We start from the raw sequence: 72,089 nt of genomic DNA, 5'->3' as shown, positions 1-72,089 counted from the left end.
GGTGGAGCTTGCAGTGAGCTGAGATCCGGCCACTGCACCCCAGCCGGGGCGCCGAGCGAGACTTTGTCTCAAAAAAAAAAAAAAAAAAAAAAAAAAAAGTTAAGTAAATAACATGGGGGTAATAGATTGATATGGCTATAATTAAAGCAGTTGTATATGAATTAAGTATTTGGGGGCTTTTACCCTGTGAATCTGACGTCTTAGTCATAAAACCCTTTTGCCTAGACCATTGTCCTGAAGAATATATATATTTTCTTCTAATTCACCAACATGGGTGTCTTTCCATTTGTTTTATTCCCCCCATTTTTTCACCTCCTTGGTTAAATTTATTCGTGTACATTTTTTTGAGCTATTTTAACTGGAAGCACCTTTTAAGTTTATTTTTTCAGTTAGTTTTTAATTAATTTTGAGCTGATTTTTATATAAGGTAAGGAGTCAGGGTCTATGTTCATTCTTAGTACATTTGAAATAGTATATTTGAACAAGTCTTATTAGACAAAAATTTGGATATAAAAAGATTTGAAGCTCTTCATACCTTTCTGAATGTCTAAAATGTGTGAAATTTTTAAAATTTATTTTTAATGGACAAACGAATATTATATATTTGTAGTGTGCAGCATGATGTTTAAATATATGTATACATTGTCAAATGGACTAAGGCTAATTACATATGCACTGCCTCACTACTTGTCTTTTTTGTGGTGAGAACACATAAAATCTACTCTCTTAGCTATTTTCAATTGTACAATATATTAACTATTGTCATTGTTAGTTACAATAGGTCTCTTGAATGTATTCATCCTGTTTCATTGAAATTTTATATCTTTTGATCAACATTTCCCCTGTCTTTGCACCCTCAACTTCTAATAATCACCATCATACTCTCTGCTACAATGAGTTCAACTTTTTTAGATTCCATATTTAAGTGAGATAATGTATTTATCTTTTTATGCTTGGTTTATTTTACTTAACATAATGTCCTCCAGGTTTATCCATGTTGTCTTAGATAGTCTTAGATAGTAGAATTTCCATCTTTCTTAAAGTTGAATAGCATTCCATTGTGTATGTTTACACCACTTTTTTGTAATCCCTTCATCGATTGCCAGTCATGTAAGTTTATTTTCTATTTAGGATATTATAAATAGTCCTGCAATAAAAATGGAGCTTCACATATCTCTTTGATGTACTAGTTTTCTTTTCTTTGGGTAAATACCCAGAAGTAGAATTGCCAAATTTTATGGTACTTCTACTTTTAGTATTTGAGAAATATCAGTACTGTTTTTCCATAATGGCTATGATAATTTGCATTTATACCAACAGAGTCTAAGAGTTCCCTTTACATCTTCACCAACATTTAATTTGGAATGTCTTTGTCTTTTTGATAATAGCCATTCTAACTGGGGAGAGATGATATCACATCAAGGTTTTGATTTCCATGTCTCTGATGATAAGTTATGTCGAACTTTTTAAATATACACACTGGCAATTTGTATTGAGAAAGCTCTACGGGTATCCTTTGCTAACTTTTTAATGGGATTATTTGGTGTTCTGCTGTGGACATGTTAAAGTTCTCTGTAAATTTTGGATATTAGTTCTTTGCCAGGTGAATACTTTGCAAATATTTTCTCCCATTCAACAGATTGTTTCTTTAATATGTTTAATGTTTTCTTTTTCTGTGCAAAGGTTTTCAATATAATATAATGTCATTTTTCTGTTTGAAGGCTTTTGCCTTGTGAATCTGATGTCTTACTCATAAAACCTTTGCCTAGACTATTCTTCCAAAGAATATATATATTCTTCTAATTCACAAAAATGGGTGCCTTTCCATTTGTTTTATTCCGCCCCCACCACTATTTTTTCACCTCCTTGGTTACATTTATTCATGTACATATTTTTGAGGTATTTTAAATGGAAGCACCTTTTTAGTTCAATTTTTCAGCTAGTTTTTAATTCATTTTGATCTGATTTTTGTATAAGATGAGGAGTTGGGAGTCTATGTTCATTCTTCCACATATGGATTTCCAGTTTTCCCAGCACAATTTATTGAAAAGGGTGTCTTTTTCTCAATAATGTTCTTGATGCCTTTGTCAAAAATCAGTTGTCTGTATATATGTAAATTTATTTGCAGTTTCTCTGTTCTTTTCCATTGGTTTATGTTTCTGTTTTTATACCAATACCATGCTGTTTTGGTTACTATAGCTTTGTAGTATCTTCTGAAGTCAAGTATTATGATACTTTGAGCTTTGTTCTTTCTATTCAGGATTGCTTTGGCTATTTAGGGTCTGTATTAGAGTTCTCTAGGGGGAGAGAACTAACACGATATATGTATATTTGAAGGAGTGTTTTTTATTAAAGAATATTGACTCACACGATCACAAAGTAAAGTCTCACAATAGGCCATCTGCAAGCTGAAGAGCAAGGAAGCCAGTCTGTGTCTCAAAACCTCAAAAGTAGTGAAGCCAACAGGGCAGCCTTCACTCTGTGACTTGAAGGCCCGAGAACCAGAGGCAAACCACTAGTGTAAGTCCAAGAGCCCAGAAGGGGAATAACTTGGAGTCTAATGTTCAAGGCAGAAGCATCCAGCATAGGAGAAAGATGAAGGCCAGAAAACTCAGCAAATCTGCTCTTTCCACCTTCCTCTCCCAGCTTTATTCTAATCGTGCTGGCAGCTGAGTAGATGGTGCTCACTCAGATTGAGAGTGGGTCTGCTTCTCCCAATCCACTGACTCAAATATTAGTTTCCTTTGGCAACACCCTAACAGACAAACCTAGGAACAATACTTTGCTTTCTTCAATGCAATCAAATTGACAATCAGTATTCATCATTCCAAATCCACCCCTTGTCAACGTGAACCCATACACATCTCCTGACATCATGCATAATCTTCAAATAAAGACAATAATAAGGTCTTAATTACACCTAACGTAATACAGCTATCCTTCATATAACCAGAAGCACACTAGTCCTTAACCTAAGTGCTGTTACATAAAGTTAACAACACTGAAATGCTGATATGAAGTCAATAAATCAGAAAGAAGAAAGGAAATAAAATGAAGATATTTTCCTTGTACAAGTATATATATGCACAAACATGTTCTTAACAAAATAAGGAGGAAATACTCATGACAATCACAGTCCTCCTTTCTACAACTGGTCACGTGGTTGTAGCTGGTATTGATGACCACCTTTTTCTACCCATTCTGTATTCCCATTGCCTTCAGTAAGCACCTCAGCAGATCGTGAAAGGACTCTCCTTCATATATACATCTATCCTATTAGATCTGTCCCTCTAGAAAACCCTGACTAATACAGATTTTCGTACCTGGCGTGTTTCTAGAGGAACAACTTTTAAGTGTGGATTTCTTTAGTTGCTTTGGCATTTCTGCAGGTGGCTGTTTAATCTTATTAGACCCCAAAATGCTAAGGACTCTACTTCTAATAGTATAGAGAACACTGATAGTCCTGGGCATGAACTGTTTAGAGAGGTATGCAAAATAAACACACATTTGATACTCCTGATTCACTGCTCTTGAGAGGCAAGGAGTTTTGTGACTCTATGCATAATACCTTTCACCATATGTGGAGAACCAAAGAATATAATGACATTGGTTGGTTGCTCTAAATTCACTGGACAAAGTGATAAAAGAAAACGAAACTCTCAGAGATTCTAACTCTCAGTTCCAGAAGCACACATTGAACCTCAAATCTTGTAAGATTGTTCTGAGAATTTTAGCTCCTGTAGACAAAGGATTGAAATTGCAGAAAATCAGACACAAGCTCTTATGCGAGTGGCTGTTCTGCAAGGAAAGGTGCGCTCTCAGCCTTGCCAGGTGTCTCCTGTTAAAGTGAGGGCATTGGCTGGAAAAGAATGGGGCCCTGCCACTTGGAATTGGGACATGTGGAAAGACTTTGATGATGATGGGGGCACTGAGCTCCTAAATTTTGATAAGCCTTTTTTTTTGCCAGAGGAAACAACCTCCTCACTCTTAGTAGTGGCATCATCCCTTCCCCAACCCATGCTACCACCAGCCTTTACACCTTTGTCTGAGGAGATCAACCCTGCGCTGTCTGAGGCAAATGACCTCCTCAGAGGCAGTTTCCAGGCAAGACAATACTGATTCTCCTCAGAACCCACCCACAACACCTCTGCTTGCTTCTAGACCTATAACTAGACTAAAGTCCTGACAGGCCCCTAGAGGTGAGGTTCAGAGTGTGACTCACTCTGAAGGTGGGCTACACTCCAAAACAACTGCTTGAGTTTTCTAATTTATATAAGCAGAAATCTGGGGAGCATGCATGGGGATGAATGTTAAGGGTGTGGGATAATGGTAGAAAGAACATAAAGTTGGATCAGACTGAATTTATTGATATGGGCCTACCAGGGATTCTGCATTTAATGTTGCAGCTAGGGCAGTTTAAAAAGATCCTAATAGTTTATATACTTGGTTGGCTGAAACATCGATAACAAGATGGCCCATTATGAGTGAGTTAGAAATGCCTGAGATCCCTTGGTTTACGATAGAGGGAGGGATCCAAAGGCTTAGAGAGATTGGGGTACTGGAGAGGATTAGTCACTTTAGACCTACTCATCCCAAATGGGATGGTCCAGAAGACATACCCTTCACCAGCACTGGACTTATTGGTGATACATTTGCATGGCATTGGATGGGAAATAAATCCGTCTAAAATTCAGGGAACTTCTACCTCAATAAAATTTCTAGTGGTCCATCGACTTACAGGATCACAAGGTGAAGTCCCACAATAGGCCATCTATAATCTGAGGAGCAAGGAAGCCCGCGTCAGTCCCAAAATATCAAAATTAGGAAAACTAAGAGTATAGCCTTCAGTCTGGGCCTGAAGACCTGAGAGTCCCTGGAAAACCACTGGTATAAGTTCAAAAGTCCAAAAGGTAAATAACTTGGAGTCTGATGTTCGAGGGCAGGAAACATCCAGCATGGGAGAAAGATGAAGGCTGGAAAACTCAGCATGTCTGCTCTTTCCACCTTCTTCTGCCTGCTTTATTTTAGCCATGCTGGCAGCTGATTAGACTGAGGGTGGGTCTGCCTCTCTCAGTTCGTTGACTCAATTTTAATCTCCTTTGGCAATAACCTCACAGACACACCCAGGAACAATACTTTGCATCCTTCAATTCAATCAAGTTAACATTCAATATTAACCATCACAGGGTCTTTTGTGGTTCCATATGAGTTTTAGGATAATTTTTTTTTTTCTGAAAAAAAGATTGTTAGTATTTTGATAGAAATCTCATTTACTCTGTAGATTGTTTTGTGTAGTACATTTTTTAACAATATATATTCTTCCAATTCATGAGCATGAGGTGTCTCTGATTTCTTTCACTTTGGTTAAATTTATTCATAAGCATATTTTTGAGCTATTTTAAATGAAAGTGCTTTTTTAGTTTCTTTTTCAGCAACTTTTCTTATTGGTGTATAGAAATGCTACTGATTTTTGTATGTTGTTTTTGTATCCTGAAACTTTACTGTATTCATTGATCAATTCTAATAGTGTGTGTGTGTGTGTGTGTGTTTTAGTAGAGTTTTGAGATTTATCTTTATATACGATTTTGTTTTCTGCAAAGAAGTACAATTTGACTTCCTTTATTTCCAGTTTTATTACCTTTTATTTCTTTCTCTGACCTAATTGGTCTCAATAGTACTTCCAGTAAGTACTATGTTTAAAAAAAAAAAAAAAAAAGCGAGTTAAATTGGACATCCTTTTCTTGTTCCAGTTATTATAAAAAATGTGCTCAGCTTTTCCCAGTTGAGTATATTAGTTGTGGGTAGGTCATATATGGTTTTTTGAATGTGTGAGGCATGCATCTTCTATGCTGAATTTGTCCAGAAACTTTATCATGAAAGAATGTCGAGTTTCATCAAATGTTTTCTCTACATCTATTGAGATGGTCATATGGTTTTGTGGTTTTGTCCTTTATTAATCTGATGTATTACATTTGTTGATTTGTGTCTATTGAACCATCCTTGCAGTTCTGGAATCAACCTTACTTGATCATGGTGTATTTTTTTTTTTTTTTCAATGTGTTACTGGATTAAACTTGCTAGTATTTTGTTGAGGATTTTGGCATCTATGTTCATGAGGGTCATTGGCTTGTAGTTTTCATTTTTGTTACTGTATGTTTGGTTTTGGTATCATGGTAATGCCAGCCTCATATATGAGATAGAAAGAATTCTCTCATCTTCAATTTGTTGGCAAAGTCTGAAAAAAATGATGTTCTCTCTCCTTTATAAGCTTGGTACAATTTATCAAGCTATTTAGCACTGTTTTTTGTTTTTTGGGAGATGTTTTTATTACTGTGTCAGTCTTATCACTTATTATTTACTGTTCAATTTTTTTATTTTTCCCTGATTTAACCTTGGTAGGTTTTATGTGTCCAGCAACTTGTCCATCTTCTCTTTTGGTATTCCCATTTGTTACTGCATAGTTGTTAATAACAATTTCTATTGATCCTCTGGATTCCTATGATTTAAAGTCTTTTTCTTTATTTCTGATTTTATTTACTTGGGCCTTCTCCTTTATTTTCTTGTTTAGTCTAGCTAGAAGTTTCTTGGTTTCATTTATCTTAAAAAAAACAAAACACAGCAACTATTTATTTCACCGATTCTTTGTATGTTTCTTTAGTCTCTATTTAATTTAGTTTTACTAGGATATTTCTTATGTCTTTCCTTCTAATAATTTTGGTTTTGTTTTATTCTTGCTTTTCTTGTTTTTTGAGATACATCATTAGGTTGTTTATTTAAAATTTATCCTTTTTGATGTAGGCATTTATTCTTATAAAAGTCCCTTTGAGCACTGCTTTTGCTATATGCCATAGGTTTTTGGTATGCTGTGTTTTCATTTTTTATTTGTTTTAGTTATGGTTTTTCATCTTAATTTCTTCATTGACCCATTGGTTTTTTGGGAGCATGCTGTTGAATTTCTATGTATTTCTACAGTTTTTAAAGTTTCTCTTGTTATTGATTTCTAGTTTTATTCCATTGTGATCTTGGAAGATATTTGATATGATTTTGGTATATTTATGTTTGTTTTGTCAACTAATATGTGGTCTATCCTAGAGAATGTTCCATGTGCTAATAAGAAGAATGTGCCTTCTATGGCTGTTTAATTAAATCTTCTCTAAATGTCTGTTAGATCCATTTGTTGTAAAATACAGTTTAAAGCTGAGGTTTCTGCATTAATATTTTGCATACATAATCTGTTCAATGCTGAGAGAAGGGTGTTGAAGTTCTGAGTATTATAGTATTAGAGTCTCTCTCTCTCCCTTTAGATTTAACAATATTTGTTTTGTATATCTGGGTGCTCCTGTATTATATTCTATTCTTGAATTGATTCCATTATTGTTATATGATAATCTTTGTGTTTTTTCCTACAGTTTTTGACTTAAAGTCTGTTTTGTCTGACACAAATATAGGTATGTCTGCTCACATTTGGTTTCCAACTGCATAGACTATCTGTAGTCTTTTATTTTTAGTGAAGTGAAGTGAGTTTCCTGTAGTTCACATATAGTTGGCTTATTGTTTTTTATCCATTCTGTTTATATTTTTAGTGGAAAATTGAATTTGTTTACAGTCTGCATTATTACTGATATATGGGAATTATTTATATTATTTTGTTGTTTTCTCATTGTTTTGTGTAGCTTTTGTTACTTTCTAATTATCATTATGGTTTGATATTTTTCTGTAGTGGTAATGTTTGACTCCTTTCAATTTCTCATTTGTATATCTGCTCTATGAGTGAGTTTTACACTTCCACGTGTTTTCATAATTGTAGATATTGTCATTTAACTTCCAGATATAGGATGCACTTATGCATTTCCTATAGGATTGGTTTAGTGATGATGACTTTTCTGTATTTGTTTGTCTGGGAAAAACTTTATTTCTTCTTGATTTTTGAAGGATGTCTTTGCTTTGCTATGTAAAATATACTTGGCTGACATTTAATTTAGTCTTGTTTGTTTGTGTTTTGCTTAAACTGTCTTGAATATATCATTCCATTCTCTCCTGGTCTGTAAGGATTTTGTTGAGCAATCCACTATTAATGTGTTGGGGATTCATTTATATTGTTTATATGTGACTTTATGCTTTTGTTGTTATTAGAATTTTTTCTTTGTCCTTGACTTTTGCCAATTTGACTATAATGTGCTTTAGAGATGAACTTTTTGTGTTAAATCTATTTGGGAATCTTCGAGCTTCATATATCTAGATATCAATATCGCTTGTAAGACTTGAAATGTTTTTCAGCTATTATTCTGTTAAATGAACTTTTCACGTTTTTGCCTATCTCCTCTCTCTGAAACTCCCAGGATTCAAATATTTTATCACTTTATGATGTCATATATGTCATATAAGCAGGCTTCATCTTTTTGTATTTTCTTTTGTCTGACTGTGTTATTAAAAAAAACTGTTTTCAAGTTCAGAAATTTTTTGTGATTGATCTAGTTTATTGTTGTAGCACTTCATTGTATATTTACAGTTTCATTTTTTAAGTTCGTCATTTCCAGGATTTCTATTTGGTTGCTTTTTATTACAACTGTGTCTTTATTTAATTTTTTATTAAGCTTATGCATTTTTTTTTCTGATTTCTTTGTATGGTTTATCTGTGTTCTTTTGTAACTCACTGAGTTTCCTTAATACAATTATTATTTTTCAGGTAATTTATATATTTCCTTTTTATTAGGGTCTGTTACTGAAGCACCATTATGTTTCTTTGGAGTTGTCATGTTTCCTTACTTTTTCATGTTTCCTGTGTTCTTATGTTGATGTCTATGGTGAAATAGTCACTGTTTCACAATTTAATGGATTGGCCTTTTTAGAGAAACACTTTTTCATACAGATATATTTATAGTGTTTGTTGAGTACAGTGCTTTGACTTTGATTCTGAGCAAGCACTGTTATGTAATCTCTATATAATTATTTGTTGGTAATCAGCATCAGTGGTGTCTATGACTTCCTCATGATGCAGGTTGTGGTTGTTAGTGAAGGATTGGTGAAGCTTTTCTAGTGATAAGGCATCAGGTGGGCCAGTCCTCAGGCACCAGTGGTGGTTGTGTTCGTTGCAGCATACTTATCCAGAGGTCCTAGATAATGTGCGTGGGTGTTAGAAGTCCTGGAAATAGCAGGCTTGTCCTCAGGCCACTAGAGGATATGTGCAGGCATCACTGGTGACTGGCAGGGTTGGTTGAACCCCAGGATGCCAAGCGACCTGGTGGGTGAGGCAGGCCTTTCCTAAAAATGTTTTATTATTGTGGTCAACAGAAATTCTTGGATCAAAACTATTATTTATTTATTTATCCTGAGGAAAACTCTGCTGCTTTTAGTTACAAAATATTTATAGCAAGATACTTCCGAATTTTTAACATGAAATAATTTACTGAGAAATATCTAGAGAACAAAAATAGATATATATCAAAAATTTATAACTTATTTCTATGAAAACTATGATTTGAAGAAAATTGCCTAAAAATTAATGAAAATATTCTTACTTAATCTCTCAAAACTGATGTTTTTACATTTTTTTCCTCCTTTCACTCTTCTTATATTTTAATGAGTCTTTCTTCAGTTTTCTCTTTATCTATCAACATAATAGTTTTATTTTTAAAAAAATAGTCAAATAAAATAAACTGAAAATTTGGAAATATAATGGTCTTATAATATTAATGTAATGTGCAACATTTGTAACTGAATAGTTGAGCTTTACTTATTTTTCTGCAGTATTCATTCATTAGGAAATGGCCAGGTACTTCAGAAAACATCATCTTCATTAAGAGTATAAATATTATTTCTAGTACATGCAGTGACTTAAAAGAAAAACAGTGGGTTTATTTAACATTTTAAAATTATGACAAACTAAAGTGCCATACTTAATGTGTATTGAAGGAAAAAATAGCAATAACTAATGCACACATTATGGCTTTTTAAAATTCAGAAATGTGAGCATCATTTTGGGTATAGATGAAATAAAAACAGTAAAAATACCATCTAGTAATGTCAATGGAACGCTGGCAAAGTCTTTACAGAAAAGCCCTAAACACTAAATATCTTTCCAGTCTTTTGAATACTGTTCTTTGCTGCAGCTCTTCTGGTAGAACAAAAATGTGAAAGATCAAGTAACGGATAAAATCACCTGTTAACATATTTTAGTTGAGTATATGTGAAATAGTTATAGGTCTCCATGTTGAAAAGATTCTTGGAAGCAAGACTATAGTTTTTACAAATAAATGTTTAACTTAAAACAAATATCAAGCTTTATTCTTGCAGTTTTATATCATACCTTTCCTTCATTAAAAAAATACTGTACATTACTTATATTTACCTCTCATCTTTAAGTATTTTTAAAGTCTAATAATTTAATAATGGCCACTCAAGTCTCATTAAGTGGTTAGCAGAGCAATGTCCACATTTAAAAATGCAATAATAAAAATGCAATAATAATTTCTTGAGGATCAAATTTGTTGTCTTTATATGTAACAAAAAGCATTATAGACTTGAGAAAATGTCAGTTCTACATATTACATGCATAGACATTGTGTATATCTCAGCTGAAATGTGTCTTCCAATAGTTCAAATATCCCATTTATATTTATATAAAATGTCTCATTTGTATTTAATTCTAACTGACATGACAATCTTTAAAATTAGTATAGTATCATTTTAGGACAATTACTATCTTTTTTTGGACATTGTGATATGCAGAAAAATGTTACACCAAATATGCCCCCATTCTAGTCTCCTGAACTGTGAATATGTTACTTTAAATACCAACAGGTACTTTGCAGAGATTATAAAATTAAAGATCCTGAAATGGGGGTGTTTATCTAGTATTATCCATATGGGCCCAATGAAGTCACCAGGCCCTTTAAAAGAAAAAGGAGTCCGGAGTGTCAGATGAAAATATGACTATCTGAGTACAGGTCAGAGGGAGGAAGAAAAAAAATAAAAGATTTAAAGTTGTTATGCTGCTGGCTTTGAAGACAGAGGAGGGGCCCATAAGCTAAGGAATTCAGGCTACCTTTAGAAGCAGGAAAAAGCAAAGAAATGGATTCTTCCCTAGAACTTCCAGAAGGAATACAGCCCTGTGAACACCTAGATTTTCAACATAGTAAGACTCATTTAGGATTCCTGATCTCCAAAATGTAAGATAACAAATTTTTGTTGTTTTAAACCAGAGTTTCTAGCAATTTGTTATAGCAGCAATAGAAAGCTAATATAGAAATGGTGAGTTTCAATTGGAGGCCTAATAGAGATATCTGGCAGTAAGAAAGAGAAAATGTGTCTAACGATATGATTTGGTGGTTACTATAACATAGTGATTGTTGAAACTACATGTGTTGATGATATCTTTGCTATGAATAATATGTAAGTTGAAGACAAAATAGGATCACCTGGAAGTCCTGGAAGTATCCACAATTAACAGAAGAAGGATCTTGAGGAAACAGAAGAGGATCTTGTGAAAAGGGTACACAGACAGACTAGTATGGTAGTGACAAGCTGCAAAGACGGGCAACGTGGCAGACAAAAAATGAGATAATTTCAAATAGAAGGAAGTAGCAAATAATGACAGGTGTACCTAAAAGTAAATCAGGGTTTGAAGATGGTTTATTTTATTTAATAATAGATCACTAGTGACCGCATTCAGAGAAATTTCAGTGGCATGTCAGGGATAGAGAGCATGCAGCAGTGGGTCAAGTGGTGAACTAAAGATCAGTAGTGAAGACCAAGTGTTTTTCACGTTTAAGAAATATGAGAAATGTAAATATTTAACAGGAAGGGACATGAGAATGCCTGCATGTGTGTGTATGTGTGAGAGAGAGACAGAGACAGAGAGAGAGAGAGAGAAAGAGAGAGAGAGAGGGAGAGAGTATATGTTTACGTGTTGTGTGTTTTTAATATAGGAGAACTTTGGGCATATTGAAGGTAAAGAGAGGTTGAAAACTATGAAAAAAAAAAAAGGAAGAAACAAACATAAGTTCCCTGAGATGTGAGTTTCATTAAATATGAGGACTATTTCTGTGATGAAATGGAAAGAAGAGATAAAGCATGGTTATAAATTGAAAGCATTTACAAATGGGTGGAAGACCAAGAAGTTCTGGAAATTTCTGACTTTCTTAATTAATTTGTAAACTCAGAGGCAAGTATTCATATATTTATGCTTAGATGAGTGAAGTGGTAAAGGATGGCACAACCAAAAGTCAAGCTTCCAATTAGAATTTCTAAAAATGGCCTAATAGCAATGATTTAGCATTTGAGAGAGCTAGCTTTATGCCACTGTATTCTTAAAGTCTTTGTGCTATATGGGAAGATATAAAACATGTTGTCATCTGTTCAAACAAGCTACAGGTAAACTAGTGTCATCAGGAAGAAGCATGTTTTCAGGTAAAACAAATGATTGGAGGGTGCAATTTAATGATAAAGGATTACAGAACAAGTTTCTAGGGCAGTATGAAGCTGATTCAATGGGAGTGATAACATAATAGTGAGGAAGGTGACAGGAAGTAGTTACGAACAAGATTGAATTTACTTAATTATACACTTTAAAAGTCTATGTTAAACTTATTGTGAAACTTTATTGATTCAGGATAATTTTGTTTATTCAGTTTTCTTTTGCTTAGAATTTAGAGTATGTGGGAGTTAAAATATTTAAAGTCAAAAATAACTCTTATACCTTTACTAGTGACATGACCACCCCTAAAAAGAAATGACCCAAGGTCAATGTAGAATATTGAATCACACTTTCATTAAGTCAGCAACAATTGGAATCAATAGAATTTTCTGAACAGAATAAAGATTATGCCAAGGTTTTGCTGACTGGACTGCAACTTTATTGCCATGTATTAGATATAAAATTGACCTTAAGTAATTTGCTTGATAATTATGTGCTGGTACACAAGCTCTCAAATTACTTTAAGAAATACTTACCTAGGTAGTATGATATCTAAAAAAAAAAGATGATTATTTCTGTATTCTTTATCACTAAGAAAAAAGATTATGGCCAATATCAAACCAGAATGTGACTTGTACTTATATCAGCTTGGTGCAAAAGTAAATGTGATTTTGCCATTAAAAGTAATGGCACATTAAGAAATAATGGCATTAAAAGTAATGGAAAAACAACAATTACTTTTATATCAGCCTAATACATATTTTTGATGCAAGTCGTTAAAATTGAGAGATATATTTATGCAATTTACTTCACAAGAGTTACTGAGCTACCCTCAGAAAATTAATATCTTTTTCACAGTCATTAATTTATAACTCTCTTTATATTTTTTCATATTCTCTACCTATCTAATTTTATTTATTTGTTTGTATTGATTTTTTGTGTATTTTTAAATTGGCACATAATAATTTTACTTATTTATGAAGTACCTAGTGATATTTGATACATATAATGTACAGTGATCAGATCAAGGTAATTAGAATAACTATCATCTCAAACATTTATTATTTATTTGTGTTCAGAAAATTTAATATATTCCCTTTAGCTATTTGAAATTATATGATACATTATTGTTAACTATAGTCAATCTACAATGGCATAGAACACTAGAACTTTTTTTTCTACGTAGTTATATTTTTATACTCTTTGAAAACTCTCTATCTTCCTCTTCCCCTTGCCCTTCCTAACCTCTATTATCCTCTGTTCTCCTTTTTACTTCTAGAAAATCAACTTTTTTTGCTTCACATGTGAGTGAGAACATGCACTGATTAACTTTCAATTTCTCACTAACTTCACTTAACATAATGTCCTATATTAAGTGAATAATAAAAATAATAGTGAATTCTTTCCATAATTTTGTTGAATTTTCTTTCTATATTTTCTTCTGTCTCAGTGAGTGTTCTTTAGATTATTACAATAATTTATTTTCCTTGCATTTTGTATTTTTCTTTATGATTGAGGTCTATTACTGGATAATTTTTTGTTCTTTTAGAGGTGTCTTTTTTTTTTTTTTTTTTTTTTGCCTTTTTAAATGTTTGATGTGCTCCTACACATCTGGTAAAACAGTTAACCTCTTCCAATTTTATGAAGAGAGTTTTCTAGGGGAAGGCTTATTGGTATAGGTGGAGCTTGGTGTATCCATTAGGTGGGGTACATTGGCTTTGGTTCTAGTTGGACACAACAGTGTAATCTCTGTGTAGTTTCTTCAGGTGTAATCCATGCCAGTGACATTTGCAAGTATCTCAGTGGCCTAAGTTGAAAGAGTTTATGGCAGTGGTGGTGCAGCTTTGCCTGGTGTTGCCTTATTAGGCTGTTTCTCAGGTTGTACATGTGTACACACAGTGGGTTTGCCACAAGGTCTGTTTCACTGGGGTTACAGCCATAAGGCTGTTACTCTGGGTGGGGGAACAGCCACCTAGTTACTCAGCTGGCGTGTGCATGTCTGCTGGCAGTGAGCCACAGGGCTGCTTGTCAGGCTTTGGATGTAGGCACAAGGCTACTTGGCCAATGTGGGAGTGTTTCTGTGAGGGGCAGCCCATGGAACTGTTTCTGAGGCCTGGAACATGGGCACACAGCTGTTTGGCCTGGAGGAATGTCTGCCAGAGGCGTCCCATGAGGCTGTTTCTGCTAGTCTGGCCTGGAGATAAGTCAGCTGGGAATGCTCCACAGGGCTGTTTCTAAGGCCCGGGATACATTTGCAAGGCTGCTTGGCTGCCTTGGCTATGTGCCTGCCAGGTCAGTCCCCAAAGACTGTTTATCAGGCCTGGGATATGGTCATAAGTCTGCTTGGCCAGCCTTGGGGCTTGACCACCAGGGGAACCTTAAAGGGTTGTTTCTCGGGCCAATAACATAGGCATATAGCTGCTTGGCTGGCCTGGGGGCATGCTCACCAAAGGCAGCCCCTGGGGCTATTTCTCAAGTCTGGATATAGGCACAAAGCTGCTCAGCAGGCCTGGGTGTGTTCCACTAAAGAGTGTCCATTGGTGCTCTGTCTTGGGCTTGAGATGTGGGCACATGACTGATCAGCTGGCCAGGGGGCATGTCTGCCAGGGGTGGCCCACAGGCACGGCTGTTTCCCCGTCCCTGATTATAAGCACCCACCATTGCACGTGGCAGAGAAATGTCCATGGAGAGCGGGGAAGCGATGTAGGGCTGTAGGGCTATTTGTCAGGCCCCAGCCATAGGCATGTATTTATGCTGCCAGCCAGGGTGCGTGTCAACTCCTTGGTAACTGAGAGACTTTTCCCACCAGGGAGGGGTGTACAGTGGGTTGGCTAGCTTACCGGCAGGCTTGCACTGAGTGAGAGTGCCAGACTATTTCTCCAGATGGGAGTATTGATCGTGGGTGTTAGTTTCCCTGCTCTGCAGGACCACGGTCATAGCAGATGCTAGGCCAAGGCTTAGCACAGTGATATTGTGGTGTTAAGCCACCTTTGTGGACTTGGTGGAATGCAAACGAAGCCCCAGTGCTGGAGAGGTGCAGTGCCTACTGGCCTCAAAGCAGGGCACAGTCCAGAGGTGGCGCTCATTTCCAGATGACACGATGCTGAAGCAGTTTGGTCACAGTAAGTGAAAGGTGGAAATTGTCCACCTTGTGCTTCTATTGCATGACAGTGCAGCTGTGTGAATTCCCAGCAGCTATTCAAAGTGGCCTCAGGGCTTTCAAGGACTGTGGGATTTCCCTATAGTACAGACTGTAGGTGTTTGGAGTGGCAATGGGAACTGGTGAGGTTTCTCTGTATATTAGTCCGTTCTTACACTGCTATAAAGAATACCTGAGACTGGGTAGTTTATAAAGGAAAGAGGTTTAATTGACTCACAGTTCCACATGGCTGGAAAAACCTCAGGAAACTTACAATCATGGCAGAAGGTGAAGAAGAAGCAAGTACCTATTTCTTCACAAGGCAGCAGGAAAGAGAGGGAAAGTGAAGGGGGAAGAGCCCCGTATAAAACCATCAGGTCTCATGAGAAGTCACTCACTATCACCAAAACAGCTTGGGGAAACTGCTCCATGATCCAATCACCTTGCTCCCTGGACAGGTGGGGATTACAGGTTCCTCCCTCGACACGTGGGGATTACATTTCAAGATGAGATTTGCGTGGGGACACAGAGCCAAATGGTATCACTCTGCTTACCTTTCCCCACAACAGGAACTCGCTCCTGACTCTGGGTCAATCTAAGTTGGGGAGAGTGTCTCCATATGTCCTCCTGTGCTTCCAATCACCACAGGTGCATCTCTACTTTCCCATTGTTTTCAGCACTCTCCCGCCAGTCAAATTTTAGCTGTTTATAGGTTGTTGTGGTTCATTTTGTGGTGGGAGTGAGCATCAAGCATCTCTTCTGAGGCATCTTGCTGACGTTACTCAGCTACCCACAAAATAATATTAAACTTGTCATTCCTCATTTAACACTCTTAACTAGAAGCATTATTAAAATGTTTGGGGATGAGAAACAACAGTCTCTCCAATAGGAAATAAAGCATCATTAAACCTAAAATGAAAAAAAACCTAGTCTGTAAATTATCATCATCAAATTAAAAAGAAAATCACACTATATTTCCAACTGTAAGTCAACAGGTATAACGGGCAATTAAACTCTTCAAATGACTTAATAATTAAAGGCTTTTGACAGAAATACAGTAATATGCATTAGTGAGCTACTTTATAGAGTCCTTTCTGATGAAACATCGGCAGTCAGATGAACTTCATGTTCAAAAAGCACTAAAATTTCTTGTATTTATTTATTTAAAAATTATATACAATATATTTTAAGTATGTATACAATTTTTTTAAAAGCTGCCAGAAATCTTATGATAGTGCTCTTAATATTTTCACATATATCTTGGATACCTTTGTAGGATCATCACAATCAATGTTAAAATCATTAACAAAATAAAATAGTTCACTTTTTATAGAGAGCTACCATATACCTGACCTGGTTTTAAGAATTTTCCATATTGTAACTCAAAAAATCCCTGTGAAGTAGGCAGGAAGTATTACCTTCACAGATGAAGGAAATAATAAAGCCAGTAAGCGATAGAGTCAGGTTACAAAATCAATCTTCTCCTTTGGAATTTGCTTCTTCCATTCTTTTTAAGAAGTTTCCTTCTTATATATTTAAAAATAATAGATAAAACAGATTGATTATAGCATTCTATACACAGTTCTAAAGTCTTCACATACAGTGAGTTATCTAATCTTCACAAAATATGTATGAGTAGTTTTTATTACATTTTACAGATAAAGAGATGATGGACCGGCTAGTAATCATCACATTGCTCAAAAATCACACACTCAGTAATGAAAAGAGCTGGGATTTGAAACAAACTCAAAGTGTGTCTGCAGACTCTGTGCTCTTAATCACTAGTCTATTCTTTATCTTAGATTTTGCCTAAAATGTTCATCTGGCTAATGTCCCTTTGTTTTGTACACTACATAATAGACCATTAAGATTGTTCACAATTCATTCTGTGGATCCAAACTTGCATTAATGGGAATTTGCTAAAGCAAATTGGGAATTGGGGATTAACTAAAGGGAACTGTGAGAAAGAGAAAGACCATCTTTTAAGAAGTATGTTAACTGTCTTATTTTCACTTAAGGGAAATATATTAAATAAATTACCCTTGATAGGTTATTCTATTGTGGACATCTTAAGTTCTCAAATATTAAATGAGCACCTCATGTTTCCCCGGTATTAAAAAAATCAAGAAAAATTCCCTCCCAGTGTGGATCATCTTTTAACACAAGGAAAAATCTTCAGTTTCTTACCTTGACTTATTTTTGCCATGCATATTCCTATTGATCCTGAGTATACAACTGGAATAGACAGAAGATTATCCTGTTCTCCACCTTCCAAAAATGTAACTTCTAATGTGGGAGACAGATAACTATAAAATACATATACAGTCATATTTATGCATGTGCATATATATGTATCATGATCTGAAGATCCTAAAAGCTGGAGAATTACCGGAGGTGGGAAAACTTCTTCAGATAACCTAATGGGAATACAATTCTCACAAAGTTGACATTTGAACTGAGATCTGAAATACAAGAAAAAGCCAATCAAAGCGTTGACTAGGAGCTTTTAGGGCAGAAAAACATGCCTACCCTGTAAAGTGCATTCATGTGTTCTGAAAACTTCCAGAAGTTTTGCATCTTCACAAATAGGGAGTCTGTTTGTCTGTCTCTTTTTGTGATGGGTTTGCCTAATCAGAGAAGACTCAGCAAAATTCTTGATGTTTTTACCACAATGATTTATTCCACCACTTTGTGTATGGTGTTTTGACTGCATCATATATTCAGATCATTTAACTCTGCTCTAAATTAGTTTTCTTTTTCTTCCAAGTAATAAACAAAATTTACCAAATATTTATTTAATTTTCTGGAACAAATAATATCCAATAGATACAAGTTTAAATTGTACACCATCATATGTGTTAGCTAAAATTTCTCTTGGTATCTTTGAGTACATGCTATGAGTCAGGCATTTTTAGATGCACAGGTAAGATATCAATGAGACAAACAGACAAAAATTCCTGCCTATATGAATATTATAATTTTTAAAAACATTTAGATTTGCTAAAAATGACTATAAATATTGAACTTAATAAGAACAAAGGAAGATAAGAGGATAAAGAAAGAAGAGAAGGAGGAACAAAAGGAAGAGGAGGAAGAGGAAGAGGGGTAGGAAAAGAAAACAAGGGGAGAAGAAGGGGATGAGGAAGGAGAGGGAGAAGGAGGAGAGGGAGAAGGAGAAAAAGAAGAAAAACAAGCTTCAATTTGGCAAAGGTCACAAATACTAATACTTTACATAAGCAAAAAAGAAAGTATTAATATGTCAAGCTTTATTCTAAAATTTACAAACAAACATTAACCCTGGTGAAAATTCTTATAGCAAAATAAAAATAAAACACGTGGGAAATTAAAAGCAACTTCAATATATAGGACATTAATCAAGAAATTTTACTATCTTATTTGATTTACCCTGGAAAAAAATTTTTTACCTAATGTATCTATGTTGCCATAATAATAAATAAATGCTTTTTATGTATTAAAATATATTTAAAATGTCCTCGAAGTCAAAATTTTAGAAATAACAACATAGGTTCAACCCACCCTGTTTTTATTCTACATTTTTCTCTAGCATTTCTGTTTTTACCATGTCACTTTTAGCTGGCATGTAGACAGTGGTGTTTTTTGGGGGATGCCTTCTCAGTTATGACTATCTCCACACACTATTTTAGAAGGGTTTTATGGCATTTCAGCTTCCCAATTCAGTGTATTTTCAGATAAATGTACTTCTATTTGTGTCCATGTACTTACAGCTCAGAAAAAAAATACAATTTTTAAAGTGTTTGAGTAAATACACTTTCACAGCAGGTAAAATTTAATTCTATAAACTATTCCAACAAAGGCATTTTTAAAATTTGCCTCTGCTTAACTTTATGACCTTTAAGTCAAAGTTTAGTTTTACTTGAAACCTATAAAGGAAGGCTTTTGTGAATTTAAATATGTTTGGAGATATATGGTTTCATTTTATCCTTAGTAATCGGTAGAAAATATTTTTCCTACGAAGTTTTTCACCTACCAAGTTTCAGAAGTGTCCATGCAGAGATGCAATAGAAAGACTGAGCTTCTTTTTCTTCCATATCCCATGTTGACGGCTATTTAGTATATAGAATAATATATAATTATTTAATCGTTTTATAAATTTCAGTGTTGGATGCAGTAATAAATAGAGATAGAACTTTGTAATCCTAGAAAAAGTAAAGAGATTTTTAAGATCAATGATGAAAATTGTTTTCTGAATGTTTGATACTACAATATGAAAGAAAAAAGCAACACACGCAAACAAGCTTAAGGCCTTACTGTCTATAATTAAGTTATACAGATTTATACACTTCCAGAATTATCTAGTTCAGATGTGATCAAAAAAAGGCTATGACCATAATTAAAAAACATCAATGTTTTGAGCATAGAGATCTATTTATTTTATTAGTTTCATTGTAGGAAACATAGCAAATAACCTTTAAAAAGTGTTTCTGCTGGCTAGCCATATGTAGAAAGCTGAAACTGGATCCCTTCCTTACACGTTATACAAAAATTAATTCAAGGTGAATTAAAGAGTTAAATGTTAGACCAAAAACCATAAAAACCCTGGAAGAAAACCTAGGTAATACCATTCAGGACATAGGCATGGGCAAGGAATTCGTGTATAAAACACCAAAAGCAATGGCAACAAAAGCCAAAATTGACAAATGGGATCTAATTAAACTAAAGAGCTTCTGCAGAGCAAAAAAAAAAAAGCTACCATCAGAGTGAACAGGCAACCTACAGAACGGGAGAAAATTTGCAATCCACTTATCTGAGAAAGGGCTAACATCCAGAATCTACAAAGAACTCAAACAAACTTACAAAGAAAAACAACCCCATCAAAAAGTGGGCAAAGGATATGAACAGATACTTCTCAAAAGAAGACATTTAGGCAGCCAACAGACACATGAAAAAATGCCCATCATCACTGGCCATCAGAGAAATGCAAATCAAAACCACAGTGAGATACCATCTCATACCAGTTAGAATGGCAATCATTAAAAAGTCAGGAAACAACAGGTGCTGGAGAAGACATGGAGAAATGGGAACACTTTTACACTGTTGGTGGGACTGTAAACTAGTTCAACCATTGTGGAAGACAGTGTGGCGATTCTTAAAGGATCTAGAACTAGAAATACCATTTAACTCAGCCATCCCATTATTTGGTATATACCCAAAGGATTATAAATCATGCTACTATAAAGACACATGCACACATATGTTTATTGCGGCACTATTCACAATGACAAAGACTTGGAACCAACCCAAATGTCCATCAACGATAGACTTGATTAAGAAAATGTGGCATATATACATCATGGAATACTATGCAGCCATAAAAAAGGATGAGTTCATGTCCTTTGTAGGGACATGGGTGCAGCTGGAAACTATCATTCTCAGCAAACTATCACAAAGACAAAAAACCAAACACCGCATGTTCTCACTCACAGGTGGGAATTGAACAATGAGATCACTTGGACACAGGAAGGGGAACATCACGCACCGGGGCCTGTCGTGGGGTGGGGGCATGGGGGAGGGATAGCATTAGGAGATATACCTAATGTAAATGACGAATTAATGGGTGTAGCACACAAACATGGCACATGTATACATACATAACAAACCTGCACGTTGTGCACATGTACCCTAGAACTTAACGTATAATAGTAAATAAATAAATAAAGTGTCTCTGGTAATTTTATATCATGATGAGAAAAAATAGAATCTTCTGAAAATGTTTTACAATAGCAGTTTAAAGCTTCAAGTATTGTTGTTATTCACTGACACATTCATAAAAAAATAGAACTTTGCCTCTATGACAATAGTCTTACTACCTTTATTTTTTAGTGTTGTGAGCCTGACTGATTTTTTGAGTTAATTTCAGTTTTCTTTTTTTTTTTTTTTTCCTAGGCCAAAATACCATAATTCCCTTCTATCAAGCTGAGATTTAAAGATAATTTATCTTCTCTTTCCACTATTTATACTTTCAAATATTATCAAAATAAAAGCTTATTTTATTTTATTGCTAGGGAGAAAAAAGCACACTGTTTCTAAAATCCTAAACAAACATTTAGAAACATATGGTAATTGAAAATCATAATCTGGCACTATAGTTACAGCCTGTTTATACAAGAGGATTTTGTGATTTGAATATTGCTTGTCATCTAATCTGGCAACAAGATGTAATACCAAATATGTGCTATCTTTAGAAGAGACACAGCCTGTGGTTATGTAACATTATTCAACCTATATTGAACTATAGACTGAGTTTGCTCTATTTGAAATAAATATTTTGTGACATAGTATCTACTTGCGGTTATCAAAACTACCATTTCATATTAAGCATTTTAGAAAAAAGTGTACTAAATTATCTAATTGCTATTGCATCTATTTTAGAAAAATGGATTCACATGTAATAAGTTTTACAAGCAATCTTCATGTAAGTTGTTGCATTACTCTCTCGGGAAGTGTATAAGTCATCATTTATAAATTGATTCACACTTTAATATGCCAGAGGGTGGCTGTTGGAAGGAATACTGTAACAAATTGACTTGTAAGTTGAATGATCATCACCCAATTTATCCCTTTAGATCCATAGAGAGAAATATTTGTTAATGTTTCTGAGTTCAAGGCACACTTTGGACATAGAATTTTTGGAGGTTCACTTATAAAAAATAAAAGACTAAAAATGTTAACAAGTAAGTTAACAGTGATTATAAAACAATCACTATTAAATTTAAAAAGAGTTGCATGCTGAATATAAAAGCAGGCTTAGTTATCTTTTTTCATTTAATATCTCTGAGAATAATGTATCTATTGAGTATAACAGTTTAGTTTTCTGACTACATGCTACAATTCACTAATAAGTTACTATATTTCTAAGTTCCAAGAAATATGTGTTTGTCTCTGCTTTTCTTTAATGCTATGCTATGCCTTTCTTTCTTACTTATAGCAAGCCATTCCCTGTTCCAGAGTACAATGATTTGATTGGCCAAGCAATGCTATATTTAATAGACAACATTCTAACTGTATGTATGCTGTTATTAATTGTAGCAAAAGCACATTGTGTACACTTGAGATAAAGCATGCTAATGGAGGATCAGTAACCAAAATGTTTGTATAGGCCATGAGTTTTAATCAACAAATTCCTTTGAGGTTGGAGTGGCTTCTACTTCTTGATCACTATCCAACTAAAATTAACTTTCAGAAACATTAGATAATTATAGAAATCAACATCAAAATATTACACACAAATAAACCGAGGATACAAATAAATCCACCAAGAGCATATATATTGCTTTACAAATTACTATTAAAATATAATTGAATCGATTAAACATATTTCTGAACAATTATATGTGTTTTCCAAAAAATAATAATCATGACTTTTAGTCACCTTCCATGAGAATATTAAATGTCTTCCCAAATTTGTGTGCAGGAATATGATTTTATCTAAAGTATGCGCAATTTTGATTATTTGGAAAACACAAAATTCAGACCTTATTCTAACAATTGCATTGTTGAAAGCTTCTCCTCTCTTTGAATCTAGGCTTGGCTATGTGACTTGTTTGGCCACTGAGACATTAATTGATACGCAAGTAGAATCAACTAATGATTCTGAAGTGTAAAACAGCTTCCTAAATGGGGCTTGCTCTCTAGTTGACTGTAGAATCCTGATATCATCGTGTGAACAGCCTGAGCTCCCCTGGTGAGGAGTCCATGTAGAAAATAACATGTGGCACTGTGGCTGAGAGTGGGCCAACTGCCTGGTATGTAAGTAAGGACCTCCCAGACTGTCAGGCCCCAGGAAAGCCACCACCTGACCAGAGGGATCAGTTAAACCAGCATAGACCAAAAGAGCCATTAGCCGTCCATAGAATTGTAGAAAATAATAAAGATTCATTGTTTTAAGTCACTAGATTTTGGATTATCTTTTGCACAGCAAGAGTTGACTGATATATTATTGGAATCAAATAGACTTAAGTGTAATTATTGAGTAAAATACTAGTAATGTTTCCCTACAGAAATACTGGCATTATCTGAAAGTTTTCTATTCTAAAAAATAAAGAGGCAAAAAATTACGTTAGAAGTTTTCTATATAAATTAATGCAATCATGGAAAAAGTACTTGGTACTACACCTGGAACATAGTAGATAGATAATTCCAACACTTCTATTTAAAAAAAAACAAAACCTTCAAACATAGCTAAATAACATGTCTTAAAAAAGAGAAACAGAATAATCTAAGGAATTTTTAAAATGTTTATAATTTATATATTTTTACTGTCAGAGACACATTAATCTGGAATGTTTCAAGGCTTAAATAAAGACAGAAATGTGAAATTTGTTAGTGAATTTTCCAATAAGATATATAAAATTAATAATTTATGATTATTATACTATTAATGTAAATATAAAAAATTACCATACTATTAATAAGGTAGGAATATAAAACTAATAATATCATGTAATTTTTCTTTATCATTTTATCCCTTTTGAACTCTTCTGTATATGTGTGTGAAAAATTTACTCATCAACTCTCTTAATCATATAAAACAGAACCCACTCAATTTGGTTATTTCATTGACTAATCCTAAGTAAACAAAATAAAATTTCTTTAAACAGAAGTAGGGATTAGCAAAATAAAAGAAACATAAGTCTAGTTAGACTTAAGAACATATTAATGAGAAGCTTTAATGATTAGAATTATGGAGGGAATACCCCAAAGAAGGCAAAAACTATATTTGAATATATAAAATCAAAAAATATTTGTAAGTTTAAAATGTTTTTAAGTTTAAAGGCAAAGCACAAGTTGGGAAAACAGTTTCAATGCATTAGTAAATTTACTAATTGACCAAATATTTATTATGTGCTTCCCCTCTGCCAGTTACAATAATAGTTCAGAAGAATCCAATGAAAACTGATACAGACATGACACTTTATAGTGCAGCATTCATTCACTTTATTCATTAATCCATTAATTCCATGCTTATTTGGCATATTTATTAAGTTTCTACAGCATATCAGGTACTGATATAGTTTGTGGACATTCAATGACAGAAAAAGAAAAGGCATGGCCACTACTCTCAAGGAACTAGGAGAGGAAAAGATACATATTAAATAATAAAAATGCAATGAAAGAAATAGGAAAAATTAAATGCCCCACAACGTAATGGTTGAAAGTTAAGGTGAGAGAAAAACAGCTCTCCCACAGTTCCTTAGATGGTGGTGTGTACACAGTAAAAAAGTGGCTACTTCCTTTGGTTTGGTTTTTATTTTGGTTGAGTAATAGATTCTGTATTTCTGAACTAGAAATTGTTGGTGGAGCTGAGGCCAAGAAGTCTTGATGTAAAGATAAAAATGAAGTAATTTTCTGTGTTTTAAAATTATCTTCCCTCAATATTTCTTTGCAGTCTGTCTTCCTTGCACATTTTTACAAATTTTAGAAAATATGATCTATACAACTTTAAATTTTGACCTTTTTTGGGCTTAACATTATGGAATAAGCATTGTCCATATTATTAAAAATAGTTTGTAAACACAATATTTAAAGGCAACTTAATAGTTCATAATTTCATCCTCATAATTTCCACGTTTGTACTATGGAAGGTTATCTTTTTAGTAGGAGGGATGAAGTTCCTTGCCTACTTTACTATCTTTATATAAACTTACTAATATCTTTTCACATTGCTAAAGAGGCATTGACCAAGTTGGTAAAACTGTAAAGCAGGCAATAGTGGGTACTTAAAATGTTAATTTATTAGATAAGTTAACTTATATAATGTAATACTTTAAATATTCAATATATAAATATAATCCATTAAAAAAAAATAGAACCTCTTCCTACTTATTTCCTGCATGTGAAATGTTTTGTTTTTGCAAATAGTTGTGCATAGTCCACATCATTAATATCTGTCCAATTTCTTCTACATTCTAATTGTTCCTCAATCTTTAGCGTGTCTTAGAATCACAAAGGGTTTGATAAAAGATCACTAAGCCCTATTTCCCCAGTTTTTCCGATTCAGCATGTCTAAGGTAGGATCCTACAAGTTTTCATGTGTAACGTGTTTTCAGGTGTTACTGGTGCTGCTCCTTCGGAGTCCACAGTTGAGAACCACTGTTCTAGTTAGTGACAAGTCCTCTCACTTATAAAGGCTCAAATGTCATGTTTTTGTTGAAGAATATTAATTTTGCTTTTCTTTATCAACATCATTGGGAACATTTTGATAAATACTTGGATGAACTACAAGGAAAGGATACCTGACATAAGCCTAAACCAGGAGTGAGTACAGAAATAGCATTTATTTGGCATGCCTGTACTGATTTGCTTATACAAAGCTAAAGATGACATTAAGCTTAAGGTGGGAGTGAAAATCTGGTTGGAGATGAATGAATGTTGATATCCATGGTTGAAACATTTTTATAAATCATTAAAAATGAATAAAAGTGATAAAGTTCCTATCATTTGTAATAGCTTTAGACTAGGTAACATTTAACTTAAAATGTAATTTCACTTCTAAAATTACCTACTTGTATAATTTGTCTGAGTTTTTCATAATTCTCTAGTTATAAAATCTAGACTTGTCAAGCAATTGATTTATGCACTTTAATTGGCCATTTTCAGCTGCTTATTTTGTAAGTTTTAAATGTGGTAGTGTGTAAATTTGGACTGCTTTGGGTTAAATCAATAAGAAGTCAATGCCATTTTGGTTGAAATCATTTTGAACTTTTAGATCAGTTTTTCGAACTTTTGCATAATCTACCATCTAGTATTTACCAGTCGTCGATAGGTTTTCAATAGATCGTAGTACACAAATTATATGTTGCTCTGACTTCGGGTTGACTTTCATAGATTTAGTCTGATTTTATACAGAGTGATTTTGATATCCAAAATATATTTGCATTAGCTAAATTACATTTAATAATGTTACAATTGAAGACTTTGTTGGAAGCATTTTTTCTTCTTAGACTATATCGGATTATGTCTTCTATAGAAAATAACATGAAGGATAGGAAAGGTGTTGTATATTTATCTTACTTTACAAAATCTTATGTATGGGCTCCTTTAACTTAGACCTTTAGTGTTACCATAGGTAACTTCAATGAACAATGTCTTCGAAATCGACTCTTTGAAACAACCTTGCTGTTTTAATCTGAAAATCTTTCTTTGAGTAAGTATGGTAAGGATAGGCCAAGTAAAAATATAACTGCTTAAATATTTAAGATACCTCACCCACCCTTGTGTACCTCTAGATAGATGTTTTATTCATTATCTATTGCTGCCTAATAAGTTGCCTCAAATTCAGTGGGTTAAAAGGAAAACAAACATTTATTATCTCAAAATCATTCAGAATTTAAAAATATGAATTCCCAAATTCAAACTAGGTGGTTTCAGCTTAGAATTTCTCTCTCTCCCTTTTTTTTGGGGGGGGGATGGGGTCTCACTCTGTCACCCAGGCTGGAGTGCAGTGCGTGATCTTGACTTACTGCAACTTCCGCCTCCCGTGTTCAAGAGATTCTTCTGCCTCAGCCTCCCGAGTAGCTGGGACTACAGGCTTGTGCCACCACACCCAGCTGATTTTTGTATTTTTAGTAGAGACAGGGTTTCACCATATTATCCAGGCTGGTCTCAAACTCCTGACCTTGTGATCTACATGTCTTGGCCTCACAAAGTGCTGGAACTACAGGCATGAGCCACCACACCCAGCCAAGCTTAGAATTTCTCCAAGATGTTGACCCTGATACAGTCACATTAAGGCTTAACTTGAACTGGTATACCTGCTTTCAACATGGCTCAAATTTAATTGCCTGAGAAATTATTGTTAGTTGCTTTCAGGAATCCTCAGTCTCTCAACATTTTGAGCTGTTTTTAGGGTTGCTGGCTTTCTCCAGCATGAGCCATCCAGCAGATCAGCAGAAGCTATGGTGGAAGCCACCATGTCTTTAAAGACCTAGCCTCAGTAGTCACACTTAATCAAGATGGATTAAAGACTTAAATGTTAGGCCTAAAACCATAGAAACCCTGGAAGAAAACCTAGGCAATACCATTCAGGACATAGGCATGGGCAAGGACTTCATGACTAAAACACCAAAAGCAATGGCAACAAAAGCCAAGATTGACAAATGGGATCTAATTAAACTAAAGAGCTTCTGCGCAGCAAAAGGAACTACCATCAGAGTGAACAGGCAACCTACAGAATGGGAGAAAATTTTTACAATCTACCCATCTGACAAAGGGCTAATATCCAGTATCTACAAAGAACTTAAACAAATTTACAAGAAAAAATCAAACAACCGCATCAAAAAGTGGGCAAAGGATATGAACAGACACTTCTCAAAAGAAGACATTTATGCAGCCAACAGACACATAAAAAAATGCTCATCATCACTGGTCATCAGATAAATGCAAATCAAAACCACAATGATATACCACCTCACACCAGTTAGAATGGCGATCATTAAAAAGTCAGGAAACAACAGGGGCTGGAAAGAATGTGGAGAAATAGGAACACTTTTACACTGTTGGTGGGACTGTAAACTAGTTCAACCATTGTGGAAGACAGTGTCTTGATTCCTCAAGGATCTAGAACTAGAAATACCATTTGACCCAGCCATCCCATTACTTGGTATATACCCAAAGGATTATAAATCATGCTGCTATTCACAATAGCAAAGACTTGGAACCAACTCAAATGTCCATCGGTGATAGACTGGATTAAGAAAATGCTGTACATATGCACCATGGAATACTATGCAGCCATAAAAAAGGATGAGTTCATGTCCTTTGTAGGGACATGGATAAAGCTGGAAACCATCATTCTGAGCAAACTATCGCAAGGACAGATAGTTTAGAAATAGTTTGCATGTTCTCACTCATAGTTGGAAATTGAACAATGAGAACACTTGGACACGGCGTGGGGAACACACTGGGGCCTATTTGGGGTTGGGGGAGGGGGAAGGGATAGCATTAGGAGATATACCTAATGTAAATGACGAGTTAATGGCTGCAGCACACCAACATGGCATATGTATACATATGTAACAAACCTGCATGTTGTGCACATGTACCCTAGAACTTAAAGTATAATAATAAAAAAAAAAGTACCTATTTATTGCACAGGTCAATTCTATTCAGTGTGGAAGGAGCTGCACTGCTCTGGTGATGGGTGCACCAAAACCTCAGAAATCACCACTAAAGAACTTATTCATGTAACCAAATACCACCTGTTTTACAAAAACCTATTGAAATTTTGAAAAATGAAAAAAAAAAAAGTGGATACCCTCTTGAAGAATAGATACAAAATATTACAAGGAAAGTCTAGGCAGGGCCAGGTACAGTGGCTCAAGTTTGTAATCCTAGCACTTTGGGCCGAGGTGGGTGAGTCACTTGAGGTCAGGAGTTCGAGACCAGCCTGGTCAATATGATGAAACCCTCTCTCTACTAAAAATCCAAAAATTAGCCGGGCTTGGTTATATAGCCGCGCCTATAATCCCAGCTACTTAGGAGGCTGAGGCAGGAGAGTCGCCTGAACCCAGGAGGGGGAGGTTTCAATGAGCTGAGATCACGCCACTGCACTCCAGCCTGGGAGACAGAGCAAGACTCTGTCTATTAAGTAAACAAACAAACAAACAAATGAAAAACCTAGGAAGGTCTTTTATTTATCTTAATTTTGTGGTCAAGACTGGGATATTATTAATTCATATTTTCCCATCAATTATACTTAATTTTGTTTAGAAAGAAGATAGCTTTTTTAGGCTTACTTTTTTTTATCCCACAAAAGCTTATCATACGACTGCTATATACTCTTAAATTTATTTCATGTCTTTTTTTCCTCTGCCCTCTGTTTTTGTGAGAAAATATTTTATTAGGCTAATATAGTAATTTGTGTTCATATCTTACCAGTTCTAACACACACACAAAAGATCCCTCTGGAGGCTGTGATTTTTATTACAACTATTTCAAATTTATGAAAGGGAAAGAAGGGAGATATTCTGGTTATCAGTATAGATTCAATGACCCATGAATATTATCACAATGTTGTTTAAATTCTGCTCAATTGGGTGGGTTTATATGGGCCACCTAATCCATGGGGAACTTTTAGATTTCATATTTTCCCTCAGAAGTGTTTCTTCCCCTTGAGACTAATAATTATATTGCTTATCCTAAGTCAATTTTATTAATAACAAGGGCTTTAACTGTGTTAGGTATATCTTATTGACTCCACATCTGTATTTCTTATGTCAACTTGTCTCCTGAGCTGCCATTTCAGTGTTCAACTGCCAACTGGACACACTATGATGTACTGAAAATGAAATGCAATTTGGAGTCAGGCACACATGAACCTAAATACTAGCTCTACATTTGTATTAACTATGTGGTATTCGGCACATTGCTAATAACTCTGAGCCTCAGTTTTTAATTTGTATAATGATAATACTAGTAGCTCCATAGTAAATCTGTTGTGAGGATTAAAGATATTATGGATGACAGCAGTTATCAACCAGAAGTGATTTTGTCACCCGTGGGACATTTGGCAATATCTGAAAACATTTTGCGGTTGTTGTCACAACTGGAGCAGAGAGACACTACTATGTATGTAGCATTTAGCATCTAGGAATGCTATTAAACATTCTCCAATGCATAGGACAGCTTTCCACATTGTGAGGGTTAATTTTATGTATATAGTTGACTGAGCCACACAGTGCCCAGATAGGTGAAACATTAGCTTGAGTGCATTTTTTTTGAGGGTATTTTTGGATGAGACTATTATTTGATTTAGTAGACTTAGTAAAGCAGATTGTCCTCCTTAATGTGAGTGGACCCCATTCAATCAGGTAAAGGCATAAATAGGGCAGAAAGCTGACTATCCCCTGAGTAAGAAAGAATTTTTCCTACCTGACTACCCTCGAACCAGGGCCTTCGGACTTCTTGCCTTCAGACTTCAACTGAAACAACAGCTGTCCTTGAGTCTTGAGCTTACTGACTCACCTTCCACATCTTGGGACTTGTCAGCCTCCATAATTATATGAGCCAATTCCTTATAATAAACATCTGATTAGTTCTGTTTCTCTTAGCCTCCTAATACAAACAACAAAATTTACTGGGCCTAAAGCGTCATAGTGCCCAGATTAAATGATGTACATAAGCATCTAGTACAGTACCTTATACATGGAAGGCAATTAACAAACATTCAATGAATGAAACTATCTGTAGTCTTCTGGACTAGAAAATCAAGTTAACTGTATAATTAAAAACAATTGTATTTAATATGAATCTATGTTTTCAACACAATGTCCAAGATTAATTTAGTGAAATTGATAAATTCACTATACAAACAGTAAATCATCACTTATAGTTCCCATCAAATGTGTATGTAGATTTTTGTAAAACATCAGTTTTAAAACTTCAGTTTTCTCATATTTTTGGTAGTTCTAATCTTCATTTTATTGACTCTCTAGGTTTTGTGTTTGGTAGTTGTGATATGGTGGCGGGTTGTCTGGAACGGCTGCTGCCATCGCTCCTGCTGCAGCTGGGAGGGCGGCCAAGCATCTCATTCCACAGAGCAGTAGGGAGCCCCGCCCCCACTGGGAGCAGCTGCAGCTGCCCAGGTAATGGCTGTAGACCTGGACCTCCCACTCCACAGAGCAGGCAGGAACCCTAATCCCCCAGGCACAGTTGCAGTCACCCAAACCGTGGCTGCTGACCTGGGCATCCCTGCACTCCTGGGGGCCCAGTAAGTCCCCCATTCCCTGACAGGCTTGGAAGTGCTTGCTACTGCTGTCTGGCTTCTCCCTGCTGTTGGCACCGGCTCTGATCTTGGAGCAAAGTCAGGGCTGAGCCCAGGCACTGTTGTGGCCTGGCCTGGTGTGCACACACTTGGTGCAATGCTGACGTGCTAGCCCCTGCCACCTTAGTCACCTCCAGAGTTTGAGTGCCAACGAGCATAGGAGGGAAGCTGAGGGGATGCTGAGTGCCCCTAAGCACTGTCCTGCAGGCACCCCTTGGCACGTACAGCCTGGGCACCATGAACAAGAGCAGGAGTCAAACAGGTTCCTTGGCAGAAGGGGGCAGGTCCCCAGTGAGGCTCCACCTTCTGGCCAGGGAGGGCCTGATGGCTGGGGGCCAGGCTGCCAGTCCCATGGACCACAGTGGAAACTTGTGGTGCCTTTTCTAGGACTGCCCATGGCTGCCCATGAACCAATTGGGGCACACTTCCTCTCCTCTGAGGCCCGTAAAAGTCTTGGACTCAGCCAGAGCTGAACAGGTGGACAACTGGCTGCAGAGAGGAACTACCGACTCCAGGGCCTCCTCTCTGCTGAGAGCAGCAGACCTCAGGATGACCAGCTACAGAGAGGACCAACTCACTCCAGGGCCTCCTGTCTGCTGAGAGCTGAAGAGACAACAGGATGACCCACCTGCTGAGAGGAGCAACCCAATTCAGGGCCTCCTCTCTGCCGAGAGATGCAGAGACCATAGGATGACCTGTCTGCAGAGAGGAGCTTCCAACTCCAGGGTCTCCTCTCTGTTAGGTGCTAAACACTTGTCAGGACACTCTGGCTGTGGAAAGGAGCTGCCCTCTCTGGGAGACTGAGCAGTTCTATTGCTCAGTAAAGCTCCTCTTTGTCTTGCTCAGCCTTCACGTGTCTGCTTACCTCATTCTTCCTGGTTGCAGGACAAGAACTTGGGACCCACTGAATGGTGAGGTTTAAAGAGGTATAACACAAACAGGGCTGGAGCCACATTGCAGGTGAAGAGACGGAGAGAAGAGCTGTGGCCCTTCAGAGAGCCCAGACTTGAGAGATCCCTGAACCAGGACTGTGACTCCTTCTTAGGGGTCCTGCAGTTCCTGGCATCTCCAAGCTTCTGGGTGCCACTGCATTTCCTGGTGCCTGCCAGGGAAGCTGTTTGTGGTGCATCCAATTATATACAGAATAAAATTCTAAATTTAGATTAATTAAGTTAATTGATTAAATGCTTAGATAATGAGATTGCACATCTATAGAAGAAAACATTCTAATAAAAGTTACAACTCTCAATTATTGGAGTTTGATTTCTTTTAAATAGCAAGTCATTTATATTTATATCAAAGTCGGTATCCAGCTGGTGAGAGAGTTGTGCTATACCTGGTGTTAGAGATTTTCTTGTATCTTTAACTCATAAGAAAATGGATATGATGAGATTGAGGAAGTTATCTCATGTTAATGAGAAAGAAAGAAGAAGAAAAGGAAGAGAGGAAAATTAAAGGATGGAGATAAAGAGAACTTTAGCAAGATAATTTTCACAAAGCACTAAGTATTTTAATAAATATTTTAAAGTTCTTTCCTTCTATTTTGTTATAGAAGCATAAATACTTTTATATTTTTGTTATTTTTAATTTTTAAGTGAATTAAGAAAGTAAAACTATTTTATAGTAATGTAATGTTTTTAGAATATGTGAAAATATAAATAAAAAGAAATAATCTATTATATTATGCATACACAGTAGTTATAAGAAACAAAACATTTATTTCCTTATATAAATGTATTCCACTTTGAACACAGACACCATAACGTTGATATGAAACACTTTATCAGTAAAAGAATATGAGTTAAGCCCTAGATTTCAGCTTCTGGTGACCACAGCTGATAATTCCTTTCCTGTTCCAAAACAGATATGTTTAAACTCATCAGGCATTACTGAAAGATCTAGTCCTTCCATGTAAATTCCATCATGAGGTCCTCTGGACTGTAGTGCCTGGTGTCTAGTCATTGCAGTCTTCACAGACTCTCATGAAGCTATTCTTTCCTTGGATCCCTGCCAACTTCAGAATAATGTCTTTCAAAATGCTTATGTTTCTCCTATTGAATATCTAATTCCTCTCTTGTTCTTAATTCTGAAAAATCAACGCCATCCTGGCTGTCTATACAGTACATTAGCCGGTTCCCTAATCATATCACCTCATGTGCCTTCTCATCTCAGACTCTGATTTAAGACTTTAAAAATTAGACACTCAAATACAAAGAAATCATTTTTTTATTATTTATTTACTTATTTATTTATTGAGATGGAGTCTTGCTCTGTTGCCCAGGCTGGAGTGCAGTGACATGATCTTGGCTCACTGCAACCTCCACCTCCCAGGTGTCAAGCAATTCTCCTACCTCAGTCTCTCGAGTAGCTGAGATTACAGGTGCCCGCCACCACACCTGGCTAATTTTTGTATTTTTAGTAGAGACAGGTTTTTGCCACGTTGGCCAGACTGGACTTGAACTCCTGAGCTCGGGTGATCCACTCACCTTGGCCTCCCAAAGTGTTGGGATTACAGACGTGAGCCACCACACCTGGCCCCAAAAAATCATTTTTATCAACCAATGTTCATCTTTAAGTATGTGTGTATATTCATATACATATCTCTAGAATTATCAATGTCAAGAATAAAATGGAATTTATTCCTTGTCCCCATATTAGAGGTGTTCACTCAACAAATATTAATTAAAGTTCTTCTGTGTGCCAGGAATTGTTCTAGGCAGGAGAAATATAAGGACAATCAAGTGAGAAATGACTCATGTCCTCATAGGGCATGCAAAATTGAAATTAAGCTCCATTATTAGTATTTATTTCTTCACATTTGTTTCCTCTTTATTTGAAAATACATATAATTATGTATGGTGATCTACTGAGTTACTATCAGTACTGTGTATCATTTACTGTTAAAGAGACATTTACTTTTATAACTAAGTTAACAAATATGAAAAAGCCTTAACTGTTGATTTTAAAATTTTAATTTTATTCTCAAGAAAGAACACATGGGCAGTATATTTTCTACAAATTTGTCTGTGAATGGCAGCTCTCTGCTGGATAGAAAATTATTGAATCACAATCTTTTCTTCTTAAAAGTCTCTAGAAAGTGTCCTATTGTCCTCAACTAGATTTTTGTTTCTCTATTGATAACCAATTTTTGCTGCCTGAATGCTTAAAGAGGTTTTATTTTATTTATAATTTTCAGCATAAATTATTCATGACTTCTGGATTTTGTTTGATTATACAATGAATCCCCTTGACTGAAGACTCATTTTAAGTTTAGTAAAGTTTTATATTATCATACCTCTTAAAATATGATTTTATTTCCTTTTTTCAAAATTTTTATTAAGAACCTACCTATTAGCAAATGACTATGCTTCCACCAAGGATCTATGTCTTAATAGGAATACATGACACTTACAATTACAAAGGTTAGACTGCAAATCTATGTCCCTTATGAACTGTGGAATTCATATTATGTAAATAATGATTATAGTTGACTGTTATAGTATCCAGATATGTGTTTTCTTTTTCCTTTGTCTAACAAAGTCTCTTTAGTGGAAGACAGTGATGAGGCTATAATAATGAAAAAATTAAAGGTTAGCTGGAGTGTATGCTGCCATTTCCATAAGACTGTATTAACATGGATGGTTCTTTAAAGTAGTCATAGAACTTTTGCATTTTATGTGCATTGTACTCATTATTATCTTTTAAATTTCTAATGTTTCATTATAGTTATATACAAATGAATTACATTTTATTAAGTAGATAATCTTATAGGTGTTTCATCAACAAAATACTAGCAAGATTAAGAAAATACATAATGAAAATATCTACAATAATTTTATATATGTTTTGATTACACATCTCTTTTGAATTCAAACTTTATACAAATAAAGGCTTAAAGAGAATAATTACTAAAAAAACTAACTGTTCTCCAGGATAGGGCAAAAACAAGTGTGATAATCCCAAACTCTAAATTCACATAGGAACAATTTATGTATGTATTTGCATTTCTGGATGTCTTATTAGTGATTTCATTAGAATGCTCCAGGAGGATTAATTGTTTGGATTTGTACAAGTTCTTTTTAAAAGTCTTGTGGAAGGAGGATTTTCATGATATAATGTATCACTTACTAAAACTTCCTCTTTGGCAAGTTGATAAAAAAGTATGTTAGCTGTTATGCTGTCTAATTACAGGACTCAAACCTAACAATTGGAAGGGGAAGCTGAGTGAATCAGCTGTTAACTCTCTTTAAATGAGATTTATCTATACTTACAGACAGTGAACACAGGGTTTAAAAAACTTTAATACATAATATATTGTTAAGATTATACTGAAAATCACACATGGTATTGCATGACTCTATTCTGAAGAAATAACTTCATTTAAAAAACTGTAGACAAATATAATCTGTTTATCTTAATTGTTAGTTAAGAATTATAAAATAAAAATTGTGATGTGTGAAAATTAATGTTGGTAAAACGTGTAATGTTGCATGTTGCTTTAATTGAGTTAAATTAGGTCATCCCATTTTATGCACGAAATACAAGGGTCATTGGCAAATAATAATAGTTAACTAAGATGCTTTTCAAGCAACATAATTACTATGATATCAATAATTAGACTGAAAATGCCTTCACTCTCAATTAGGTATTCACAATATTTCATTTAATGTTTACTTTGTCTTCACAAATGAACTTCTAGTTAAAGATGAGCTTATATTTAGAGTATTTTGCATAAACCTTTTTCCTAGATATTACCTCTGTATTTTACTTTTGAAGAAAAGAAGAAAGGGAATCAATTGGATTGGAACCATTATTTAAATAGGCATATTTCAGTCTAAGAGTCGGGGAGGCCTTGCTTTAGTTATTTGCGAACATAAAGCAGCATACAAAACCCAGAGCTCCTACACTTCATAACAAAACAGGGGCAGAATAAACAGAAATGAAAAATAAGTGAGTTATAATTACATCTATTATGAAGCAAAAAGCATTGAATTGTAAATTTGTAAGATTGATTCTCTAGGGCAAAATGAATTTGAAGTCAGAAGACATAGTTAACTATCCATGGTTATCTGTTCTTTAACTATGGACAAATTATTCAATTTATCTTGGCCTATTTAAAGGTAATAACAAAAATCTACTTCATAAATATATGGTGAGAGTTAAATGAGGTAACATATTGTAAAATATTTAAAGAGGTTTATTCTGAGCTGACTGTGTAAACCATGAACACCAGGAAGTACTGAGAACATGTTCCTAAGGTGGTTGGTGTACAGTTTGATTTCATACATTTTATGAGGACAGAAGTTACAGGCAGACGTCAATCAATACATGTAAGGTATACATTAGTTCAGTTCAGAAAGGCAGAACAACTCAAAGCTTATAGGTCATGGGTAGATTCAAAGACTTTTCTGATTGGCAAGTGATTGAAAGAGTTAAGTTATTATCTAAAGACCTGAAATGAGTAGAAAGAAGTGTATGGGTTAAAAGAAGAGGTTGTGAAGAACAAGGTTTTGATTATGCAGATGAAGCTTCCAGGTAGCAAGCTTCAGAACTCTTATCAGACCTAAAAAGGTGGCAAACTCTCTTGCTGAATTGTCTCCACGATCAGGAATGGACCTGAGAAGGAAAGGAGATTCTCTACAGAATGTAGATTTTACCCACAAGTGACAGCTTTGTGAGGCCATTTCAATACATATATCAATGAAATATATTTTGAAATAAAGTACTTCAGCTTCCTTCAGGGCCTACTATATGTCATGAGATACTATACTAGAATGAATTTGGAATTTGGTATCTTGTTGCTACAAAGAATCTGCTTTGTCAGTCTTAAGATCTCTGTTTTAACATTTATGCTGGTCAGTTGTGCCTGAATTCCAAAGGAAGAATGTATAATGAGTCATGTTGGGGGTGGGTGGTGGGGGTGCTTCCCATCATGACCTGAACTAGTTTCTCAGGTGTACTTTGGAATATCCTTGGCCTAAAGGAGAGTCCATCAGTCAATTGTGTGGCTTAGAATTTTATTTTTGTTTATATATATACACACATAAAGTTATAATTATATAATTTAATTAATGTGTACATATACAATAATGTGTCTATGTATAATAATGTGTGTATTTAGTAGTATATAGTATGTATATATAATTATAATTTAATTAATTATGTGTATACATACACCCACACACACACATATAAATACCTATCGAGTACATTTTAGATATTCAATATGACTGGTAAAAGGATCTGAGATACTGGAAAATTTCCGTGTCAGAGTAGAAGAGCCAAACTAGAATTCTTGGGGAAAAGGCACAAGCAGGCCCAAAACAACCTTATGAGAAATAACTTTAGGCTACTGAGAGTTTCAGTAGAAAGTTGTTTGAAAAACGGGTGACAATGTTTCTGAGATTATGGAAAGGAAACCATTAGATGAACTGTTGGACTGTAAGAGTAGCTCATCAAGGTACCTCCATTCCTAGATTTGATGGTTTCTGAAAGGTTTGTGGCTGAGTACTTTGCGGTTAAACATTTATTCTACTATAAAAAATATTGCTGTATTGCTAAAAGTTGGGGTTCTGGAATCCAAATTGACTCTGTTTACATTCTGACATGGCCATTTTATGATTATATGAATCTGTAAATTTATATAACCTATCTGAGGTTTAGTTTTCTTATCTGACATGTGGAAAATAACTATTTTTTTTCAAATGGTTAATGTGAAGATAAAGTAAAATAGTGCATGCTAAAGACTTAGCAGAGTGCCTACAACATAATAAATGGTCTCTGTATTGTCAGGGTTTTATTATTATTAATCTATCAGCTTGGTATACCTGACAGGCCAAATCTAACCCTATCCAAATCTCAATGTGAGTAAACATGAGAAAGCAAAGTGTAAAAATATCATGACTAAAAATGATAAAAGATTGAGCAATAAGTTACGTATCAAAAAATAAATACATAAAATGTCATTCATATTAAAATGTAGTTGTCCCCAAATTGCCAGCCTTTAGGATGCAATCTTATCAGAACCATATTTAATAGGTTGTTTCTAAATCCATACTATTACCTGAATTTACAGCTAATTAAACTAAATTTAATACACGAGGCAGTAACAGCTTGGCAAATACAATTAGACTATTCAAAATTATTATTTGAATGCCTTTTTGCCTTTTAATTCACCAATATTGTCTTTGGCCTTTTGACCTGCATTAATTTATGCTCCCAGGAAAATTACTGTGGCTTTCAAATTTTCTACATTGTTAAAATCCATTTCTATTCTATATTAAGAAAAATCTACTTTGTCTTTAATTAAAAATTTCTTAGAGCATTTTATTCTGGAAGATTTATAGTATAGATAACTAAATTTATTTGAGTTTATTTTTCCTAGATCTAACAGTAATTTTGATTTACCTATCAAAAGATAAACCTTATTAGCTATTTATATCTGAATAAGTGTTATATGTATGAATCCACAGATTGTCTAATAATAGTACGATTATCACTATGAGTAATTACACTTCTGTTCACTGAAATACAGCTTATAGCTTATTATCCCACTTAACTTCATCTAAAGTATAGGAATTTCAGTCAATTACTTTAATGCCCCCAAAATTATCCTATTCTTAAAGTAAAGTATCTATAAAAAGAACTATGATAACTTGACTGATTATTATTTTAAAATAGAAGTTTGAGTATTTAGAAAATTAGTGTAAATTTGCAATTTACCAATTAGGTGATTCCATCGAGTTGACTAATCCATTAGCCAGTTTGTAAAGTCAGTTGTTTAAGTTTCATTAATTGGCATGTCAATATACTATGGATTTCACGTTTATTAAAAAAATATTTTTTTATTTTAAAGTTCAAATTGTTACCAAAACCTATAGAGCAAACTCAAAATAAAATATTAATGGTTAAGTTCCAATGTAATTAAAATAAAATATTAAATGATGAAAAGCAAATATAGCATTTTGTTTATAATGCTACCTAAAAAATATCTGAAAACAAAATATAATAAAATAATAAAATAAAATAAATTGAATCTGGCTTGAGTCTACAAATCAAGTGTTGTGGAGAGTGATTTCATAACTGAATGGATGTAAAGTCTGAAAGAAAACGTGCCTTCAATATAACCTTGTAATCTTGAGAAGTTTGAGAGTTAAATTTTAAATTTGCAATTTGTTGTCTTCATTGTTTTGACTGCTGATGAAGGAAAGGGCAATCAGTGAACAAGTGAAGCCCTTTACCAAACATGGCTTTAATGAACACAGGCAATACCTAGCATCACACAGGGAAGCAAATTGGTAGTCATAGGAGACTGCTGTGCATTGATGTGATATTCCTTGAGGCTAAAACCAATCAGCAACCAAGCCATTCTGTACCCCACGAAGTCTATAACTGGTTTCCAGGAGTAAGCTCTTTGAGTGCACATTTGAATAATCTAATTTGGATTTTCAAAAGTAGAGGAAATGATGGACAGATCACATGCTAAATGGCACCGTTCCATAAATTGCAACACAAAGACTGTCATATCTGAAATAGTTTATGATACATTTTTTAAAAATGAATTTTGCATAAGCTATTTGATATGGTACAAAGACAAAATTTGTTATCAATGCTCTACTCTTTTTTTCTAAAAACAAGTTTACATCATCCATGAGTAGTTAGCTAGTGCCCCTTTCTTTTTTAGAATAATAGAGGGGACTGCTATTCTTACCCTCAATGAAGCATGTGTATTATTTTGAAAGACTGAAAATTTACAGATTCTCATGTATTATGTATTGAACTTGGCTATTTCTATCTATGTAAAATATATGTATATAACATTTACTGTACATAGTATATACATGGTACCTAATAGACATGGTCTTATTCCTAATGGAGTATATATTATTTCTTCAAATGGATTGGAAAAGAAGCTATACTGAAGCCGTTAGCAGGGCAATTTCTTCTTTCATTGGATTCCTTGGATGGCATTCTTGATTGAGAAATAGTGAACAAACTGCTTATGTTATATGGAATTGTTCAGGCTACTATATTGCTTTTTGAAACATGAGTACTTTGTTGAACTAATGTGTGTCTACATTAAGTACTAACATAAATATCAAACATGTACATCTTCTAGAAAAGTAGGAGACCTCAGAAAATTAAAGAGTACAGCAAATAAGGTATGATTTAGTTTGCTAAGTTACCTGCAAGAGTTAGTGTTGCTTTTAAAAGCATACTATTTATTTGTAGGGAATATATTCATTTTATTTATGTCTAAGGAGTACATAATATGTCTTTGCTTCATCTTTAAGGAAAGGAGAACGGTTAGCAGCATCTACTAGAAAAGAAGTGGGATAGAAATAAGATTCAGAGGCTATCTTCCTAGGGGATAGATGAAATATTTATTCAGTTTAGATGTTTGAGAGAAAATAAACAAACAAACAAAAAAATCAAATATATAGAAGTCTGGAGAATTAGGTAAAAGTGAGAACTAGTTGCTAATGCCAGGGATTACAAGGGGTTTAGGTTTCAAGGCAGGACTCTAGTTATAAGAAACAAAGGAGATTGCATAACAATGACCAGTCCTAAGTAAACAATAAATTTTAATAGACAGCTATATAAGTTAATACATTCAGTTATTTGTACCCACGATTCTGCATCTGCATATTCACCCAACTGAAGATTGACACTATTTGTAAAACTAAATAAATAGAAAATAATGACATGAAAATGTGAAATAATATAAAATTTTAAATACATTACAACAACCATCTACATAGCATGTACATCTTATTTGGCATTTTAAGTAGTCTGGAGATAATTTAAGGTATGTGAGAGGATGTATGTAGACAATATGCAAATACCATGCCATTTTATCTGAGACTTGAACATGTGCAGATTTTTGATATCCATGAAGGACTCCTGGAATGAATCCCCCATGGAAAATGCTAGACATTGTGTACAAAATAAAAAACTAAATAATAATAAGAATAATCTGTAGCCTTTACTTTGGAAGCTTCTGCTATGGAAGCATTAAAAAAAAGGAAATCAAAAACCAAAACAAATTACTAGACCTGGGAGGCAAGTTGGTGAAATGATTGCAGGCAATAAAATCAGCGATGGGACTTATAACAGAGATATTTAAAATAAGTTTAGCAGTGCAGCTAATAAGAGATGACAAACCATTTGTTCATAGCTCCTTAAATCTTCCCTTAAAGAAACAAAAAAAAATTGCCTTCCATTGGAGCAAGTCTGAATGTCTGGGTCTCTGGGTTAAATAGACAAAGAATTAGTTGTCAAGAGTGTATTACGTTTCCTACAGTATCCACAGAAGGAAAAGAGACGGTGGACTGCTCATACTGGTGCTTACTCACATTACTGTAATAATGGCATGGTCTTTGGGTGCAGTGAATTGCCTCATACCCAAAGATAAGAGTGACATTTATTTAAAATGTATACTTTATTCAATTACACATTAACTTTATGAGTGGAGACACTTTTCACCAAGCAAATAATCTAGAAATGAAAGAAATTATTTTATAGGCCAAGTGGAAGTTTGGTATAGTTAATGCACTTTCCCCTGTGGATCATGACCAAAGCTAGAATACCAAAGAAAGATAAAAAGAAAAGCCATTCCCATTTTTTTGTTGTTGTTGTTACCCTAACACCTATCTGGTTGTCTGTGTCAAACCAGAGATATGAGTTTTAACGTATTTTACTTTGAATATTCTTTTAGTGCTTTTTTTTTAACTTTTATTTTAAGTTCAGGGGTACATGTGCAGGATGTGCAAGTTTGTTACGTAGGTAAACGTGTGCCACGGTAGCTTTTTAGCGTTAATTTTTTTTGCATCATTTTGATGTGATAGCTTCAATTATCAACTGTCAAAAGCTGATTATCAATCAGAAGAAAGGAAAGAGTTAAATGAGGAGTGAAAGGAAAATAAATATATGAACCAAAGGGCTGAATCATATACTAAATTCTTAAATCATTAAGAATATCTTACACAAAATGAAGGACTTATGATTATATTTTTCTAAAACAGAAACACAAAATTTTCACATTAACATTTGTATTTTGTTTAATTTTTACATAAATTCATATTGTTCATGAAATTAATTTTCTACCAGTCATCAGCAAAATATACAATTTAATATTAATAGTATGCATTATGATATATTTCTAACTTTCTATACTAAAGAAAAATTACATTTATATACAGTATATTTTTATTTGGCCTAAGTAGAAGAAGAAAGAAGAAAGATAATATTTAAATCTGTCTATTGAATATTTTTGTTTTCTAAAAAAGCAAATATAACTTATATGAGGATTTCAAAACACTTAAAAGATATAAAATCCCCTTATTCTCTGAGAAATAGAGTGAAACTGTGAGTACACTGAAGCCATCTCTGCTTTAAATTAATGGTTATTTTGTGGTCATGTAAGCTTGAGACCAACATTATAATTACTTCACTCACGACATCATAATAATAATCTTCTTTACTTTTGATTATATAAAAATATATAAATTATTTCATTTTAAAATGTTTTCAAATGTATTTATGCAGGATTATTCTCCTAGAAACAATATTTTATAGAAAATGAAATAAAATTACACTATGTGAGGTCATGTTATCTTTAATCAGCTCTAATGAACTGTAGTTCACATATGATAAAATATACACTTTTTATGATTTTTAACATTTATTTTTATTTTACCATCCTTACCACTTTTAAGTGTACAGTTCAGTGGTGATAAATACATTTACATTTTTTTCTTCAACACCTGCCTCCCTTTCAGTCTTGTAACCACCAATCTACTCTATTTTTATGAAGTCCACTTTTCAGCTACCACATATGAGTGAGAACATGTGCTATTTATCTTTCTATATCAGGAGATTTATATATACAAATAGCAAAAAATTTGAAAAAGAAAGTAAGAAAGCAATACCATTTATAATAGCTGCAAACAATATAAAATAACTAGAAATCCAACGAAAGAAGTGGAAGATATATATAAGAAAAACTAGACAACTCTGATGAAAGAAATAAAAGAGAACACACAAAAAAATGGAAAGATATTCCATGTTCATGGATTGGAAGAATTAATGTTGTTAAAATGACAATAGTAACCCAAAGCAATTCACAGATTCAATGCAAGCCCTATCAAAACACTGATGACATTCTTCACAGAAATAGAAAAAAAACAAAAAAACAAAATTCTGAAGTTTATATGAAACCACAAAACACCCCAAACAGAAAAAGTAGGCCTGAGCAAAAAGAACAAAGCTGTGGGCATTACACTACCTGACTTCAAATATATGACAAAGATACAGTAATATAAACGGTGTCATACTTGCATGAAAACAGACATACAGGCCAATGGAAAAGAGATATAAATTTGTGTATTTACAACCAAATCATCGACAAGATGCTCAGAACATACAATAGAGAAAGAAGAGTATTTTCAATAAATGTTGCTGAAGAAACTGGATAATTATATGCAAAGGAATGAAAATAGATCCTTATCTCTAATCATGTACAAAAATCAAATTAAAATGGATTAACGTCTGGCAAGATGACCAGGTGCCACTAGATCCAGCCAGGTGAAACAGCTGCCACCAAAGGACCCAGATGACTTGTGCACTCATAACAAATATTCAGAAGGAATGCACCAAGAGTGGACGGAGAGAAGACACAGAAGCTGAACTGAAGGAGGAGGAAGTTGGGAACCCTGTACAGGGCTACCACACACTGGGACTCATTCCTGTCCCCTAACAACTCCAGGACAATGGGTGAGTTGAACGGGCAAGGAGGAACCCACTCTCACCACAGGCCTCTAGAATTCCAGCAGGAGGAGACCCCTGCACCACCATGGACACTTGAGTTGGCAGGGAGAGCTGCTTAGAGAAGTTGTAGGGACAGCAAGTAATCTGGTATGGAATCCAAATGGTTTGGTGTGTGAACATCAGTAGCGGAGCATGGCCAGTGATGGCCCTCCCCCTAGGCTCAACTTGCTCTCACAGGAGACTTTAGTCCTAGGGAAACTGTCAGATCTGAACTCTGCAGGGCATTCTTGCCCATTAGATGAGGTCAGTTAATCTGAGTGGTCCTTGATCTACACACCTCTCCTGGGGCCCCAGCCTTGCCACTCCTGCATGCAGGGCACCCTGGGGTTCCCTGGGGGCCTCCATCATAGATTCTGAACTAGTAGACCATTCCTGACCAGCAGAGAGCTCCAGGAGGGCAGCCTCCATGGCCACACACCAGCTGCCCTGCTCTCTCCTCATACTGCAGCTTCCCAGGGGCCCATGGAAATCCTCCATATCACTTTGTGTGTGTGTGTGTGTATGTGTGTGTGTGCACACATGCACACACACACAGGTGGGTTTTGCTTTTCTTGCTCCAGCAGTGTGTGTGTGTGTACATTCTGCCCTGCCACTGCTCTAGCAGGAATGCAGTTTACTCCCTGCCGACCCTCCTCCCCCTACTAACCAATTGCAGTCAGAACATTGGTGGGCACAGAGCCAGCCAACCCTGCTCCTGCCAGCACCCTGCCCTTGTACCAACACTGCCATGGGAGTGAAACTAGGCACAGAGAACAGCAGACCCTCCCCCACCCTGAGCAACCACCTTTGCCCAACCGCACCCTCTCCCTGTGCCAACACCACCACTAGCTTGACTACATGCAGAGTTACCAGCAGGAACTCCCCTCCCTCTGCTAACCCAGCCACGTTGGATCCACCACTGTTTTGAATACCTGCATGGAGGCAGGCACCCCAGCACCTGCTTGCACCCTGCCATAGCCAACAAGTGTACCTGGTGCTGCACTGGCACTGCTGCTGGCACATGCGAATGAGGGTGGATCCCACTGTCACTACACTATGAAATGCTTTGGCTGACACTACCCATCAGAGTATAGTGGCCAGCAGTCTAGGAGAATCTCAGTCCCAAACCTTCCAACAGTGCAGTGGATTCCTAACCTCAAGGATCCAGTGAACAAAGTCAGGGCCCAATACAAGTCCCCCAGAGTTACAGCACACAGTCCAGGAGTTGGGAGCTGAGTGTTGGTCCCATAAAATCTTCCAGAAATAAAACCAGTCAGCTTAATCCACCTTATGCCACAATCAAATCCTCAACATCATCAAATAGGATTAAAAAAGAAAACAAAAAACACCCAAAGGTCAGCAACTTCAAAGAGTGAAAGAACATAAGCCCTCAAAGATGAGAAAGAACCAGCCCAAGAACCCTGACAACTCAGAAAGCCAGAATATCTTTTTTCCTCCAAACAACCACACCACCTCTCTGGGAAGGGTTCTGAACTGGGCTGAGATAGCTTGTATTAGTCCATTTTTACAATGCTATAGAGAAAGACCTGAGACTGGATAATTTATAAAGGAAAGAGGTTTAATCAACTCTCAGTTCCACATGACTGGGAAGGCCTCAGGAAACTTACAATCATGGTAGAAGGCAAAAGGGAAGCAACCACCTTCTTCACAGGCAGTAGCAGAGAGAGAGGATGGTGGGAGAGAAACTGCCAAACACTTATAAACCATCAGATCCTGTGGGAACTCACTCAGTATAATGAAAACAGCATGGAGGAAACTGCCTCCATGATTCAATTACTTCTCACCAGGTCCCTCCCCTGACATGTGGGGATTACAATTCAAGATGAGATTTGGGTGGGTCCACAGAGCCAAACCATATTATAGTTGAAATAACAGAAACAGAATTCAGACTATGGATATAAATGAATATCACTAAGATGCAAGAGTATGTTGAAACCCATTTCAAGTAAGCTAAGAATCACAATAAAACAATGTAGAAGCTGAATCAGACAAAATAATCAGTATAGAAAACAATGTAACTGATCTGATAGAGCTGAAAACACACTATAAGAGTTTCATAATGCAATCACAAGTATTAATAGCAGAATAGATGAAACAAAGGAAGGAATCTCAGAGCCTGAAAACTGACTTTCTGAAATAAGACAGGCAGAAAATAATAAAGAAAAAAAAATAAAAGAGAATAAACAAAACTTCTGGGAAATGTGGAATTATGTAAAGACACCAAATGTAAGACTGATTGGTATCCCTGAAAGAGAAGGGAAGAGTATAAGCGATTTGGATAACATACTTCAGGCTATCATCCATGAGAAATTCCCCAGCAAAGCTAGAGACATAAATATTCAAGTTCAGAAAATCCAGAGAACCCCAATAAGATACTGCATCAGAAGACTAACACCAAGATATGTAATCTTCAGATTCTCCAAGGTCAAAATGAAAGAAAAAGTGTTCAAGGCAACTAGATAGAAAGGTCAGGCCACCTACAAAGGGAAGCTCATCAGACTAACAGTAGCCAGAAGAGATTGGGGGCCAATATTCAACATTTTTAGAGGAAAGCAATTAAAATCCAGAATTTCATATCTGGCCAAACTAAGCTTCAAAAGTGAAGAAAAAATAAGATCCTTCTCAAACAAGTAAATGCTGAGGACATTTTTAGCACCAGGCCTGCTTTTCTAGAGTTCCTGAAGGTAGCACATAAATATGAGAAAGAAACAACATTATCAGCCACTAGAAAAACAGGCTGAAGTACATAAACATGTGACACTATAAAACAACCACATAAACAAGTCAGGCCAGCCAACATCATGATGATTGGATTAAATTCACACATATCCATACTAACCTGGAATGTAAATGAGCTATATGATCCAGTTAAAAGGCACAGAATGGCAAGCTGGATAAAGAACCAAGATCTCTCTGTATGCTGTCTTCAAGAGACTTATGTCACGTACAATAACACACATAGTCTCAAAATAAAGGGATGAAGAAAAAATCTACCAAGCAAATGGAAAACAGAAGAAAGCAGGGGTTGCCTTCCTAGTTTCAGACAAAAGTGACTTTAAACCAACAGAGATGAAAAAAGACTAAAAAGGGTATTAAATAATGCTAAAGGGTTAAATTCAACAGGAACACCTAACTATAATAAATATATGTGCACCCAACACAGTAGCACCTGTATTCATAAAGCAACCTCTTAGAGACCTTCAAAGAGAATTAAACTCCTGCACAATAATAGTGAGATACTTTACAACCCCACTGACAGTATTAGATCATTGAGGCAAAAAATTAACAAAGATATTCAGAACCTGATCTCAGCACTGCATTAAATGGACCTGATTGACATATGCAGAACTCTCCACCCCCCCAAAACAGAATATACATTCTTCTCATTGCCACATGTAACATAATATAAAGTTCACCACATGGTTGGAAATATAACTTTCAGCAAATGCAAAAGAACTGAAATTAGAACAAGCAAACTTTCAGATCACAGTGTGATCAAATTAGAAATTAAGACTAATGAACTCACTCAAAACCATACATTTACATGGAAATTGAAAAACTGCTCCTGAATTACTTTTGGGCACATAATGAAATTAAGGCAGAAATCAAGAAGTTATTTGAAACTAATGAGAACAAAGATACAAGATACCAGATTCTCTGAGAAACAGCAAAGGCAGTATTAAGAGGGAAATTTATAGCACCGAATACACACATCAAAAAGTTAGAAATATCTCAATTTGGCAACCTAACATCACACACAACACAAAGCACAACACACAACATCACACACAAAACTACAAGAAGACAATAAATACCTGAAATAAGAGCTAAACTGAAGGAGATTGAGACACAGAAAATGATTCAAAAGATCAACTAATCCAGGAATTTTTTTTTTAATTAATGAAACAGAACACTACTAGCTAGACTAATAAAGAAGAAAAGAAGGAAGATCCAAATAAATACAATCAGTAATGAAAAAGAGAATATTACCAGTGACCTAACTGAAATACAAATAACCCTCAAAGAATATTATGAATGTCTCTATGAACATAAACTTGAAAATCTAGAATAAATGGATAAATTCCTAGGCACAGACGTCTCCAGCCTCCTAAGACTGAGCCAGGCAGAAGTTGAATCTTGAACAGACCAATAATAAATTCCAAAATTGAATCAGTAAAAAATAGCCTACTAATCAATAAAAGTCCAGGGCCAGATGGATTCACTACTGAATTTTACCATATGTACAAAGAGAAGCTGGTACCATTTCTGCTGAAAATATTCCAAAAAATTGAGGAGGAGAAACACTTCCTTAACTCATTCCATGAAGCTAGCATCTTCCTGATACCAAAACATGGTCGAGATACAACAGAAAAAGAATTGATGCAAACATCCTCAGAAAAATTCTGGCAAACCTAATCCAGCTGCACTTAAAAAATCTTATCTACCATGATCAAGTAGGCTTTATCTCTGGGATGCAAAGTTGGTTCAACCTATGCAAATCAATAAATGTGATTCATTACATAAATAGAACTAAAGACAAAAATCACATGATTATCTCAACAGATATGGGGAAGGCTTTTAATACCTTTCAACACTCTATGTTAAAAACTCTCAACAAACTGGGTACTGAAGGAACATACCCCAAAATAACAAGTGATAAGCCCACAGCCAACATCATAATGAATGGACAAGACCTGCAATCTTTCCACTTGAAAGCTGTCACAGGACAAAGAAATCCTCTCTCACCACTCCTATTCCACATAGTATTAGAAGTCCAGAGCAGAGCAAATAGGCAACAGAAAGAGATAAAAGACATCCAAATGGGAAGATGGAAAGTGAAACTATCCCTGGTTTGCAGATGACATGATGGAAAACCCCATAATCTGAGTCCCAAATCTCCTTCAGCTAATAAATAACTTTAGCAAACTCTCAGGATACAAAATCAATGTACAAAATCACTAGCCTTCCTACACTACAACAACCATCTAGCCAATAGTCAAATCAGGAAGGCAATCCCATTTACAATCACCACAAAAAGAATGAAATAATTAGGAATACAGCTAACCAGGGAGGTGAAAGATCTCTAAGATCTGTACGGAGAGCTATAAAACACTGCCCAAAGGAAAAAAAAAAAACAAAAAACGAATGACAAGCAAATAGGAAAACTTTCCATGCTCATGAATAGGAAGAATCAATATTGTTAAAATGGCCATACTGCCCAAAGCAATTTATAGATTAAATATTATTCTTATTAAACTACCAATGATGCTCTTCACCGACTAGAAAAAAAAATTAAATTCATATGGAACCAAAAAGACAGACAAACAAACAAACAAAAAATACCAAGCCTGAATAGCCAAGGCAATCCTAGGCAAAAAGAACAAAGCTGGAGGTATCACATTACCCAACTTCAAACTATACTACAGGGTTACAGCAAACAGAACATCATAGTACTGCTGCAAAAACAGACATATAGATCAATAGAACACAATAGAGAGCCCAGAAATAAGGCCACATACCTAGAACTATCTGATCCTTGATAAGGCTGACAAAAACAAGCAATGGGTAAAGGACACCCTATTCAATAAATTGTGCTAAAATAACTGGTTAGCAACATGAGGAAGATTGAAAGTCAGCTCCTTTCTTACACCGTATAAAAATCTCAACTCAAGATAGATTAAAGACTTAAATGTAAAATCCAAAACTATAAAAACCCTTGAAGACAACCTAGGCAACACCATTTTGGGCATAGGAACAAGCATGTATTTTATGACAAAGTCTCCAAAAACAATTGCAACAAAAGCAAAACTTGACAAGTGGGATCTAATAAAACTAAAGAGCTTCTGCACAGCAAAAGAAACTACAGAGTGAACACACAACCTACAGAATGGGAGAAAATATTTTCAAACTATATATCTGACAAATGTCTAATATCCAGCATCTATAAGGAACTTAAATTTTGATTAAAAACAACTTGTTTAAAAAGTGGACAAAGGACATGAACAGACACTTTTCAAAAGACATACATTAATCAAACAAGCATGTGAAAAAAGTTAAATGTCAGTGATCATTCTAGAAATGCAAATGTAAACCACAATGAGATACCATCTCACACCAGTCAGAATGGCTATTACCAAAAAGTCAAAAAAAAAAAAAATAAATAACAGATGCTTGTGAGGTTCCAGAGAAAAAGGAATGCTTATACACTGTTGATGGTAACATAAATTAGTTCAACCATTGTGGAAGACAGTGTGGTAATTCCTCAAAGACCTAAAAACAGAACTACCATTCCACTTAGCAATCCAATTACTGGGTATATGCCCAAAGAAATATAAATTATTCTATCATAATCATACATGCACACATATGTTCATTGCAGCACTATTCACAATAGCAATGATAAGGAGTCAACCTAAATGCCCATCAAAGGTAGACTGGAAAAAGAAAATGTGGTAGATATGCATCATGAGACAGATATTATGCAGCCATATAAAAGAATGAGATCATGTTCTTTGCAAGAACATGGATGGAGCTGGAGGCCATCATCCTTAGCAAACTAATGCAGGAACATAAATCTGAACACCACATATTCTCACATGTAAGTGGGAACTAAATGATGAGAACACACAGACACATAGAAAAGAACGAAGCACACTGGGACCTGTTGGAGGGTGGATGACAGGAGGAGGGAGAGGATCAGGAAAAAATAACTAATGATTACTAACTAGGCTTAATACATGAGTGATGAAATGATCTGTACAACATACCCCCATGACACAAGTTTACCTATAAAACAAACCTGCACATGTACTCTGTACTTAAAATAAATGTTAAATTAAAAAGAAATACATTAAATACTTAAACATAAGATCAAAAACTATAAAACTACTAGAGAAAAACATTGGGGGAAAATCCCAGGACATTGATCTGGACAAATATTTTTTTGTGTAAGACTTCAAAAACACAGACAACATAAGCAAAATTAGACAATTGGGATTACATCAAGCTAAAAAGTCTTATGCACAAAGAAGAAAATCAATTAAGTAAAGTAATAACCCACAGAATGGGAGACAATATTTACAAACTATCTATTGGATATGGGATTAATAACCAGAAAATATGAAGAGCTCAAACAACTTAATAGCAAAAGAAAAAATACAGATAGTCTGATTTAAAAATAGGGTAAAGTATTTGAACATATGTTTCTCAAAAGAAGATAAACAAATGGCCAACAGGAATGTTAAAAAATACTCAACATCACTAATCATCAAAGAATCACAAATCAAAACCAAAATGAGATATCATTACAACCCAGTTAAAATGGCTTGTATTTAAAAAGACAGGCAATAACAGATGCTGGGAAGGATGTAGAGAAAACGGAACTCTCATACACAGTTGGTGGAAATGTAAATTAGTACAACCATCGTGGAGAACAGTATGGAGGTCCTCAAAAACTAAAGCTAGAACTGCCACATGATCTAGCAATCTCACTACTGGATATATATCCAAAATAAATGAAATCAATATATCAAAGAGATATCTGCACTCCCATATTTATTGCAGCACTATTCACAATAGCCAAAATAGGGATTCAACCAAAGTTCCCATCAATGTATACATGGAAAAAGAAAATATATTATGTATACATAATGGAATGTCATTCAATCATAGAAAAGAAAGAAATCCTGTCATTTGCAGCAACATAGATAAAACTGGAGGTAATTATGTTAGGTGAAAATAATCACATTTTCAGTAAACATTTTGATAATGGCTGATAAATTTTATGCACTTGAGCAATTACCACAATCTAGGCCATAAAAAATTTTGATCTCACCAAAAATTTCCTTGTATTTCCTTTCAGACAATCTCCGCCTTCCTTCTAGACTTAGGACTAGGCACTACTCACTTGGCGTTTTTCTGAATTAAATTTGTCTTTTCTAGAATGGCACATAAGGTAGAATAATGCAACGTGTATTCCTTTATGCTTGATTTCTTTTTAGTGGCACACTATTTTATTGACTCATCCATTTTGTGTGTGTCAATAGATTTTTTTTTTTTAATTTTTATTGCTGAGTAGGATTTCTTCAAATAGATAAGCTACAATGAGTTGGGAATTTTCTTCCTGACAGATGTTTGACAGATGTTTGCTTCCAGAGGCGACTTTACTGAATATGCCTGATAGGAATAGTAGTCTGCAAGTCTTTTTGAGCAATTATACTTTCGTTTTTCATATGGAAAGGCCTAGGAATGAGTAGGGTGAGTCATACTATAAGCATATGTTAAACTTTATAAAAACTCCCAAACTGTTTGCCAGAGTGGCTGTATCATTTTGTATTTCTGTCAGCAATATTTAAGTATTCCGGTTTCTTTCTATCCTCTTCAATAGTTGCTATTGAGTTTTATGATTTTAGCTATTGTAATGGGTAGAGGTATCTCACTGATGTGCTAATTTGCATTTCATCTATGAGAAATAAGGTTGAACATATTTTCATGTGATTAATGATCATTTATATAGCTTATTTTGCAAAGAGACTTTAAATATTTTCCTGCTTCTTTACTTTGTCTTATTATTTACTTTCAAATTATATATGTATACTTTGTACAAAGGTCAAATATACAGAATCCTAGCCTATGACTTGACTTTGTATTTTCTTAGTAGTTTCTTTTGGAGAACAAAAGTGGTTAAGTTTTATGAAGTCAAATTTATTAATTTTGTTGTTGTTATTCATGCGGTTGGTGATCTACCTAAGAAATCTTCAAGTATTCCAAATATAATGAGCAGTCCAACTCATTATTTTAATGGTTTATTTGACAGTTTTTAGGATTCACTTCTTCTCATCTTGCCTCGTATCTCTGCAAGTTGATAAGAAAGCTTGCATGTTTTCTTCTTTAACATGGGGAAATTCAAAGTAGGCATGAAAGGGAGCCCTACACTTTGCCCCACTGTCTCACCACCATAAAAAAACACAAAGTCGGCCGGGCGCGGTGGCTCACGCCTGTAATCCCAGCACTTTGGGAGGTCGAGGCGGGCAGATCACAAGGTCAGGAGATCGAGACCATCCTGGCTAACACAGTGAAACTCCGTCTCTACTAAAAACACAAAAAAATTAGCCAGGCGTGGTGGCGGGCACCTGTAGTCCCAGCTACTCGGGAGGCTGAGGCAGGAGAATGGCGTGAACCCAGGAGACAGAACTTGCAGTGAGAGGAGATCATGACACTGCACTCCAGCCTGGGCGACAGAGTGAGACTCCGTCTCAAAATAAATAAATAAATAAATAAATAAATAAATATGAAAATACATACATAAATAAATTGCTTTCAATGTTTATGACAATTTAGGAGTATTGCCACTTTTAAATCTTCTTATCCATGAACATAAAATGCTGTTTCCTTTATTTATGTCTTCCTTAACTTTTTCAATGTCTTATAGCTTTCAGTGTACAAATTTTGCATTAGTTATTTCTAAGTATTTTATTTTTTATTCTATTTACATTGATTGTTTTCTTAATTTCATTTTAAAATTGTTCTTTGCTGGTGTATAAAAATACAATTAATTTCTATAGGTTTATTTTGTACTGTGCAACCTTGCTGAATTTGTTTATAAATTCTTATATATATATTTTTTAAATTCTGTAGAATTTTTTGTATACCAGATTGTGTCTTCTGGGAATATAAATAGTTTTTCTTCTTCCTTTTCAATTTTTCATTTCATTTTCTTGCAAGTGGCTTTGGCTAGAATTTCTTTTATGATGTTCAATAAATTGAGGGAGAAGTGAATTATTTTGTTCTATTGCTAATCTCAGGAGGAAAGTTTTCAGTCTTTTATCATTAAGTATCATGTGAGCTGCCAGATATGTATAGACAGCCTTTACGAGGTTGAAGATAATTCTGTGGCAGGCTGAATAATTGTCTCCAAATATCCATATCCTGATTCCCAGAACTTGTGAATATGCTTCATTTCATTTCATTTCTACCCGAAGAACCTCCTTTGTATGTCTTTTAGCACAAGTTATAATATATGCTCTCTGTTCTTGTTTAATGCATGTTTTAATTTCTCCTTCATATTTTCAAAATAATTTTGCTGAAAGTAGAATTTTTGGTTGATAATCTTTCAGCACTGAATGTCATCTCACTGCCTTCTGACTGTTAGAGCTTATGATGAGGTATTAGGTTTTAATTTCTTAAATATGATAGGCACAATAATGGATCTCCAACAATGTTCACATTGTAATCTCTGGAACTAATGATTACATTAAGTTACATGAGAAAGGCACAGTTAAAGATACAGATAGAATTAAGAATGCTCATCAGCTGACCTTGAAATTGAGAGATTATCCAGCATTATCAGAGTGTGTCCAATGTAATCACAGGGTTCTTTTATCTGGAAGAGAAAGGCAGAAGATAGAGAGTCAGAGAGATTTAGCAGCATGAGAAAAACTGAACCATATTTTGCTAGCTTTAGTAATGGCAGAATGAGGCTATGGGTGAAGCAATGCAGGGGGCCTCTAAAAGCTGAAAAGAGAAAAAGTGCAGATTATCCCATAGAGTTTCAGGAAGGAATACAGGCCTACTGACACCTTGATTTTAGCCAATGAGACCAATTTTAGATCTCTGACCTTTAGACATAAAATAAACTTGTGTCATTTTAAGCCACGTAGTTCGTGACAATTTTTTAAATTACAGCAGTAGAAGAATGATACAGATCCCCTCCCCCAATGTTTGTTGTTGTTGCTTGTTTCCTTAGTAACTTTATTGAACTAATTCTGTTAACTCTGTATTTGTTGTCCCGTGTGTCTACAGAAATTTCTGCTCAGTTAACTAAATTGTAAACTACTAATTGGGAAGAGATTTCTTAAAATGATTTTATACAGTAATTATCCAAATCTCTACTAAGGTGATGTGTATATGTATGTGTGTGTGTGTGTGTGTGTGTGTGTGTGTGTGTGTGTGTGTGTGTTGGTGCATGCCTTCATTCAACACTTAGGCAACTGACAACTCTGCTTTCACTTTTTGCTTGTACTTCCTGCTTGTCAGATGATGACAATTCACTAGGGATTTGGCTTTTGAGGCCTTCAAATCCTTTGTGCCCCCTTTAGTAACTGCTAGGCTGCTGATTTTCACAGCTACCTTGATTGTGGAACTGTTGTTTTCTAAATCTAATGTGGAGTTGAAGAGAGGAGATAAAGGCAAGTTAAAATGCCATAGAACTCATTTTTCTTAACAAAGATTCTGTTATTGTCTTCCTTGAGTAAATATTCCAAGACTTTGGCTCATTTCCAGAGTTCTGAACAAGTTGATTTTGGCCATTTTTGCTAGTGTTATCATTGCTGTTGTGAAGGTACAGATACTTGAAAGTCTCTACCATTCCCATTGATACCACTCTAGGTTCATTTTTTCCCCATACATTCAGTTGTTCTAGCACAATATGTTCAAAAAACTATCCTTTCTTCATTGCTTTCCTCAGTTCATTGATTGAAATGAATTGATTACATATGTATGGCTTTATGTTTGGACTCTATTCTGCCAGCATCCATAAAACTACAGCAGGCTAACTTATTAGCATGCAAGAAGAGAAAATTTCAGATCATTCAGGAAAAGTCTGAAATGGAGACCATCTGGAACCATTCGGAAATGAAGAAATCATTTTAGGTACATCATCTGGTTGTCATCCTTTGGATGAACTCTACCATTAACCTTATATTTAACATGAATTTGAGTCATGTGGTATTGAATGGATAGTAACTGTTTTTTGCTACTTGCCATATTTTCCTGTAAATATATTTAAAATCCAAGAATTTGCAAATGAATATCTCATGATTTTTAAGTGTAATAGTTGCTATTTTACTTCTTGGTTTTGTAGTTAATCTTATTTCATAACTATTAAAATGCAAAGTATTATAAGAATTGTGGGGATACATGCATACACATTGCAACTTTAATTAGCTTTCTCAAGTTAATATTCTGCTGAGAAAATAAGAATAAATATAAATAGTGTGTAGCATTATGTGGCAAATGTTGTCACAGGTTTACCATCCCCAGTCAGCTAACTCAATTCTGTTTTTATTTTATTATTTTTTATTAGAGTAAGAACATTTAATATGAGATCTACCTTTTAAAAATAATTTTAAGTATACAATACAGTATGCTTAATTGTAGGCATGAACTACAGCAAATCTTTAGAACTTATCATATTGCACAACTGAAACTTTCTATCCATTGAACAGAAACTGCCTATGTTCCTCTCCCTCTTATCTTCTGGCAACCACCATTCTACCCTCTGCTTCTGTTAGTTTGACTCCTTTAGATAGCTCATATAAATGGGATCATGTGGTATTTATCCTGTGACTGGTTAATTTCACTTAACATAATGTCTTCCAGGTTCATCCATGTTTTGGCATATTACATAATTTTCTTGTTTTATTAATAGCTAAATAATACTCTATTATATGTATATCACATTTGCTTTGTCTGTTTATACATCAATGGAAAATTAAAATTTTCCATACTATGGCTATTATGAATGATACTCCAAGTATCATTCATAGATAGAAGTGCATAGAAGTGTAAATATCTAATCAAGATCCTGGTTTCAATTATTTTGAATAAATATCCAGAAGTAGAATGTTGGATCATATGGCAGTTATATTTTCAAATGTTTAAGGGACCTCCATACTCTTCTCCATAACAGTTGCACAAGTTTACTTTCCCACCGATAGTGTACAATGCTTTCAGTGTCTTCAAATTCTTACCCAAACCCGTTATTTAATAATGGTAATCCTAATAGGTGTAAGGTGATATATCATTGTGAGTTTCATTTGGATTTCCCTGAGAATTAATGATGTTAAGTATCTTTTTATATACCTATTTGACATTTGTATGTCTTCTTTGGATAAATGTTTATGGGAGTCTTTTCCTCTTTCTTTGATAGTGTTATTTTTTTTTGTTTTGTTTTGTCCTTTTTTTCTTGTTTCTGCAATTGCATTGTAGGTATTTTTATATATTTTGAATATAAATCCTTTATCAGATATATGGATTGCAAATATTTTCTCCCAGTTCATAAATTGCCTCTTTACTCTATTGTTTCCTTTGCTGCGCAAAATATTTTTAGTTTGATGTAACCCCACTGGTTTATTTTTGCTTTTGTTACCAATGTTGTTAGTGTTATATCCAAGAAACTATTGCTAAGACCAATGTCATGAAGCTTTCCACTTTTGTCTCTTTCTAGGATTTTGTTATTTTAGGCCTTTATTTAAATATAATCCATCTTGCATTGACTTTTGTGTGTGGAGCAAGAAACAATTCCATTTTTTTTTCCATGTGGATATCCAGTTTTCTCAGCACCATTTGTTGAAGAGACTATTCTTTCTCCATTGTATATTCTTAGCCCCCTGATCAAAGATCAGTTGACTGTATATTTGTGGATTTATTTCTGGGATCTCTATTCTGTTCCATTGGTATAAATGTCTGTCTTTATTTTAGTACAATGCTGTTTGAATTACTATAGATTTAAAATATATCAGTTACATTTTTATATACTAACAATGGACACTCTGAAAGAAAATTAAGAAGACAGTTCAATTTATAATAGCATGAAAATAATAAAATACTTAGGAATAAATCAAACTAACGAGCTGAGAGACTTACACACTGAAAACAATAAAACATTGATGAAAGAAATATAAAAGACACACATGAATGGAAATAAATATAAAAGACACACATAAATGGAAAGACATTTTAATATAGTTAAAATGTCCGTACTAACAAAAAACAATCTACAAGTCCATTGTAATCTCTATCACAATGTCAATGACATTTTCTACAGAAATAGACAAATCAATCCTGAAATTTGTATGGAACCACAAAGAACCCTAAATAGCCAAAAAAAATCTTAAAAAAGAAAAATAAGGCTGAAGCATCACACTTCCTGATTTCCAAATATATTTTAAAGCTAGAGTAATTAAAACTCAATTTTAAAGAAGTACTGTTTTAGTTTTTTTGCTCAAAGATTCAGTAAACTATTGCCACAATAATATTGCATAAGAGGGAAATCCCAAAACTTATATGACTTTCAAAAACATTTATATCTTGCTTACTCATTTGAAAGTGAGCTGATTTCTGGCTCACCAGCATTCTGTTCAGCTGGTCTTGGCACCAAATGACGGGTTAAATGCATTTTACTTTTGTGTCTCTAATCTGCTTTGGACAAGTGGCAAGCAAAAGCATATTCTTCACAGGGTTAATGACAGGAAACTAGAGAACAAACCCGAACACTCATCTTATTTAAAGCTTAGGTCACCTCTTATTCATAAACATCCCACTGGGCAAACCAAGTCAAATATTCAAACCTCAAGTCAAAGCACATGCCCATTTTCCTTGCATGAAGCCAAATAAAGGTTACCTAACAAAGATCAATATTAGTGGAAGGTAAAACATACTCTTCCCATGCAGGTGCATGTACCTGTGTATTATGGGGCTAAGAAGTGAATATTAGATGAGTAATAATAGACTACATCCACTCTCAGGAGTAAAATCTTTTCTGTATTTTCCAGATGAGGTTTACTGGATCAGATAGTTTTCTTACAAAAACTCAGAGAGATATTTTTATCTCAGTATTTTCTAAAAGTTATGTTAAAAATTAGTGCAAATATGTTGTTTGTCACAACAACTTTAAAAATAGTTCTTGTAGCAGATATTGTTTGTTGACCACCTGACATCAAGACAGCCTCATTTTTCTTTGTCTTCTAATTCTCAGTCTCCCAAGCATTTTTTTTAAGATGGCCACATTATACAATTCTGATCAATAACGTTTTGGCTAAAATCTCTAAGTAGGGCTTCCAGCTTGAAATAACTGTTAAATAAAACTTAAGAAGAAGGTTTTAACCTTCTTCCTTAGACCTACTCCTCTTTTTGCCTTCATCTAACTTAAATGTCATACAGGCCATCTTTCAACCCTAAAGTTGAAAGCTGCATGCCAAAGATGCTCAAAGCTAGAATAAAAGGACTCTGGATTTTGATGATATCTTGGAGCTACTAGACTAATTCTGCATTTCTTGATACACAAAAATCAGATATATCTATGTGGTTAAGCTATTGGAAGTTGGGCTTTTTATTATTGTGATCTAATGTATTTATATGTAATCAACCACAAGTAAAAAAGGGTTTTCGTTATTAATGTGTAATTATCTTCAATGAATATCAGTGTAAGGGATTTTGTAGAAGTATCTACTTTGTCTTTTCTAAATAAATTTTGTGAAATGCTCTACATTTTGAATCATTCAGTATCTACTGATTTTGGTCTGTGGTTCCCAAGACATTCTTTACTTCAATCAGATTCTCTTTCAGAAATTCCCAATATCTGCCAATAATTTCTTGTTTTCTTTGATTTCCAAGTCTTTAAAAGTTATAGTTGTTTATATATTTACAGACAAGGCAAAAAAACTTTCATTTACCTGTGGTTTTGAATGGTTATCTTTCTATTTGTATCAGCTGGGGATAGCACCTGACAGTAGACTCCTCTAGAAAGGAAGAGTGATTCCATTTGGAGTAGGACTTGAACATGAATTTTCATTGAATCACATCATAGCAACTGTGACAGAGACTGCTAGATTTCCCACAGAAACAGTTTTCTCGTCTCTTCCTAACAAAACTCCTGCTGGATACATGATCCACTGACTTAAAGATTGCACCTACCAGATTTCCTTAAAGTTCAATGTGGCAATTTGACTTACTTCTGGCTTGTGTCTAGGGGTAAGTGATTTGTCAAACATCTTGGATGTGTCATTGATAGGATGTGGTATGACCTGTTGTTTTGCCTTTTTCTGTCTTCTTCTGTTTAAAATCTAGATTTATTTCAAGGGCCCTATTTTGGGTCATTCGTTTCTCCCTAAGAATAATGAAAGAGAAAGTTGTAAAGAGTCTGTAAAGGTGTTGGAGATATCTGACCAGGACTAATTTACGTATATGTAAATTTTAGTATGAGAGAGAAATACATTTCTATCTTGCATAATCCAAGGTTATCTCCAGTACATGCAAATGAACCTAAGTCATAATAAAGACAAAGACCTTTACTCATTTTCCTTAAATTATTAAATATGTTAAATAACTTCCTTAGCTACAAAACTTACAAGGTATGCTTAACCATTTCACATCTTCTATTATACTCTTTGTTGTTATAGATATCCCACATGGAAAAATAGATAAAAAAAGAATTTATTTAGGAAGTGCTAATCTTTGAAAGATGGCATTTGTGCTGACTCTGGTTTATGTAAGTATAGAATTTTAGGTGGGCCTGACTTCTGGCCTCATCTAAACTGACATATCCTAATTACATTTGGAAATCGGATGTTAAATTCAACTTGATCTATGGAATTTTCTTGATCATGTGCTGGAGTCTTATTTGTCATCTCCTGCATTGAGAAGGAAAATGGAAGTGGAAGACTATTACCTGAATTCTATCTTATGTAGTTTATTTTGGCTTGTACCTGCTTGCATCAGACCAGAAAGCAAACATTTGGCCAGCTTTTTTTTTTCCCGAAACAATTGAGAGTAGTCATGAAGCCATAAATGTCCTCTGAGAAAGGTTCCGAATTAGGTTCTCTAAGAATTATACTTTAAATCTCCTTTTTAACCAGGCGTTATCACTGGCAGATACTTGACCCATAGTGAGGACCCACAGTGATGCTAAGGAAACCACGTATTGAAATAAGTGTGAGCTACTTACTAGGTCTTCTGTGCAATTACGTATGTATGAATAAGATATTGTATCCTTCAACTAATTAATAAAAAATAGATTGGCCGGGCACCGGTGGCTCAGCCTGTAATCCCAGCACTTTGTGAGGCCAAGGCGGGCAGATCACTAGTTTAAGAGACCAAGACCATTGTGACCAACATTGTGAAACCCCGTCTCTACTAAAAACACAAAAATTAACTGGTTGTGGTGGTGTGCACCTGTAGTACCAGCTACTCAGGAGGCTGAGGCAGGAGAATTGCTTGAACCAGGAGGCAGAGGTTGCAGTGAGCTGAGATCGCGCCACTGCACTCCAGCCTAGGTGACAGTGTGAGATTCTGTCTCAAAAAAACCAAAACATTATTTTCCTATGTGTATGTTGTCCTCCTACTAACTAACATACCTTACTGGAAAGAAGGGCAATGTATCCCAATGATTAAGAGATTGGATTCTGAATTTAGATTGACTGGACTTTTATATTGGCTTAGAGTTTCATTTAAAGGTTTTGAGCAGAAGAACAATCTAATCTGAATTAGTTTTGTTTTTAAGTAAACATTTTATGAATTGTGTGTGTACATGCAGTAGCTTATTTATTTATTTTTACTCTATAAAGTATTCTATCACATGTTAATACTCAAATGTATACATTCTACTGTAGATGGACATTTGGGATGATTCTAGTTTTTCTTTACTATGAATAATTGCTGCTATGAATATTCTTGCAGATGACTTTTCACATACATATGTACCATTTTTTTTGGTTACATGCCCAGGTGTAGAATTTCTGAGTTATAGGATAGCGCATTTTCAGTTCCAGCAGATAATGACAGTGTTCACATATACCAATAATATGTGAAACTTAAAATTGCTCTACATCCTCACTAGATATTACCAAGTTTTTAATTTTTGCCATTCTGAAGATATGCAGTGGCATCTCTTCATGAAGGTAATGTGCATTAACTTGATGACTATTGAGTTTGAGCACCTTTTTCTTAGGTTTGTTGGCCATTTAGTAGCCTACATTTTAAGTGCCTTTTCACATTTTAAGTGCCTTTTCACATTTCTTTTGTATCAATTGTCTTTACTTTTCTTATTTTGTAGGAAGGTTTTAAACTTAAGTTGTTTGTTGAATATATAAATTTCAAAAGTCTTTTCCAACTGTGGATTTTTATAATGAAATTTATTTTTTAGAGAAGCTTTAAGTTTATAGCAAAATTGAGCAGAAAATTGATCAGAACTCTGATGTGTGTGTGTGTATATATATATCTATATATAGATTTATGAGCAAGCTTCCACACAGAAAGAAGATGGTCTCTTTAATAATAAAACTTGTTTAATTGTATAGCCACATTGGAAAAAGAATAAATTCTGAACTGTACACGTGTGTGTGTGTATGTGTATATATATATATATATATATATATATATATATATATATATGTACACTTCACCCTCCAAATACTACTTTCCCTGTGCCAACAACTAATAATATGTCATATGCTTGTTGCTTGTTACAATGGGTGTATCAATACTAATATGCTATTATTGACTAAAGTACACAGTTTACATTGCGGTTTACTCTGTGTATTGTGCAGTTCTATGGATTTTGACAACTGTATAATGTTATGTATCTGCCATTATAGCAGCATACAGAATAGTTTCAGTGCCCTAAAGATCCCCTGAGTTCCATCTAATGATATTTCCATCCTTCATCCCAACACCCTGGCAACCACTGATCCCTTTTCTGTCTCCATAGTTTTGCCTTTTCCAAAATGTCACAGAGTTGGAATCATATAATATGTAGACTTTTAGGATTTGCTTCTCTCACTTAGCAATAGGTATTTAAGGTTTTCCCAAGACTTTTTGTGACTTTTCTTATAGGGTATAATTTTTCAATAATAATTCCTTCCCAATAACATTCCATATCCATCAAATGATAAACAGACTGTTCATTCATTCACCTTTTGAAGGACATCTGGTGTGAATTATGTTTCATTATTTTAATGCTGTGTAGCAATAGTCTTAATTTTAAAGGTCTCCAATTTGTCAGTCTTTTCCTATATAATTATGTGTTTTTTCCTAATTATGACACTTTTACACTGTTGGTGGGAATGTAAATTAGTTCAACTATTGTGGAAGACAGTGTGGCAATTCCTCAAAGATTTAGAAATGGAAATGTCATTTGACCCAGCAATTACTGAGTATATACCCATGGAATATAAATCATTCTATTATAACGATACATGCACACGTATGTTCATTGCAGCACTGTTCACAATAGCAAAGACATGGAGTCAACCCAAACCCCCATCAATGATATACTGGAAAAATAAAATTTGTTCTATATACACCATGGAATACTATGAAGCCATAAAGAGGAACAAGATCATGTCCTTTGCAGGGACATGGATGAACCTGAAAGCCATTATGCTCAGCAAACTAATGCAGGAACAGAAAACCAAACACTGCATGTTCTCACTTATAAGTGGGATCTGAACAATGAGAACACATGGACTTGACATAGGGAAGGGAAGAACACACCAGGGCCTGTTGAGGGAGGGTGGGTGGGGGAAGAGCATTAGGAAAAAGAGCTAATAAATGCTGAGCTTAATACCTAGGTGATAGGTTGACAGGTACAGCAACCGCAATGGTACGCGTTTAACTATGTAACAAACCTGCACTCCTGCACATGCACTTTAGAACTTAAAAAATAAAATAAAATAAATAAAAATACATGTGCTATGGGGAAAAGAAACAAAGAAAAAATAATTTTTTAAATTCCAGTGTAATGAAGATAATTGCCTATGTTATCTTCTAGAAACATTTCTGTTCTTCTCTTTTTGATATATTTTTTTACCCCATACTATCAACTCAGAATGTATTTTTGTGTATAAGATAATGTAGAGTTCAGAATTTATTCTTTTTCCAATGTGGCTATACAATTAAACAAGTTTTATAATTAAAGAGACCATCTTCTTTCTGTGTGGAAGCTTGCTCATAAATCTGGAGAATGTATATGCCTGTTTCAGAATTCCCCTCAAGGCAGTATGCAAGAAGTTAATTTTTTCAAAAGACTTGTTATTTATTGTAATTGTACTATTATCTATTACATTTTTCAATTTGATAAATTACTTAAGCTGCTTTTCACATGATAAACTAAGATTGCATTCAAGCAATAAATCAGCTTAGATTGTGATATTTTTATATTTTCCTGAATTCAACTTGCTAATATTTATTTGAGATTTTTGTATTTATATTAATGCAAAATTCTGACCTGTAATTTTTATTTCCTGTAATGTCTGTATCCAGTTATGAAACAAAGTTATATAAACATCATTGGATAAAGTAAACAGTACATCCTATTTTCTTTTGTCATGAAGAGTTTGCATAAATTGGTGGATTGTGTCTTCCTCACATGCTTAAGAAGATTCTCTGTAAAGCAACCTAAACTTGAAGTTTACTTTGCAGAATGATTTGCATTTATATATTCATGCATTTGATAAATAATGGATTATTTCTATATTCTCTATTTTACTATGTCAGTTTTATTATATTTTGCCTTTCAAAAGAACTTTTTCATTTAATATAAAATTTAAATTATTGGCATAATTTTTCATAACGTTTAATCTATTTCAGCCATAGGATATTTACTTATATACTGTCTTTATACCTAATTTTGATAGTGTGTGCTCTCATGTTTGCTCTCTCCTCTCTCTCTTTCTCTTTGGGTACATCTTGTTGGAGTTTATTATTTACATAAATAAATCTGATCTTATCATTATTATTTACTTTATTCTACTTTTTTGGATCTAATTTACAGTGTGTTTTCTAAGTTTTTTACAGATAATATATACGTGTGTGTGCACATAAATACACATATATGTATAAATATATATGCATATAGATATTCACCATATATACACACACACATATATATACAAATACATACATAGATATATGTGTAATGAATTCAGCAATTTTCTTTTTTATTTCTGATGCATTGAAGGCTGTAACATTGCCTGTAAGCTTTGGATGCTCTCTGCATGTTTTGATATGTTGAAAGAATGCATAGGCTGCTGCTTTCTACTTTGTCTCTAGACACACCTTTCATAGAAATTGGTAACCCTTGATGGGCAAAAAGAAGAAAAAGCCCCACTGCCTTCCATATGTTTACCTTCTCTCCATGATCCTTGAATCTTCATTTTTGGCTGTATATACTCTCTGATAACAATCAAATATTTTTGAAGAAGTATTTTTATTTCGCTTCTCTAGTTGTTCAAGAGTGTATGATATTTTAATCTAAACTACTGAGTCCCAGTCAAATTCAGAAATTATAATTTCTGACTGCCAGATGAAAATGTATTGTGATAACTAGAATGGAAAAATGAGAATTATTAGATAGTGATTGTACCAGTCCAGGCAAAAATATCGAGGTATCATTAACTAGCAATTTAAGTAAAAAAGTGACAAATAGTTGGTTTGGGGATATCTTTTCATATAGGTCTGGCAGAATTTTTTAGGTATTAAAAAAAAGAGAGGGTTGAGAATGATTCCAATTGTTTCTGCCTTAAGCAAAAGAGAGGTATTTTTGTTTTGTTTTGTTTTCTCACTTAGGCGCAGTTTGAAACAGGTTCTCCCATCATAGAGGCAATATGGCTATAGCAGTTTTACCTTCAGTAACCTCTGTGTTGAAATATATATATAGGTATATATGTGTGTGCAAGCATGTGTGTATTATATATAGAGCATGTATATACACTGTATATATAATCAGATATAAATAACCAAATATACATATACATACATGCACACACATAAATATAGTTGACCCTTTAACATCCTCAACTCCTGTACAGTCCGAAATCCACCTGTAACCTTTAACCCCACCATAACACAACTACTAATAGCCCACTGTCAAAGAAGGCTTACTAATAACATAAAGAGTTGATTAAAACATTTTCATATGTTACATACTGTATTCGTAACACAAAGTAAAATAAAAGAGAAAACATTTCTAATAACATAAGGAAGACAAAATACATTTACAATACTTACACTATTTACAAGATGGATTCTTTTTTGGAAATGGTGGGCAGCTGCAACTGCAGTCTTCAATCTATAGTGCATATCAAGCAATTCATCTTTTTTTTTTTTTGTAATGTTGTGACTTCTCCCTTTTTGGAAGTACTTCTAGCATCACTAACGATTTCTTATACGCTCCATGATGTTATTCGATGTTTAGTTTTGCGCTAAGCACATAAAAAATACATGAGAATCATGAGAGATCACTTTTTCCTGTAATAGTGCAATTTACTGAAGAGGTATACTGTCTATGTGGAGATAATTAGCATCACAAGGCATTTTAAGTGGATACCTGCTACACTTGAGCTCACCACAATAGCAACAGGAGCTGGCTATAAGTACAGTATGCTATAGTTAATTTTATGAAGTTATGATTTATTACTGCATCTGTATACTTGATTACATTTCTCTTGATTGCAAATGGCAGTCAGGTATGGTCTGTAAATGTTTGTGTAAGTTTTGATAAATTTTTACTTTTGTAATAGATATTGTGTATATTTGATGGTACTAGATGATAAAATAGACTAATCTTACATATATTTTATATTTTCATGGCATGCCTTAGTTTTTCTGAATTTTTCTGATATTTGTAGGCTACACAGTTCACCTGTGAGTTTTTTTAAACTTTTGCAAATCTTCACAAAATTTTCCAAAGGATTTATTGGAAAAAAATATACATATAAGTGAACCTACACAGTTCAAACCTCTGTTATTCAAGGGTCAACTGTATATTTCTGATTAGATTGGCTGCATATACTTGAGACAATTGCCATAATCAGGAACTTTTTAAAGTAAGTCTCAAATAGAATACACAAATGAGAAAAGAGGGAAAAACAAATACTCTAAAGAAAGTAGTGGTGATATTGCACTCAGAAAGAAGAATATGTGCTTACGACCAAAATACAAACAAACAAAAATCTACTACAGTAATAACACATACAACATTCATAAGCACAGGTTGGAACAAAGATTATTCAAAAACCAAAAAAGATTATATATATAATATAATATATAAAGATTATATATAATATATATTATATTAATATATAGTATACTAATATATAATTATTATTATATACTATGTTTATATAATATATGATTATATATTACATAATTATAATGTAAATTATTTTATCATGTATTATATATTTTATTATATATTATGTAATGTATATTGTATGTAATATATACTATATAATATATAATTTTATATAAAGTATATTATATATTATATATATAATACATTATATAAATTTATATATTATATATAATATTATGTATAATATATATTTATATATAATATTATGTGTGTGTATATATATACTTAAGAATTTCATGAGAAAATTAGAAATCTGGTAAAGGTGAAAAGGCCAGTTTTCTGAGATAAATAATTTGCATAGAGCTATAGCAATTGAAGGTGTAAAATAAGCAAAATTACTGTCACCATGCTAATTGGAAATAATGGGGCACAAGACAGTCAAACTTCATGAAAAAATAATTTGTTAAAGAAACATGTACTTTCATGTTGGAAATGTAGCCTGCATCCTGTGCATCCTGGAAATTCCATATAGTTATCTGGTATTATGAGAATGGGTCTAGCATACTCTGAGAGTGTCCTGAAACTGTCATATATTTTATAGCTTCTAGCTTTAGTGTCTAGAAATGAAAGCATTCCATATGTTTGGGAAAAGGGTTTCAAAATCCATTTCTGGCAAAGAGGAATTTGATTAGGTCTGAACACACTAGCCCTAAATCAGTTTATCAATGAGCACAATAAAAGTAACAATTTCCTTCTTTTTAACATTATTATTCAAGTACTATGCTGTAAAATATTGATAAAGGCAATTTCTGTATTTAATTTCTTCTTGTTAAAGCATCAAAAATTCTGCTTTAACTTTGAAATGACATGGCTCATAGGTATATACTCCAAAGAGGCTAACTTGTCACTGGTTAATTCTTTGAATTATTTTCTTAGTAGCAACTTGGTTTTGTTAATGACATAAATCATGCAGAAAGGAATTAAGTAATTTAAAATCAATTACAAAGAAGTACACATTTTGAATTAAAAATAATTTTAATTAACTAAGTCCTTAGCAATTGTAGCCATCTGGATTTTATTGAAAAAATTTGCATTTTTGTAATATCTAAAGTTGGAAAAGCTATGTATTATGTGTTTAAATTTTTAATGTCTTTTTACCTTTAATTTGAAACTGTAAATAGAGGCGATAAAGTTTAATTATATTTTCCTTCTTAGAATAAATCTGCTGATATCTACTTTCAAATTCATATCTATTAGGGTTATTTTAAAAGCTTCATCAATATGGTTTTATGGGAGACCCATATGATAGTAGGTACATTTTCTAGCATGAACTGCAGTCATTATAAAAATACTCGGAGCAATTACATGACTCATACATTATTTAAAAGCATTTAGTGATGAACGTTTTATAAAAGACTGAATGGTGAGCTCAATTACACTGAGCTAATTAGAGAAGTGTTTTTCATAGTCAGTGTTTACCTTTTAATAGAACATTATGTATATATAAATATTTATTGTATGATTTTCCATGCACTCACATTTGTTAACAATTTTTCAAACATATAGCTTCTCTTTCTTGAAAACAACACATTTTGAAAGAACAATGAAACACATTTATCTCATTTTTACAGATATTTTAAGCATTTCTGAAACATTATTAAATTTATTACCACATAATTTTAGGTATTGACATTCATGACTCTGTATCATGTACCTTCTCTAAAAAGATTGAGAAAGTGAATCTCAATATTTTCCTGTGAGAGCTTATTTCTTTCTTTCAGCTAGCATGTCTGAAATCATTCTAATAATTATTATACTCATTCACTTATTAAATGGCTTCTACAAGATAATTACCAGGCTACAACTATTAGTTAGATAGAATAAGTAGCATAGCAAATAGGCTTAAATATCTGAGAGAGGAAACCAATCAAAATTCTTTTCTTGCTCATGTGGTTGTCCGCAAGAGAGTCACTCAAAACCCAGGCTCTGTCCCACTTCTGTCTTTATCACTCTATAGGTCTCATCAAAAAATGCATCCACTAGAGGAGGGAACAATTGTCTAGGTCCTGTTGCTCACCGCATAGAAAGACAATCAGTATTGCCAGGGCAGAAGGCCTTGTTTGGGTACTGTAGTGAAGGAGGTGGGAGTTGAGTCTCAAATCCGTCTCCCTGTCCCCAACCAACTACACTCAAAAGTTTATATAGCGGGGCAGGAATGTAGTTACATGTAGGAAAACAGGAATTAGGGAAGGGTAAGGAAGAGGAATTGGTATAAAGTAATTAGGGAGGGGTTAGAAAATCATGATGGGTGAGGGGTCTGGCATCTCATTGTCTGGATGTAGTCATCTGGTGAGTTTTAGTTTCTTGTTTGAGGAAGAAACTATTATGAGTTACTGAGGAAGGAGCTCATAATACAAAAGTAAGTTTCAAGTTTTAAGACATGGAGGGTCAATTTCTGTTTATTCAAACAACTGTAAACATCAGTTCCATGGGAAAATTAGGCCGGTTTCACCATCCCCACAAAAACTTCCTGTAGGTATCTGCTACTCTTTCCGTCTGGGATCCAGATTAAAAATGCTTACAGTACAATTGAACCAAGCAGATCTGCAGCTTGAAGTGGCAGTGCCTAGCTGAGCCCAGCCTGGACACACAGAACACCAGCCAGTCTTCAAATACAGGCATAATGCAGGTGTGAATGGCAGGGCCATCCTATGCACTATAGATGTGAGAAATAAATTCTTGTTTTCATTTGCCACTGAGCTGTTTTAATTGTTTATTACATACAATTGCTAATAGGTATAATTCCTATATTTATATCAAAGCAAATATTACAGATAATGTCAAACTCCTTTTGTTCTTCCTTTAGGTCCTACTTCTTTCCTCCTCTTCCTCGAATAAGCATTTGAATGCAGATAACGGGGCCTTCAAAAGTAATTTCCATAATTTTACTATATACTGTTGTGTATATAGTATATACCGAATTTTACTATATACTGTTGGGTATACTGTTGGATATATATAAGTGTTGGGCATATATAAGTGTTGGGTGTGGCCTGCTGCCTATTTATCCTCTCAAGAGAATATTTCTGTGTTCTATAACTATTGATATGTAAATATATAGTTTATAAAGATATTTGGGTATTTCTACTGTTTAGAGTGAGCGGTGGTTAATAGTAAATTTGGGTATATTCTTAGAAGTGGAATTGCTAGATCATAAGATGTGCATATTCTTAGAAGTAGAATCACTATATTATTAGATGTGTTTATTTTTAATTTTTTTAGAAATATATTCCCAACTTCATTCTTTCTCACTGTTGGTTATCATCTGATCATTATTCAAACATATCTTATTACTATTTCCATTTAAATTTCCCTAGTTATCATAAAGCTAAGAATATGTTTTACTTATAATTCAATCCCTTTTTCTTCTATGAACTAATTGCCTATTTTTATTGTTTTCTCTACTTCTCTATTTGAGTTGTCTTTTTGAAAGTCAAATGTCAAAATACTTTGTGTTTTCTGAAACTAAAATTTTATGTTAAAATATTTTTTCCCTATCTCTACATTTAATTTCTTCCTGTAGAAGATTTTAAAACACTGATATTATTAACCATTGCTATAGTTTGTGGGGTTTCTTGCATCATTTATACAATGCTTTCTATCATGAAATCACATAACTAACTAAAATATATTTCTTTAATAGTCTAATTTTTAAAATCACTATTTTATTATTGATTTATTGTTTGTATAATATGCTTAGTTTGATAAAACTGGAAGTTGTCTATATATCAGAGAGAGAAAGACATGGGACTAAAAAAATAAAGTTGAAACAAAATCTAAAAGTTTATTTTTTCTATACTAAGTATTTGAATTTTATCTTGTAGATCACTGCCTCCAAATATATGGGTGAACAATTTTAGAGGGCTAGGCAAGTTTTTTTTTTTTTTTTTTTTAAAGTAATGCGATAGAAACAGTAACAATAAATAAAGAGTTGGATAAACTTCAGTTCATCAAAATTACAACTTTTGATCTTTCAAAGACATATTCAAGAATGAAAAACTGCAAGCTTTCTGAGAGAATATATTGTAAAACTATACTCTGAAAAGGGGAGGAGAATGACTATAAAGGGGCACAAAGGAACTTTTTAAGGCGAATGAAAGGTTTTACATCTTGATTGTCGTGGTGATTACATGGCTATACAAAATCACCAAAATGTTTCAACTGTACACTTATAATAGGATATTTTATTGTATGTCACATGTAACTGAATAAAGTAGTACAGAGAAAAAAATCTGAACATTTTCAGAGATGTTGCAAGAATATACATTCTCAGTATGTGCACAAACATCTGTAGCCTAAACATATTGTTTTCTATATGCACAGGTGCTGCTATTGATGCAGGATATTTTCTTGACCCTTTTGCAGGACTCGTGACAGGGATGCTTCGTTTACTCAGCCCACATGGTTCAGCCCCTCATAGGAGGGAGTGTATGAACAAACAGTATGGGAACTGGCCAGCAGCTTCAGTGCCAGCAGGAGTAAACTTCATGCAGGTCCCGCAGTAGCATCCAGGTCAGGGTGCCTGCAGCCCCAAGGCGCCAGAGGGTGTGTTACAGTGCTCTTTTAGCTCTGCTGTCGGCAGCCAGCAGTGTGTTATCAGCTCAACAGGCCCTTTGCCTTGTAGTTTGGGGCAGCTGCCCTCTGGCAGCAACCGGAAAGGGCCAGCATGGTAGCCTTTTAGGGTACCCACACTTGGTGTGTCCTGAATTCTTGTCCAGCGCCCAGAGGTCACGCAGAGCTCACATGTCCAGAGGTCACACAGATGATTTGAAAGATGATGAATATAGATAATTTTATTGGGTGATGAAAGCAGCTCTCAGTGGAGAGGGAGCTGGAAAGGGGACGGGAAGGGTAAGTTACTCTTCCCTGAAGTCAAGCCACCTCTCTGCCTTTCTTTTCTGAAGTTAAGTTGCCTCAACCAGCCACTGTCTCTGAAGTTAAGTCACTTCTCCCTGATGTCCAGCTGCTTCCGTCCTCTGCTGGCTGAGTCTGGGGT

This window comes from Macaca mulatta, chromosome 11, assembly GCF_049350105.2.
Source record: "Macaca mulatta isolate MMU2019108-1 chromosome 11, T2T-MMU8v2.0, whole genome shotgun sequence".
Taxonomy (NCBI): Eukaryota; Metazoa; Chordata; class Mammalia; order Primates; family Cercopithecidae; genus Macaca; species Macaca mulatta.
This window is presented reverse-complemented; position numbering follows the sequence as displayed.